This window comes from Malus domestica, chromosome 07 (assembly GCF_042453785.1).
Source record: "Malus domestica chromosome 07, GDT2T_hap1".
NCBI lineage: Eukaryota > Viridiplantae > Streptophyta > Magnoliopsida > Rosales > Rosaceae > Malus > Malus domestica.
Genome location: NC_091667.1, coordinates 3,543,790 through 3,615,245, shown reverse-complemented (window position 1 = coordinate 3,615,245; position 71,456 = coordinate 3,543,790). Strand labels below are relative to the sequence as shown.

Genomic DNA, 71,456 nt, shown 5'->3' with positions numbered 1-71,456 from the left:
GATCTGGTTTGAACACTGAAGATATATTCAAATCGGATCCCAGTACTGAGAAAGCCTTTTAATAGTCATCTTGCTAGAAATAACTTGAATATAACTGGAAGTAAACAACATATTGCTAGGCTAATGAATGAAAAGACAAAAACAAAGAAGGTCGGGCAAGGTTTAACCTTGTCGGACAAGTCTGGTCGTCTTGCAGGTTCCTATCTTTGTGGTTTATCAAGGGTATGAAAGCTTCAGGGAGAGGGAGAGATTTACAAAAGATGAATCGATACTACAGCAAGGTTGAACAAGGTAGCAGAGCTATTACAAGGGTTTGAGTGAAGGTTTATCCCGAGAGGGATGAATGCTTGGGCTGACTACAGCTTCGTTTTGAAGGCAAATCTGGCTTTGAGCAGAGTTTGTGCTTGCATTTGTTTGTTTGATTGAGTGTCCTTATTCCTGGTTTCTCTTTCTTCTTATATAGACAACTCGGCTTGGTCTCCTATAGCAGTAACCTTGCCCGAATGCGGTTTGAATGGTGATGACTCATCAGCTATTTTACATGTACTGCCATCATAAAGTACTTTATGGGCTGTGTAGCTGGTCAGTCTATACCACTTGGCCTTTGGGTAGGTAAGCAAGTGGTCTTTATGAGCTGCACCAAGTCAGAAAAGGCCTTTTCTGCTTTCTGGGCTTTGACTGGGCTTCGGTTGTCTTTCCCTTCGGGCCTCCTTTTGGGCCAGCTCTTTTCTTGAGCCCAAAGTTCAAGTTTTGATCCAAACAGTGCCCCCTTCAATTAATGTTAAGGTTGGAATCCCAGGCGCCATCATTGATTGAATATCCGCATGCGTGTATATCAATCTTTTGGAACTTCGTGTTTTCTAGGCAGGATGAAGGCAACCCTGTGCCCCTTGCTCTCCTCACGACCTTTGAACTATCCTCTGGGGGCTCTATAAATTCTGGTTCGGAATTTCTTCTGTCAAGCCATCAAATCCTCTTCAGTCTTCTCTTCCATCTTCCTCGAGCGTTCAGAAATTGAGAAATGGGTTCCTCCGGCTTTGAGTGGGGTTTCCTAAAACTCCCTTTTCGTGAGAAAAAAAGGGCTTTCATCAAAAGACTGCTATCTCCAACACCCTTAGTCAAACACCCCGCTATCTCCAACACCCCTGGTCAGGCGGTTTCCTCTCGAAGGTTTGTCTTCGTGCTTGTTGCGGTGATAAGTCGGGCTTCACTATCACTTATGGTGATGGTCCTGTCTGAGGATCCTCTACCAGGCTCATGTTGGCCGCACAACCCGATCACCTGATCGGGTTCCATCCATGAGGACATCGGAAAATCAGCTGAAGATACCATTGCATCCAGAAGGAGAATTGATTGTAATACGTCGGCTTTGAATCTTTTGTAAATTTCATCAATTTGTCGAAATGAAATATACATTATCTCAGCAACTCTTGTCTTTCCATCTTCTTGAATGATTGATAAATATACACTGCACGTTGATATCCCGAAGCTTGCTTTACCTTGCATCCTCTTCAATATAACAATCTCTGACATCCCACAACGTAGGACAATATTTCTTTAAGAATTTAACATTAATGGGATGTTTATGCCTGTTTCCCTCAAGGTCCGCCAAGTAGTATCCCCCTCTATCCAAAACGCGACTAATAATGAAAGGACCTTCCCATGTCGGGCTCCATTTTCCAAAGTCCCTGAGCTGAGCTCCTAGAGGGAGGACTGTCTTCCATACTAAATCCCCTACCTTGAAAGACTTCATTTTCACCTTTTTGTTATAAGCTCGGGCAACGGCTCGCTTTCCTTCTTGAATTTGGTTCAAAGCTTCAATTCAGGCTACATCCAAGTCTTCAATTCCTTGACACATGGCTTCGATGTACTCTTCACTATGCAACCCAAATTGATTTTGAATTCTTAAAGAACTTACATTGATTTCCACTGGGAGCACTGCATCTTGCCCGAAAGTTAAAGCATAAGGAGTTGTCCCTGTTCCTGCCCTCTTAGAAGTTCTGTATGCCCACAAAGTGTTCCCCAGATTTTCATGCCACTTTTCTGGACTATCAATCACCATTCTCTTGATAATGTTGACCAGGATCTTGTTGCTGGCTTCTGCCTGGCCATTTGATTGAGGGTAGTACGGACTGGATTGAATCATCTTTATTTTGTACTTACTTGCAAACTCCTCAACTTCTTTTGAAATAAAAGATGGTCCACAATCCGTTACTATAGTTTCGGGCACCCCATATCTGTGCAGAATCTTGGTGTCGATAAAATTCTTGACTGTGGCTGAAGTTATGGATTTTACTGCTGATGTTTCCACCCACTTAGTGAAATAATCCGTTGCTACAATTATGAAGGTATGGCCTTTACTAGAAGCTGGATAGATTTGCCCGATGAAGTCCATCGCCCATCCTCTGAAGGGCCAAGGCTTGACCACTGGATTTAAAGGTACCGAGGGCACATGCCGGAGAGGTCCGTGCCTTTGACATTCTTCACAACCTTGGGCATAAGACTTACAATCTTTTTCCATGTCGGGCCAGAAATAACCATACCTCCTAAGCAACCATTTCATCTTCGTTCCAGCCTGATGTGCTCCACATACTCCTTCATGTACTTAGACCATTACCCTCATGGATTCTTCTTGGCCCAAGCATTTCAACAGTAACCCATCTGGAGTTTTTCTTAGCAAGTTCTTCGCCCATAAGACATACTTAGTTGCTTGCTGTCTATCCTTATTGCTTGTAGGCGAAGAGGGATCCTTCAAATGATGAATGATAGGTGACCTCCAATCTTCTATCTCGGCTTCTAGCCTCATTACATTCAGACTGAATCCCCTTTCTAAGATGGAAGGAAGGTTTCTCATTTGGACCTCGACATCTACCCCATATTTTCTCTCCTGTATTGGCACTCCTGAGGCTAGTTGTGCCATCTCGTTGGCCGCTAAGTTGGATCCCCTGGGAACATGATTGACCGATATCTCAGAATCCTATAAACTCAATAATTGCGTAGCTGCCAAGTAATACCCCGCCATGGTAATATGTCTGCACTTGAACTCCCCATTTAACTGGTTTATTACCAACTCTGAATCTCCAAAGACCTCTACCTCTACTGCCCCCAGATCCATCAAGATTTCCACACCAATTATTAAGGCCTCATACTCTGCCCGATTATTAGTATTTCCCTGGTAGTCTAGGAGAAATGAATAATAATGATAAACTCCCTGAGGGTTTACAATTACAATCCCCGCTCCTGAAGCCTTCTGAGTGTGAGATCCATCGAAATACAATTTCCAAGGAGTAATCCAGAGACCAGCTACTCTTCTTATCTCTTGTTGGACCCAGTCTTCTTTGCCCGAAATATCTTTTCTTGGCGGGATCCAAATGCTAGTAACCTCCAGGCTTCCTGGGATATTGATTACCTCACTTTGAGATTCTTGGTGCTCGGCCAGGAAGTCAGCAATTGCTTGGCCTTTGACTGCCCTTTGGGGTACGTACTGAAAACTGAATTCTGATAATGCTAGAATCCATTTCCCAATCCTTCCTGTGAGCATTGGCTTTGACAACATGTACTTTATCACATCTGTCTTGGCGATGATGTGCACGTGACAAGGTAACATGTAATGCCTTAATTTACTGGCAGTGAAATATAAAGCCAAGCATAATCTCTCTACCGAGGAATATCTTGTCTCTACCTCGGTCAGAATTCTACTGAGGTAGTACACTGCCTGCTCCTTCCCGCCTTCATTATTTTAGGCTAGCAAACTCCCGATTGACTTTTCTGAGGCAGAAATATACAGCTTCAAGGGTTTTCCCCTTTGAGGTGGCACCAACACTGGTGGAGAAGTTAAATAGGCCTTGATGGTGTCAAAGGCCTGTTGGTGCGGTGGTCCCCATTCGAAGTTGTCTTTATCCTTCAATCTTAGTAAAGGAGTCAGCGGCTGGATCTTGCCTGCTAAATTAGCAATGAATCTCCTCAAGAAGTTAATTTTGCCAAGTAGACTCTGGAGTTGCACCTTGTTGGTGGGTGAAGGTGACTCAATTATTGCCCGAGATTTGTTCTTGTCCACTTCTACACCTCTTTGATGCACCAGGAATCCCAAGAAGTTGCCCGCTCTTACTCCAAACGCACACTTCTTTGGATTCATCTTCAATTTGTGGATCCTCATCCTTGCTAATGTTTTTCTAAGATCTTCCAGATGCTGTTCTTCTGTCTTGGACTTCACCACTATGTCATCAATGTATACCTCCATGCTCTGGCCAATCAGATCGTGAAAGATGGCATTCATCGCCCTCTGGTAAGTTGCACCAGTGTTCTTGAGCCCGAATGGCATGACCAGATATTCATATGCCCCCACATGACCGGGACACCTAAAAGTTGTTTTGTGTATATCTTCTGGAGCCATCTTTATTTGATTATACCCGGCATTCCCATCCATAAAAGATAGGACTTTATGTTTTGCTACTGCATCTATGGATAAATCGGCCATGGGAATGGGATATTCATCTTTTGGTGTAGCGCCATTTATATTTCTGTAATCCACACAACATCGTACTGCTTTTGTTACAGCTTTTAAAACGGGTACAATGTTGGCTAACCACTCTACATATTTGGCTGGTCTGATAAAGCCAGCTTTTACTAGCCTTTCAATCTCTTCTTTGACCTTTTCTTCTATCTCCTTTGACATCCTTCGTGGTGCTTGCTTAACAGGTTTGTATCCCTCCTTGATGGGCATTCTATGTTCCACCAAGGCTGAATCTAAACCTGGCATCTCAGTATAATGCCAAGCAAAGCAATCTTTGAACTCTTGCAAAAGGCAGATAATCTTCGCCCGATCATCAACCCCCAATAAACCACTAATTTGTATTGGTCTTGGATCCTCCTCTATTCCTAGATCAATAATTTCCAGAGGATCCTGGACTTCTGGTGGTGGCTTATCAGGTTTTGCACACAAAAATTCGACTAACTCCGGGCTCTCGGGCAAGTCATTTGGCCCATCTAGGTCATAAATGCACTCGGTCATTTGAATGGCCCTTTCCAATTCTTCTTTGCAAGATTCCTCCTTGCTTTCATGCTGGCTGGTTGAAGTTCCCACCTGCCATTCCTGCTCTTCTTTGTCCAATAGCTCCCTTTCTTGGTTTCTTCTCTTCCCATATACCAACAGTCTTTTAATCAGGGATTTGACTACTGTTACCTGATCTTTCTTCTTTTGTTCAGTCATTGATGGTGTAGGGGATTTGGGAGGATACAAGGTATGTCCCACTCCTCTTTAGTAAGGAGCATTCCTTGTTCCAAAAGCTTTTGGGCCGTCACCTTGGTAGGGCGGCCGTTCTCGTCAGCTCCTGAACACTTCAAGATTCCTACGTTGGGGTTGTAAAAACTTGCTTCCGCAACATTGGCTGTGGGGAGAAATGGCCGTGATTCGGCCTCTACCATCTCCCAAAAGCCTGGTCCTTCTGTGCCCGCTTCATGGTAAACAGCCACTTGTTGATGAAGAGTGGAGGGTATGGCCAGGCTTTGGTGGATCCAATCTCTTCCGAGTAAGGCCCCATAAGTGGAAGTGCAGTCCACCACAAAGAATGCCAACATGATCTGTTTAGATCCCAAATCTACTTCTAAAGGCAATATCCCATGAGTTTTGGTGATAGCGCCTGAGAAGTTAGAGACCGTGAGGTTTGTGGGAATAAGATCCTCCGTGCCTCTTCCTATTTTCCTCATTTGCTTGGCTGGTAGCACATTAACAGCTGCTCCCCAATCAATTAGAATTCTTTTGAAGGGCACACATTCCAAATGAGCAGCAACATATATGGGCTTCAGATGATTGGCCAACGAGCTGTTCGGGCGGCTAAACACCATTTCGTCTGTGTAAATCCTGAAAGGACTATCTTTGAACGCTTCAGTGGATTCAGCCTTGCCCGACTCTCCTCCTTCGACTACCTCCACATTGACATGTGCCATCATTGGCTCAGTTGTCAAGTAATCATTCTCCATAGTAGCGGGCTGATCAGGTCTGGCACCAAACATGGCGGATAATACATATGCCATGTTGATATGAAAATTACTAGGCTCGGGCATATCTTCTTTATTGCCCCCAATCTGGTCCATGAATTCGTCCAACCAGGCCATTGCATCAGCTGGAAGTAGTGGTTTTGGTGCCCTCTTCTGTTGATTCATGCCCGCATACAGCGTTTGCTTTGGAACTTCACCAAAAGGATCCACCAAGGGCAGGGAAGGTGGTATCCTTTTAGATGAAACAGCTCCAACGCAAATAGGCTCTGGCTTCCACCCGGGGTTTGGTACCATAACCAGATCTTCTTGAGCTCTCCTCAAGATCCGATACTTCCCAGGGTGCTGGCTCTGCGGCACGTGATTCTCCTCGCCTTCCGTCTTGCTATTGGCCTTTTCCACCTCTCTCTTACTTCTCCAGCAGAGCTGACTATTTCCCCCAGATGATGTTTTCTCCAATTTTTTATTTTTGGAGGCTTCGGATGTTGCGGGGGTCTTCAGGGAATTCATGTAAGCTTTGTGCTGCCTTTAAACCCTTCTGACCATGGAGGCTCCCATTTGTTTGGTAGGCTGTTCGTTCTTTCCGACTACGTACCATTTTCGCCTGAGGTGGGCAGGTTTTTCTTTTCTGACAGGATTTGTTATCCCATCCATCCTCTTGATTTCCCTTCCCATCTGGCCATATTGAGGATGATATGTACCCCTCCGTATTTTGGCCTCCATATCTTCTGCCTCTTCAGAAGCCTCATGGTTTCGAAATACTTCTGACAAAGCTTTGGGTTGGGAATCACCTCCTAATCGTTGAAAAACGCTTCGGGAAGTGTCTTTTTTCGTAGCCTGCTTGATCTTTTCGTGGGCTCTCCTCATTTCACCTTCTTCCTTCCTCCTGATCAGTTCATGATCAATGAGGATTCCAGCTGGGGGAATTTCGAGCTCACACTCGCATTGGCACTTACTACACATAACCATCCCCTTGATTATGGCTGCTTTTGGATATTCGGGCGATTTAATCACCCCTCAAATAGGTTTTTGAGCCAATCTTTCTTCCTCTGGTTCCCTTGTGATTTTTTCTTTTCCCTTCTCAACCCATGCCATATTAATCATATTTACAGGGGCTTCTGAAAATGGAACTACAGGTTTGTTTACCACCAACTCTTCTAGCGGGCTGGTTTTAAGTCTCTTTCCCTCGGGAGGAACCAGGTCTGTTTCTTTTCTGGAGCCTGTGGAAGCTTTCTCCAATCTTTGCAACATTTGTAGTAACATGGTTTGCAAATCTTCTGGCATTTTGACATATATCTTCTGATCAAATGATGGTCCCACTGGGCGTGCCAAAACTATGTTCGCGTCAGGAATTTCCGTCGGGGATGTTTCCTGGCCGACGAGCACACAGCTCCCCGGGAGGTTGGCGCCGGTTGAGGGCTGCTGTCGGGTTTCTGCTTCACTGTAGGGCTTTGTCGGGCAAGTCTTGTCGGGCAAGACTCTTCGGGCAAGGCTCGTCGGGTAAGGCTGAAAGAGAAGGACAAAGTTAACTTTGAGAGGTGCCTTTGTGGGGCCTTAGGTGTAGGCCTTGAGGCTCACAATCAAGGTTAACTTTTAAGTGCTCAGGCGTGCCACTGCCATCTTTAGTATGGCAGATGTGAAATGGATGTCGTGTTTTGGTTGTATATGTATATACCCGAGAAACCGTGTTAGTTATAACAGGTGCCTTTGTGAGGCCTTAGGTGTAGGCCTTGAGGCTTCCTATCAATAACTAAACCTGTGCTCAAACACATCATATTTGTTCTTGTGCATGCATGAGTCTTATAACTATTATACTTCTGATTACCCGAGTTCGAGAGGTAGAATGAACCCAAATAGGTGCCTTTGTAGGGCCTTAGGTGTAGGCCTTGAGGCTTCCTATTAGAGTTCGTTCTTACACTTAAACGTTCTAGACCGCAGAACGGAATGAATCCAAATAGGTGCCTTTGTGGGGCCTTAGGTGTAGGCCTTGAGGCTTCCTATTAGAATCCTTCCCATGCTTAAGCGTTCTATGATAATCATAATGTAATTGAAATAAGACTAAGAGGTAGGTCGATTACTTGCGCCCCAAGTAACTTCGGACTTCTCGTTTATCAAGGATTATCGTGGATGGGTTAAGTCCACATAAGGTTCTTTTTTATGCCTTAAGGCTAAGGACTTTTAACTAATCAGATTTACATGCCCGAGGGCTTAGAACTTGGATCTGGTTTGAACACTGAAGATATATTCAAATCGGATCCCAGTACTGAGAAAGCCTTTTAATAGTCATCTTGCTAGAAATAACTTGAATATAATTGGAAGTATACAACATATTGCTAGGCTAATGAATGAAAAGACAAAAACAAAGAAGGTCGGGCAAGGTTTAACCTTGTCGGACAAGTCTGGTTGTCTTGCAGGTTCCTATCTTTGTGGTTTATCAAGGGTATGAAAGCTTCAGGGAGAGGGAGAGATTTACAAAAGATGAATCGATAATACAGCAAGGTTGAACAAGGTAGCAGAGCTATTACAAGGGTTTGAGCGAAGGTTTATCCCGCGAGGGATGAAGGCTTGTCCCGAGAGGGATGAATGCTTGGGCTGACTACAGCTTCGTTTTGAAGGCAAATCTGGCTTTGAGCAGAGTTTGTGCTTGCATTTGTTTGTTTGATTGAGTGTCCTTATTCCTGGTTTCTCTTTCTTCTTATATAGACAACTCGGCTTGGTCTCCTGTAGCAGCAACCTTGCCCGAATGCGGTTTGAAGGGTGATGACTCATCAGCTATTTTACATGTACTGCCATCATAAAGTACTTTATGGGCTGTGTAGCTGGTCAGTCTATACCACTTGGCCTTTGGGTAGGTAAGCAAGTGGTCTTTATGAGCTGCACCAAGTCAGAAAAGGCCTTTTCTGCTTTCTGGGCTTTGACTGGGCTTCGGTTGTCTTTCCCTTCGGGCCTCCTTTTGGGCCAGCTCTTTTCTTGAGCCCAAAGTTCAAGTTTTGATCCAAACAAGTTGAGCAGAGATTAAAATTGCAAATAAAAGAAACATGGTTCTGGGCAGCGTTTTCATCAAGAAATATCCACCTATTAAGTTGCCAAGGATTCCACCAGTAGCTGCTGCCATGAATGCTTAAGACTAGAAGCCAGTCATATTTTTCTCTTGGCCATACTCTGCAACAAGAGCATCCTGTGCTACTTTTGTAATGGATTCTCCAAGATTACTCAGAAGAACGCATGCCATAAGGTTAGGAAGAGCTTGAATGGAAGAGAAAACAGAAACACAGAAGAGAAAACCCACATCTTCCATAAATAGAAGAATGAAGAAAAGCCTGGAGATCCCAAATCACACACAGCATTCAAACATCAAACATTTACACAATCAACGGAAACGACACAAAATTTCCTAAGCATGACAATAAGAACAATCAATACCCAATTCCAACTCCCTTCACAAACTACTACAAATTTTCAACTTTTTCCTTAAAATTAAAAATTAAAAGGCCTAATTGGATAAATGGTCCCCGTGGTCATAAGGTATTCGGATGATAGTCCCTGTGGTAAAAAAATTCGGATTTAAACCCCTGTGGTCTAAGTCTGTTAGGATTTAAACCCCTGTGGTCTAAGTCTGTTAGGATTAATGCCCATCTGTTAAATAATGCTGACGTGGCTGACACATATATGCCACGTGTTTGCCAAATGTCTGCCACGTGGCAAAAATATTAATTTTTAATTTTTTTTAAAAAACCTGAATTTTTACAAAAAAAAAAAAAAAAAACGCAGATCTGCAAGAAGAAGAAGAAGGAAGAGGGAGAGGGAGGAGGGCGCGGGGAGAGGGCTCCGGCGGGAAGAAGAAGAAGAAGAAGGAAGAGGAAGAGGGAGGAGTCGCGCGGGGAGACCGGCGGGAAGAAGAAGAAGAAGAAGAAGAAGAAGAAGAAGAAGGAAGAGGGAGAGGGAGGAGTCGCGCGGGGAGACCGGCGGGAAGAAGAAGAAGGAAGAAGGAGAAGGACGGCAGGGGGGAATGGGCAGAGGGCGGGGGGGAGGTTCTGGGTTTTTTTTTTTTTTTTTTTTTTTTTGTAAAAATTCAGGTTTTTTTTAAAAAAAAAATAAAAAATTATTATTTTGCCACGTGGCAGACATTTGGCAGCCACGTGGCAGCCACGTGACCATTATTTAACAGATGGGCATAAATCCTAACAGACTTAGACCACAGGGGTTTAAATCCGAATTTTTTTACCACAGGGGCTATCATCCGAATACCTTATGACCACGGGGAGCATTTATCCGATTAGGCCAAATTAAAATGCAAGATTGAAGCTCAGGGTAGAGTGAAACATACAAAAGAGAGGAAGGATCAGGTGTAAGCGAGAACAACATTAGCAGCCCCTTCGCCTTTGTAAGCCCAATCAACATCGTCTTTCTTCTCCAAAACGACCTCCATATCTTGCCGTTGGCCACGTTTCAGCTGCTCTCCGTCACCACACATTCCAAAAATCCCATCTTTCCCATTTCTTCAAATACCCAAAACCAAAATTCTGAAGAAAAAAAAAATTGCATGTACCTGATTGATGAGATAAGATTTGGGTTTTTTCCCTCTTCGTCTTCCAACATTGCTCTGGTTTTTCTCTTATTCGTAAATTAAAAGGAGAAGGGAGAATGCTCAACAAAAAATATAAAAAGAAGAAGGAAATGCGGAGAGGAGAAAAGGGGGAAGGAAGGGGGAAGAGAGAAAGCCAGTGCAAGGAAGAGATGGAGGGGTTTTAATGTGGAAAATTTTCATTACTATCGGTTAAAACCGACATAAACATTTTTTAAAAATAAAAATCGACATAAAAAAAATGGCGGTAAAAATCCCCCCAAATTCCCTCCCAAAATTTTAAATTCCCCCCCCCCCAAATTTTGTTACGATTTAAAAAAATAAAATAATAATTGTTTGGCTTAATAAATAAATAAATACTATGTATTTAAATAGAATACGTTTTTTAAAATTAAATAAATAATTGTTTGGTTTAATAGATAATAACCCATGTAAAATATGCAATAAAGAAACAAAAAGATAACTGTACAATGAAAATGTCATCACACAAACTAATTATGGTCTAATCAATACTTGAAAAACATAAATAAAAAATTAGCACAAATTACATTTTCCACTTCAAAATTTAGGCAAATTTAACGGAGATATGCATTCTACGAAACTAGTTTCAATGATCTAACCGTCAAACGTGTTTGTAGATACTACAAGATTGCATACATAAAAAATCGTAAAAAAAAAACACATTCAGAGATTAGGTAACGGAACAAAAGTTTTCGACGGTTATAAACGAAAAATCACAATTTAACGGTTATTTTAGCTTCGATTTTGATCATTTTTTACAACTACACTCCTCGACCCTATAAGAATACATTGAAAGAATTCGATCTTCAATTTAAAATATTTACACTCGTGGATACCACAAAATCTTATTTTATACTTAATAGAAGTATAATATTAATTATAAGTGTTTGTTTAATCTACCGTTTTGACGCAATATGCATTCTACGAAACTTTTTTCAACGATCAAACCATCAAATTTATTTGTAAACACTCCGAGATTGCATACGTAAAAAATCATAAAAAAAAAACATTCATAGATTATGTAACGGAAACAAAAGTTTTCGACGGTTATAAACAAAAAATCATAATTTAACGGTTATTTTACCTCCGATTTGAATGATTTTTTACAGCTACACTCCTCGACCCTATAAGAATTTAATGAATAAATTTGATCTGCAATTTAAAATATTTACACTGGTGGATACCACAAATTCTTATTTTATACTTGATGGGGAAGTATAACATTAACTCCAAGTGTGTGTTTAATCTACTGTTTTGATGTGATACGCATTCTACGAAACGTTTTTCAATGATCCAACCGTCAGACTTGTTTGTATACACTCTGAGATCGCATACGTAAAAAATCACAAAAAACAAACATTCAGATATTAGGTAACCAAACAAAAAATTTCAATGGTTATAAACAAAAAATCACAATTTAAAGGTTATTTTAGCTCCGATTTTGATGATTTTTATAGCTACACTCCTCGACCCTATAAGAATGCATTGAAATAATTCGATCTTCAATTTAAAATATTTACACTATTGGATACCACAAAATCTATTTTATACTTGATGGGGAAGTATAACATTAACTTTAAGTGTTTGTTTAATCTACCGTTTTGATGCGATACTCATTCTATGAAATGTTTTTCAATGATCCAACCGTCAAACTTGTTTGTATATACTCCGAGATTGCATACGTAAATAATCACAAAAAACAAACATTTAGAGATTAGGTAACAGAACAAAAGTTTTTTATGGTTATATCTGACAGGGTCATGAGTGAAAAAAAAAACATTTAAAACATGTGTTTATTTATTTATTTTTAATCAATACAACATTTTAAAATAATAAAATCATATATGATAGAATACACCAGATCTTCATGTGTGTTTATGTGCCAGACAATGTGTTTTGTGACGCATTGAAAAAAATTGTTTGAATTTCTTTGTATTTTGTTGCTTGCCTGTGCGGGAGCATAATCCTTATTACAAAATTGATAGAGCTTCATATTGTAATATGTTGTTATTATTCCCTCAGAAAATTTATGGCTCGTGGGATATGAGTTCATTAGACTTTGTCATGAGTGATTTTTTTTTTAAAAAAAAAATATGTGTTTATTTATTTATTTTTAATCAATATAACATTTTAAAATAATAAAATTTTCATTTATGTCGGTTATAACCGCCAGAATACAAAATAATAACCACCAGAAAGTAAAATAATAAAATAGTCAATTTTTGTCAGTTATAACCGCCACCATTAACTTAAAAAACTGCCAGAATCTGTCAAAAATATTTAAAAAAAAAGATTCAAAAATACTGTCGGTTATAACCGATAGTATTTTTTTATATCCGTCAGGACTTTATGTCGGATATAACCGACAATATTTTTCTAATATCCGCCACTAATTAAATGATGTGTCAGATATAATTTATCCGACATGATTTTTCTAATATCCGCCACCTAAAGCTAATATTGTAGTAGTGTTGACCTAGGTTCAATGTGTGAACCAAACGATAAAGCACTCAATGAGACGTTGGCTCAATTACGTTCTTCTTATGCCTTGAAGATCGAGGCCTTAAAATTACAGATTGCGTAAAATGTAAATAAAGAATGCAAAAAGAAGTAAAACTGGTTTTGATCATTCCATTGTTGAAACAAAATACAATTCTCGAAATGAAATGTATGAACTACAAGCCAAATTATGTAAAATAGAGCAAGAATATATTTTGCGGATGTGTGTTTTCTTCTATTGATACAAAGAGAAGAATATTTGACTAAGAAGTAAACTACCTTACTTTCTAGGTATACAATAGGAAAATAAACTTATACAAATCAATTACAAAATTGTTTCCTAAACTAAGCCAAGATATCGGGAATGATATCGTTGACTTCTCTACACTCCCCCTCAAGTTGGAGAGTGGATGTCTAGAACTCCCAACTTATGTATAATGGACGAGAAAGATTCCTTCCCCAATGCTTTCGTGAATACATCTGCAAGTTGGTGTGAAGAGGGAACAAATCGTGTGACAACTAAACCATCTTGTATTTTATCTCGAATAAAGTGGCAATCCATCTCTATATGTCTAGTCCGCTCATGGAAAACTGGATTGGCAGCAATATAAAGAGATGCTTTGTTGTCACAATGTAATAAGGCCGGTTTTGGATGCAACAAACCCAAGTCCTTTAGAAGATATCAGAGCCACAATAGTTCACAACAAGTTCCAGTCATGGCTCTATATTCGGCCTCAGCTGATGACAAAGACACGGTTTTTTGTGTCTTGATCTCCAAGAAATCAATGAAGAACCCAAAAAAACACAATACCTTGTGGTTGATCTTCGTGTCGTAGGGCATCCTGCCCAATCTGAATCACAATATGCACTCAAGGTCAAGTTATTTTTAGAAGAGAAAAATAAACCTTGTCCATGAGTACTCTTTATGTATTTCAAAACTCAGAGAGCTACTTCCATGTGTGGACGGCGAGGTTCATGCATAAATCTACTTAACACATGCACTGAATATGTTATGTCCGGCCTAGTAATCGTTAAATAGATCAATCGATCCACCAACCTTCTATACTGTGCCGGATCTTTAAGTAACTCACCATTGTTTGAAAGTTTAAGATTATGCTCCATGGGAAACTCAATTGGACGAGCTCCCAAGATACCACCATCCCTCAGAATCTCTAAAGCATACTTACGTTGAGAAATGAAAATTTCATTCTTTGATCGTGACACTTCGATGCCTAGAAAGTATTTCAAGTCACCAAGGTCCTTGATTTTGAAACGACTATTAAGGAATGTTTTGAGAATGCTAATGGCATTATGATCATTCCCAGTGATCAAAATATCATCAACATAAATTAAGAGTGCTGTAAAATACTTGCCTCGTTGCCTTGTGAACAAAGAATAATTTGCCTTTGATTGGACATAACTAGCACATTGAATAGCTTTGGAAAACTTGGCAAACTATTGATGAGATGTTTCCTTCAGTCCATATAAAGATTTGTTAAGGCGACATACTAAATTCTCCCCCTGTCGCCGGAGACTTAAAGGAGGAAGCATATATATTTCTTCATGAAGGTCACCATGAAGAAATGCGTTGTTGATGTCAAGTTGATGGAGAGACCAGTGACAAGAAGCAGCAAGAGCTAAGAGGCAGCGAACAATAATCATTTTAGCAGTGGGAGAGAAAGTATCATGAAAGTCAATACCTTCAAGCTGTGTGTAACCCTTGGCAACCAAATGAGCTTTATAACGCTTAATGGAGCCATGTGAACGGAGCTTGATTTTGTAGACCCAACGACAACCAATGGGAGATTTGCCAACAGGAAAGGGGGTAAGAATCCACGTATGATTAGCTTCCAAAGCCTGTAATTTATAAGCCATGGCAGCTTACTAATGGGGAGAAGCACCAGCCTCAGTATAAGTCTGGGGTTCAACCTGTTGAGTGATAGTTGTAAGAAAAGATTGTTGTGCAGGTGAGAAGCGATGATAAGTGAGATAATTAGCAAGTGGATAACGTGTACCTATATTAGAACCAAACGACGAAGACAATGGAGGATCTGGTTGGGTAAGCTTAAGAGTAGGGCATTCATAGTCTCGTAACCTTGGAGGCGGTGAGGAGTGATGGCTAGAGCGGCGAAGCATCAGTTTAGAAGGTGCAAGAGGCACAGATGAGGTAGAAAGGGACTCGAAATGAGCTGCATCAGGAGGGAGGTGAAAATTTGCAGAAGACTCGGGTGGTGAAGAAGAAGAGTCCCTAGGGCACGATAAGGTAACATCGGGAGTCTCAGGTAAAAAGGGTGTAGGGGTAAGCAGTGGTGTGGAGGTAGGTGAAGTAGAGGATGTAGGCAGTGGTGTAGTGGTGGGTGAAGTAGAGGATGGAGAAGAATGGTAATGGAAAATATGTTCATGAAAAACATCTCAGTTAGTAAAAAATGTATGAGTGGTAAGGTTGTAAAGTTTGTATGCCTTTTGACCAACGGGATACCCAAGGAAGGCATATTTGTGAGCTCGGGGGGCAAATTTGTGGGAAAGATGGGTGTTGGTTGCATAAGCAAGACAGTCGAATACTCTAAGGTGGGAAAACGAAGGTGGTTTGGATTGGAGTACAAGTGTTCAAAGGGCGTACGATGAGAAATGATTAAGGTAGGAAGACGATTAATGATATGAACAGCCGTAAGTACACATTCACCCCAAAAGGAAAAAGGAAGGTTAGCTTGGAAACATAAAGCATGAGCAATTTCAAGTATGTGACGATGTTTGCGCTCGACTACCCCATTTTGTTGGGGTGTATAGACACAAAAACATTGATAAATGACCCCATGATCTTAGAAGAAACCACGAAGGGAAAAAAAATTCTCCACCATTGTCTGTCTACTCTTGTTTGGCAAATGGATGTATTAAACTGAGTTTGAACAAAAGAGAAAAAATCCTTGAGGACGTGTTGTGTTTCTGATTTGTGTTGCATAAGGAAAATCTTGTGAAATGAAAGTAATCATCTACTATAGTTAAGAAATATTTTGCTACAGAAAATGAGGCAATTTTATAGGGATCCCAAATATCACAATGGATTAAAGCAAAAGGTTTTGTAGTTGTAATGGAATTGATATTAAAAGGTAAATGACCTTGCTTGGCTAAGGGCAAACATCACAATCATTATTGGATTGAAAAGGAAAATGCAATAGGTGTTTCGACATGAAATCTAGCTTAAAAGGTGATAAATGACCCCAAACGTCGATGCCACAACTCTGTAGGTGAGAGAACAAGGTTGCAGACTCGGTGTGAGCTCCCAGAGGCGGTGGAAATCAATGCTGCCAAATAGTAGAGTCTGCCTCATTGCTTACCCAAACCAATCACCTTCTTCGTCGCCAAGTCTTGCATAATACACCACGAAGGGAAAAAGTTATAGAACAATGCAATCCACTTGTAATTCGACTCACAAACATCAAATCTACTTTAAAAGTTGGCACACACAACACATCTCGCAACAAAAAAGTAGAACTCAAAGGAACATTCCCAGTGGAGACTATGCAAGCTTGCTCTCCACTTGGTAATAAAACTGGTGACAAAGTGGTGTTTTTGACACCATCAGTAAGCAAAGATGGTGAGGAGGTTATATGGTCTGTTGCACCACTGTCGATTATCCATCTACGTAAAGGCAAAAGAGATTTCGACAAACTTGTTTTCATGGCAGCGACATTAGCTTTTGGAAGAACAGAGACGTTACCTCCTTTATTATTATTCATGATGTGAAGAATTTGCTGGAATTGGGTGTCAGATAACCCAGACATTACTGACTTCATCTCTTCTAAAGTGGCACCTTCTGAAACTTGATTTGCAGACGAAAAAGAACTGCCTTCCTTTTTAGAAGGCTTGCTCCCTTTTTGAGGCTTGACTTTGTGAAGACGATGCCCTGGTGGATACCCGTGAAGCTGATAACAAGTATCAATGGTGTGATAGTCATGATCACAATGAGTATAGTGCAAGGGCTTGCAACTGGAGGATCCAGATGATCATGAATGGACAACCATAGCTACTGTCTCGGTGACTCCACGTAAGGCAGTAAGAGATCTTTGTTTCTCTTCCTGGGAAATTGAAGCATAGGCCTGACGAACAGTTGGTAAAGGATTCATCAGCAAGATTTTCCCTCGATTGGCACTATAGGACTCGTTGAGGCCCATAAGAAACTGCATTAATTTATTTCTTTCATTCTGCGCTCCATACGTGCAGGAAGTAGAGTTACTGTATGATGCCAGTTCATCCCACAATTTCTTTAGCTTTGTGTAGTACGCAACAATTGAGAGTTGGTCTTGAGTAAGAGAAGCAATGTCCCGTTGTAACTCGAAAATCCGAGGAGCATTTCTTTGTGAATAATGCTCTCACAATTCCTCCCAAATTGCATGAGCATCAGTCATGTAAAGAATACTATCAGAAATCTCTAAATCAATGGAGTTGATGATCCACGCAACGATCATATCATTGCATCTCTACCATGTAGTATGGTTGGCAGGTTTGGTTTTCTCGAAAGGCTGTGTGACAGTACCATCAACAAAGGGTTTGAAACATCAGTCTTGACATCAGCCGCTTCACTTTTGGAAAGTTTGTCAGTGGCCATGATGGTTGACGGAAAAAAAGCTATTGAAAAATAGCAAAAAAAGGGCAGCGGCAAGAACTAGGGTTTCGACCTAGCTCTTGATACCATGTAAAATAGAGCAAGAATATATTTTGCGGAAGTGTGTTATCTTCTATTGATACAAAGAGATTTATACAAAGAACAATACTTGACTAAGAAGTAAACTACCCTACTTTCTAGGTATACAATAGGAAAATAAACTTATACAAATCAATTACAAAATTGTTTCCTAAACTAAGCCAAGATATTGGGAATGATATCGTTGACTTCTCTACAAATTACACCACTAATTGAACTATAAGAAAATTACACTTCCAAAATATTTTCGGAAAACTAGTAAAATACAATCTATGCGAGACGAGAAATGAAATGTATGATCCTTTTCATATGGATTTTAGGAATTCCATGATCGTGATTGTTCATCGCACATCGTGCGGTAAAAAATCATTTTAAAATTAGGAAAATTGATGAAAAGAGCTTGAAAACTTTGAGTTTTAATGATAATGACAAAATAAAGGGTAAAGTAAATAGTACCAAGATTGACTTTTTAGTGTAAAAATGTGATTTTTTGTTAAAGTGAACACTACGGGATCCCAAAGATCTTCAAAAAAAGGATCCAGCAAGGATCTTTTTCCTCGGAGAGACGTCCTAACTCCTAACCTCAGGGGAAGTGTCTTGAGCTCGATCCTCCCACTCACCTGACAAGCCTAATTATTGAGTACTGTTAAGCCCACCCCTTTGTCTTATTTCCCTACTCACCTTGAACTCATAATTTTATTGCCAAATTTACCCTTGTGTAAAATGACCTTCAAAGGTCTAAAGACCAACCAATCATGTCTTGGCACCTAATTATTAGTTATATACTTGAAAGTTTAAAACCTAAATAAAAAAAAATGAGAAAAAAAAGAAGGAAAAACACTAAAAAGCCCTCCCCAATTATGACCCCTATAATCCCCTTAGCCTTATTCCCTCACGGCGGTGTTGCCGGGCTCTCTCAGTAATCTCCACTGCCTCTACAACAATCAACCCAATAAAAAATCCAATCGGATTCAAGGTCCCATTTCCCTGGATAATCCTTTATTAGGGTTTACAGATTTAATCATTTTCGTCCAAGTTATTCGAAATCTTGTCGAATAGAGGTATTCACATACATCTCATATGGATGTTACTTGCTCTAGCTGGCAAACACCAATCAAGAATGGAGAGGCTCGAGAATAGACTGGTTCAGGGTTTAAGGGACTCATGGTGCTGCTGACTACCAGAGCGGTTTGGGGACGTGGTGCTGCTGCGATGGTTGGTGACTGAGGCGGGGCGTTGGTTATTGGTGCGGTGTAGTTTTGACGGTGCTGGTACATTTAGGATAGGGTTTTCAAGGGTGGTGGTGGCGGCATGGCTAGGGTTTAGAGGGTTAGTGCGACTATTATGGGGATTTTTGTAGTTGCAGAATTTTGTTTAATGATAATTGTACTTTTTTAAAGCAAGAAAAATTTGAAGAATAAAGATGTAGGGTTATTTTAGGAATAATGGTGGGTGAGGAAAGAGTTTATGTGTTTTTACGTTTTTTAAAGAGGGTGTGAATATAATGTGGGTGATGAGATAAGATAATGGGATGGTCATAACACCACTCATTTTTATTTGTAGCACAACCGCATGAGAAAATAATGTTTAATTTCTCAATGTAAATACAAGATTACTTTTCGAGAATTGGAATTCTAATTTTAACAGTCACTAATACGGTAATACAGTGATGCACATTAACAAGACATAAACTACATACAAAAAAGTCGTCTTCAAAACTTATAGATTAAGCCTTTCTCGTAACAAAAAAACAATAAACTAACAAAAAGAAAACAAAACCTTACAGAGGAAGAAACGGATAACAAAAAGATTCGCCACGTGTCACGATACCAGAGGATCGACAGGGCGAATTTTCCTTGTCAAGCGCGTCGGCGGAGTCTTCGTCCTTGAGAGGGTGTGTATTAATAGCCACAAAACTCTTCTTCTTCTGCATACAAAAATCAAATCCAATTCCGAAGTACATACAGAGCTCGCCGCAGAATCAAACATGGCCGCCGTTGGTACAATCCGCGATAACCAAGGTTCCGCCAACAGCGTCGAGACCGAAAGCCTTGCTCGCTACGCCGTCGATGAACACAACAAGAAGGAGGTACCTTCCATTTCCGTACCCTTTTTGTTTCTGATTTAAATTGTGGATGGTTTTTGATTGATCGGTCCTGTTTGCGATGTCGTAGAAGCACTTTCTAGAGAAGCACTTGCCGGATGCTTCTTTATGAAGTGCTTCCAAGTGCTTTTTCAGGAAGGGGGAGTCGTTTGGATTTTGGGTAGTGCTACCGCACCCCTTTTTTACTTCACAGACACCCCCTCTTAATTTTTTTCTGTTGGATAGAATGAATTGAAGAAGATTAATGCTCGAAAATTAATAAGGGGACGTGGGAGGCAAACATGGGTGTGGCACTATCCTGGATTTTTTTATGAAAATTTCAATGGTTTTGTAATGAAAGAACTTTTGACATAAGTGCTTATGAGCAAAAGTGATTCCTAGAAAAGATCCATAACTAAGAAATTGATTGATTAATTGGATAACTACCGAGTCATAGAAGCAGTTTCTTCATGAAGTGCTTGGATTTTTAAAGAAGTTTATGACTTTCTAATGAAAGAACTTTTTATACAAGTGCTTATGAGCAGAAGTGCTTCCTAGAAAAGAGTCCTAATTTATAAATTGATTGATCAATTGAATATTGTGCAGAATACTCTGCTTGAGTTTGTAAGGGTATTGGATGATAAGGTACAAGTGGTTTCGGGCACTATGCATTATCTGAAAATCGAGGTCACAGATGGCGGAAAGAAGAAGGTTTATGAAGCCAAGGTGTGGGTAAAGCCATGGGAGCACTTCAAGCAAGTGCAGGAGTTCAAGCTTGTTTCTGACTCCTAGTTTGTTCGTCTCCAAGGTTTCTGCCCTTCCATTATTTTAAGCTAAATAATTACAAGTGTACTGTTTACTTAGTTTTGGAGAATTGTGTATTTGATTTGGGGTAGGTTTTGGTTGTTTTGATCTGTCTTTTACTTTTTGGGGTCGATATGGATAGAAGCATATAAGGTATTAGATTTGGATTTATGCTGATAATGTCAGGTTCTTTATTCAACTTTATTATGAGTGATATTTTGGAACATTACTGGAATGATAACTCTATTTGAGAGATTTAACGGGGTGTTCACGGAAAGACCTAAGTGTCTGTGGAAGCAATTAACATGAACAAAGCTTAATTTCGTTTGCTTACGCATGTAAATTTGACTGTTTAAGAAAGAGTTTAACATTTCTATGACTCAATTATAAGCAATGTAGGCCAAAAAATCCAATTCGAATCCCACAATTTGAAGACTCGGACCTTGCTTTCTTATCTTAACCGTGTATATCCACTGAAAGGGAATCCAGACATTAAAAGTATGCATCTTAGGCCATGAATTTTGTTTGGTTGTTTTATTAGCCTTACCGTCATTTTCTCTTCATCTTTGCAAATGATATTTGTCTAAAAAACTGTCAAGTCCAAGCTTTCTAAGAATATCATTCAGTCTGGTTGATGCAGTCACATCATCTCATCTTGTTTAGTGCTCTCAACCAGGTGACGTTTGTGAACTCATATTGTAAGTGTCTAGGAGGAGCTTTTAGTTCCTTGGGATCCTTTTCTTCTTTGGGTGCAACCTCGAATATACTCCTTTTTCTTGACTCTTGAGTAGTTCCTAGCTATTACATTTCCAAATTAATTTTAGTTTCCTCATGGTAGTGGGCATTTCATGTATTCTTCTTATTTCATAGTTGGGAAGGTCAAGAAGGAGACTGTTTATCTTCTTGTTGAAAAGAAAGGTCAGTAAAGTAACGAAACTGTTAAAAACTTAGGGGTTGAGATGCCATATTTGTAGCCTTATAGACGATCGAAGTCTCATTTCAAAACGTTACAACCAAATGGAACCCTAGTGTTTGAATGGTTCAGATGATTAAAATTTGTATTTTTGTTCCCAAATTTGCATTTAAATCTTTGTCATGCTCACGAGCTTCCTGGTAATTCAATGAAGTTTGTTTTGTTTATTACAGCTTCTTTTTTTCTTTCAGATAATTGAGTTTTGTACATTCAACATGTTAGATTCGCTCAAATGCTGTGATATATATGGTTAAACATTTGCAAGATCGGTTGATTCGAACTTTTGCTTATTTTAACGTGTTCACATTGTGAAAGCAGGGGACAGACGAGAAAGCAAAGTTCAACATGCTTCTAAAGGTGCAACAAGGGAGGCAAGGAAGAGAAGTTTAAAGTCGAAGTACGTAAGAATTAAGAATAATGAAGTTACCTTGAATTTGTGTCATGGCAAATTGTGGTGTATATACATGGTTTGGTTGCTGTTCAGTGTTTCTTTTGTGTCGTAATCAATAACAAAACCTGGTCACTAGTGATGTACTCGGTTTTCCAATTTGTATCTATATTATAAGGTATTATAAGTCTATTGCCCATCCCTATTTTCTTCTTCTTTCTTTTCCATCCTTTTTCTGTTCATTAATTTCAATTGGCGGTGCTAGTATTACGGTCCAGCGGTATTTTACTTCACTTGTAAGTGAAAAGTCTTAGGATTTTTTTATTTTTTTTATTTTTATTATTAGAAATTGTGAGAGGTTTTAGATTTAATTCTCGTCAAAGACGAAGTTGAACCATATTACTACGAGTAACCCAATGTAAGACTTAATCTACTCCTTCATCCGCTTAATGTAGATACTATTGCTTGTTAAAATAAAAATTCGAATAGGTGGTATGCTATCTTCATTAAGCACTTGGCTCAACACCTACCGTCAGTATCATGCACAATCTTCCTCATATATACAGGATCAAGTGATCAAGTGACTTTCTGAATTGGTTAAAAAACCTCTCGTATAGGCATGCATCATTTAGTTCTAACCTCTCAATCGATCGAGAGGTTCTCGTCATTTCACTCACACAAACCCTACCCATTAACCTTTGGCGGGTGCAGGTACGCGTAGCGTCTCCTAAATGTTTTCAACTTCGACTCCAAGCAAGAAATTTCAATACCAGTTTCGAATGCAGCACAAATATATCTAATATTTGTATGGCTAGCTTTCAAAATCCAAACTCCATACTTCCAAACCATTCCATCCAGAAACCTTTCAGGAAACATTTAGATTTGCAAATAATATATACAAATAATATTTGAGGCACCAGGGTTTCCTTAGGATGAACCATGGAAGAAACAGACACGTTATGTTATCGGCACGGCAGAAACACATCGCTGCCGAATCTTCACCACCATTGAAATTATGCAAACTATTAGCAACGCGTATGCATCTCGTTGCGGAACTTCTTAAAAGAGCAAGAGAAGGAAAGGAAAAGAAAATCCAATTCACTGGTCAGAAGATTAATTGAAAGGGCTAACAGAACTATTACCTTCCACGCGATAACGACGAGCAAGCTACTACTTGTACTGAAAATCTATAACAAACACAGTAAATTAAAAAGGCAAACCACTCATAGGGCAATCCACCGCTATTCAAGGGTGCCATATTCTTCATACACTGCTAAGAGTCAATTTGCAGAGGCTATCCTCTCTGCCATCGTCACGGAAATGCTACCTCTGGAAATGGATGTTAGGAAATGCTACGATGCTAACATTGGACAGGAAGAGAAATTCGGACTCTTCGTTGGGACAAAGTGCACGGGCCATTTCATCTCCATTTAGGTCGCTATTCCAGCTTTTGTATACTTTTATTTAGTTTTCCTTCAAGAGCTTTCCACTGATCTTGATCCCGCTACCCTTCTTTGGGACAATAAGCCATCGAGTGGAATTTAGCCCTCTTCGTCATAATCTTCCTCATCCTCGTCTAGCCTTCTGCTGAGATTTGCAAGTTGAACAGGATCAATGGCCATTCCATCCACATCAGAGAGAGACCACCCAGGATATTCTTCATGTTTAGGCTCGGAGATAGGTCCAGCTGATGAGGCTTGAGCTGCCGTTGGGGCAGCTTGGGATGCCGTTGGGGCAGCTTGGGATGCTGTTGGGGCAGCTTGGGATGCAGTTGCCGCAGCTTGGGCTACTGTTGCGGAAGCTTGGGCTGCTGTTGCGGCGGCTTGGGCTGCTGTTGCGGCAGCTTTTATGTCCTCAGCATCATTAACTTCGGCATTCAGATCAAAGTTTCTAACTGCTGGATCGGATTCATCAGGTGCAATGGCATTTTCTTTCAATATATCCTTTGACTCGGAAACATCATCCACCACCATTCCAGGGTTTGGATTAGGTTCAGTGATCTGCCGAAGAGATGTGCACGGATCAGATTCAGTCTCATGGTGCGAAGTGTCTCTTTCAGTGGTCCGACCACGTCCACGGCCTCGACCCCGTCCTCGGCCTCTTCCTCTGCCGCTGCTGCTGCTATTTTTTATCTCAAGCTGCAGAGAAAAAGTAAAATAAAGTTTTTGACAACAGTGAAACTCTGCATATTGCATTTAGTTAACAGCTAATTCAGCCCAAGCACAAACAAAACCAACTCGGATCCTCTATTCAAACTTGTATATATAAATTCACAAAATATTTATGTCTTCAACCTGGACATCCTAAAGAAACCAAAAGAGACATCACTTAGATTAAAGAGTTCAACAACAACAACAACAACAACAAAGCCTTTTCCCACTAAGTGGGGTCGGCTATATGAATCCTAGAACGCCATTGCGCTCGGTTTTGTGTCATGTCCTCCGTTAGATCCAAGTACTCTAAGTCTTTTCTTAGAGTCTCTTCCAAAGTTTTCCTAGGTCTTCCTCTACCCCTTCGGCCCTGAACCTCTGTCCCGTAGTCACATCTTCGAACCGGAGCGTCAGTCGGCCTTCTTTGCACATGTCCAAATCACCGGAGCCGATTTTCTCTCATCTTACCTACAATTTCGGCTACTCCTACTTTACCTCGGATATCCTCATTCCCAATCTTATCCTTTCTCGTGTGCCCACACATCCCACGAAGCATCCTCATCTCCGCTACACCCATTTTGTGTACGTGTTGATGCTTCACCACCCAACATTTTATGCCATACAACATCGCTGGCCTTATTGCCGTCCTATAAAATTTTCCCTTGAGCTTCAGTGGCCTACGACGGTCACACAACACGCCGGATGCACTCTTTCCATCCAGCTCGTATTCTATGGTTGAAATCTCCATCTAATTCTCCGTTCTCTTGCAAGATAGATCCTAGGTAGCGAAAACGGTCGTTTTTTTGTGATCTTCGCTAGATGTCTCCGGTCATTAGTGTGGATAAGTATATAAATGGATAGAAATAGGAAAGCAAACACAAGATGTACGTGGTTCACCCAGATTGGCTACGTCCACGGAATAGAAGAGTTCTCATTAATTGTGAAGGGTTTACAGAAGTACATAGGTTCAAGCTCTCCTTTAGTGAGTACAAGTGAATGATTTAGTACAAATGACATTAGGAAATATTGTGGGAGAATGATCTCGTAATCACGAAACTTCTAAGTATCGAAGTGTGGTGTCGTCTTAACTTGCCTTATCTGTCTCATAGGTAGATATGGCATCTTCTCTGGAAGTACTCTTCCTCCATCCAGGGGTGGTATCTTTAACTGGTGGAGATGCACAAGGTAATGTATCAATTTCACTTGAACCTTACTTGTAGTTTCAGGCTTGGTCAAGCGCGATACAAACCATGTAGTAGGAGTCCCCCAAGTCGCCGAGCTAGGGGGTCTGCTGAAAGAGGTGACAGACAAGGTAAGCAATCAGAGCTCCGACTGATTGTTCACCTTCTCCCCATCTTGCAGCAGCATGAAGGATAAAGAGAAGAAAAATGAGAAGAGATGATATGAGATACTTTTGCTTTTGAAGAAGTAACTTTCAACAGGCTTATTCTTGAACTGAGCTGGAGGGTTTTCTGGTTTCCTCCAGAGTATAAGGCCGACTGAAGAATTTGAGGGTCAAAACAAGTCCATCAAATCTAGAGTACGTTCCACCCTGCTGATATGGGATACTTTTGCTTTTGACAGAGTAATGGATGTATCGGCACGTGTGCTGTTACGCTTGTCTCCACATGCTTCCTTGTATCCTTCGCACTTGCCCTATCTGTTCCTCAAGCAGATGCGGAATCTTCCCTAGAAACATAAGATGTTGAGGATGAGTACTCGAGAGCAATGCCAGGTAAGTAATCAGGTAAGGGGTTCCAGGCAGTCAGTTCCTGGCTGGAAGCTTGATTCCAAGTGCTGACTGATTGCTCTCTTTCTCCTTGTCTTGCAGGTAAAAACAAGGCCAAAAGAAAAGACAGAGAAAAAGCATGATATGGGATACTCTTGCTTTTAACCCTGATGATATGAGATATTCTTGCTCTAGTATAGCTTGTTTGCAGAGGTATTATCGGGGGGAAAGAAAGCTGAATATTTCGAAAGACTTCGTTGGGAGTGCCCTCTCAGATATGATGAAGGGTTGAGCATTTTTGCAGGTCTGCCTGTCCGTTGGGGATGGAGGTCGACATATATAGGAGTCTCCCTAACAACAAGTAGTAATGCTATTCCTTTACCCTGCTTGGTCATAGCACGGTAGTGGGAGCTGCCAGTTTCACCTGTTTTAACTCTGTCAGAGCACTTTGAAAAAGTGGTCTGTCGTATCTGGCTCTCGAGATTCGGAGAACGATGCCTCTTCGATTTTTGAGAAAGCAATCATGATGGGGGTCTGACTCTCGAGATTCGGAGAGCAGTGTCTCTTCGATTTTTGAGGAAGTAATCATGTTGGGAGTCTGGCTCTCGAGATTCGGAGGGTGGTGCCTCTTCGATTTTGGAGCAAGCAATCTTGTTGGGAGTGTTGTCTCGAATGTGAGTAAAGGTTGGGCATGTTTACTAGTCTACCTTGCCACGAAGCACAAAGGTTGACACACAGGGACTTTCCAATTATCCAGCAATGGTACTGTTCCTTTACCCTCTCTTCGATTTTGAGAAAGTAGTCATGTTGGGAGTCTGGCTCTCGAGATTCGGAGGACGGTGCCTCTTCGATTTTGGAGCAAGCAATCTTGTTGGGAGTGTTTTCTCGAATGTGAGTAAAGGTTGGGCATGTTTGCTAGTCTACCTTGCCACGAAGCACAGAGGTTGACACACAGGGACTTTCCAATTATCCAGCAGTGGTACTGTTCCTTTACCCTTGTGGGTAATAATATGGTAGCTAGACCTTCAAAATTTATATGTCTAAACTTTGTTAGTGCTGTTTCTTTGCTATTCTTTTACCTTTCTTGGTCAGAGCGATGTAGTGGAAGCTGCAAGCTTCACGTGCTCAACTTTGGCAGAGAACTTTGGCAAAGTTATCTGTGGTACCCATGAGCTATTGTTGCGTGTGGGAAGTGGGTGATTGAACAGTAAGATTCATGTGCTTTCTACTTCACCAGAAGTCTTCGACAGAATGCCCATAATTTCTGCAAAGCTGAGTGTGCGTGTGATAGGTGCTGACAAGGCTGGAAAAGTAGGTACCTCTTTGGTTTCTGAGATCGGCCCTCGTGGTCTCTGAGCAGCCCAGCTTTTGAGAAAGCGAGCGCCTCTTCGATTGATTCGGAGAACGATGCCTCATCGATTTTTTAGAAAGCAATCATGCTGGGGGTCTGGCTCTCGAGATTCGGGGAGCAGTGTCTCTTCGATTTTTGAGAAAGTAATCATGTTGGGAGTCTAGCTCTCGAGATTCGGAGGGCGATGCCTCTTCGATTTTGGAGCAAGCAATCTTGTTGGGAGTGTTTTCTCGAATGTGAGTAAAGGTTGGGCATGTTTGCTAGTCTACCTTGCCACGAAGCACAGAGGTTGACACACAGGGACTTTCCAATTATCCAGCAATGGTACTGTTCCTTTACCCTCTCTTCGATTTTTAAGAAAGTAGTCATGTTGGGAGTCTGGCTCTCGAGATTCGAAGGACGGTGCCTCTTCGATTTTGGAGCAAGCAATCTTATTGGGAGTGTTTTCTCGAATGTGAGTAAAGGTTGGGCATGTTTGCTAGTCTACCTTGCCACGAAGCACAGAGGTTGACACACAGGGACTTTCCAATTATCCAGCAGTGGTACTGTTCCTTTACCCTTGTGGGTAATAATATGGTAGCTAGACCTTCAAAATTTATGGGTCTAAACTTTGTTAGTGCTGTTTCTTTGCTATTCTTTTACCCTTCTTGGTCAGAGCGATGTAGTGGGAGCTGCAAGCTTCACGTGCTCAACTTTGGCAGAGAACTTTGGCAAAGTTATCTATGGTACCCATGAGCTATTGTTGCGTGTGGGAAGTGGGTGATTGAACAGTAAGATTCATGTGTTTTCTACCTCCCCAGAAGTCTTTGACAGAATGCCCATAATTTCCACAAAGCTGAGTGTGCGTGTGACAGGTGCTGACAAGGCTGGAAAAGTAGGTGCCTCTTCGATTTCTGAGATCGGCCCTCGTGGTCTCTGGGGAGCCTAGCTTTTGAGAAAGCGAGCGCCTCTTCGATTTCTGAGATCGACCTTCGTGGTCTTTGAGCAGCCCAACTTTTGAGAAAGCAAACGCCTTTTCGATTTCTGAGATCAACCCTCGTTATCTCTAAGCAGCCCAGCTTTTGAGAAAGCAAACGCCTCTTCGATTTCTGAGCAGGCGCCTCTTCGATTTCTGAAGCTCCGTCGAGTGCAGATTTTTATAGGGGCTGGCATTAAGTTCCAAAGCACACTTGAATCTCCACCAGTAGAAGCTTCATTCTTGCACTTCTAGGATCTTGATTTGTCCGACCTCTTCTCTCTTCAACACCTTTGAAAATGTCTGGCCCCTCCGACCGTCGTTTTGACTTGAACCTTGTTGAAGAGGCAGCCCCGCCTTCTCCAGACAACATATGGCGCCCATCCTTCGTCTCCCCTACTGGTCCTCTTACCGTTGGGGATTCCGTGATGAAGAATGATATGACCGCTGCGGTGGTGGCCAGGAACCTTCTCACTCCCAAAGATAACAGACTACTTTCCAAACGGTCTGATGAGTTAGCTGTTAAGGATTCGCTGGCTCTCAGTGTTCAGTGTGCAGGTTCTGTATCTAATATGGCCCAACGCCTATTTGCTCGAACCCGCCAAGTTGAATCATTGGCGGCTGAAGTGATGAGTCTCAAACAGGAGATTAGAGGGCTCAAGCATGAGAATAAACAGTTGCACCGGCTCGCACATGACTATGCTACAAACATGAAGAGGAAGCTTGACCAGATGAAGGAAACTGATGGTCAGGTTTTACTTGATCATCAGAGATTTGTGGGTTTGTTCCAAAGGCATTTATTGCCTTCGTCTTCTGGGACTGTACCGCGTAATGAAGCTCCAAATGATCAACCTCTGATGCCTCCTCCTTCTAGGGTTCTGTCCAGTACTGAGGCTCCAAATGATCCCCCTCCGGTGCCTTCTCTTTCTGGGGCTCTACCGACTGCTGAGACTTCTCCTAAGCAACCTTTGTGAAGGCTCCCTCTTGTGTGTTTATTTTGACTCATGTATATGTACATATTTGTAGCTTATCGGGGATATCAATAAATAAGCTTTCCTTCATTTCAACGTATTGTGTTAAATACACCAAAGCCTTCTTCGCTAAGTTCTTTGAATTTTCTTTTGTTGAAGCTTGTATGTTGAAACTTTCTGAGTGGAGCATGTAGGTTGGGGTAGTGTTCCCTTAATTTCCCGAGTGAGGAAAACTTCTCGGTTGGAGACTTGGAAAATCCAAGTCACTGAGTGGGATCGGCTACATGAATCTTAGAACGCCATTGTGCTCGATCCTGTGTCATGTCCTTCGTTAGATCCAAGTACTCTAAGTCTTTTCTTAGAGTCTCTTCCAAAGTTTTCCTAGGTCTTCCTCTACCCCTTCGGCCCTGAACCTCTGTCCCATAGTCGCATCTTCTAATCGGAGCGTCAGTAGGCCTTCTTTGCACATGTCCAAACCACCGTAACCGATTTTCTCTCATCTTTCCTTCAATTTCGGCTACTCCTACTTTACCCCGGATATCCTCATTCCTAATCTTATCCTTTCTCGTGTGCCCACACATCCAACGAAGCATCCTCATCTCCGCTACACCCATTTTGTGTACGTGTTGATGTTTCACCGCCCAACATTCTGTGCCATACAGCATCGCCGGCCTTATTGCCGTCCTATAAAATTTTCCCTTGAGCTTCAGTGGCATACGACGGTCACACAACACGCCGGATGCACTCTTCCACTTCATCTATCCAGCTTGTATTCTATGGTTGAGATCTCCATCTAATTCTCCGTTCTTTTGCAAGATAGATCCTAGGTAACGAAAACGGTCGCTCTTTGGTATTTCTTGATCTCCGATCCTCACCCCTAACTCGTTTTGGCCTCCATTTGCACTGAACTTGCACTCCATATATTCTGTCTTTGATCGGCTTAGGCGAAGACCTTTAAATTCCAACACTTCTCTCCAAAGATTAAGCTTTGCATTTACCCCTTCCTGAGTTTCATCTATCAACACTATATCGTCTGCGAAAAGCATACACCAAGGAACTCTTTAATCTAACTCCGCCTATGTCTTACATGGCCGGTCCCAAGCCCGGATAAAGGAGGAGGGGGAGGGCGTCAGGTAGTCGACAGCCGGCACTCCATGATCACGTCGAATCCTTATGAAAATGAATCCAGAACAAAATCGCGCTAAAGCTAGGGCGTCACCCGTAAGTGGCGCGCTGTGTGGCCCGAGCACAGTGATAAGTGAGCAAGGGTCGCTGTATCTCCATCGGCACCCGGATGCAGTGTTAAATGAGCAAGGGGGCCATAGAAACTTCTTTTCGAACGACTCCACTCAAAGTTGTTTGGGAGCATATGCTCCTATCAACTTTACCCGGGACACACAAAAGAAGTACTTTGATCCTATTAGACGGGGGAGGGTGAATAAGCTAGGACAGAAGGGTAGAGTTCAAGAGAGCAAAATGCGTTTAGGAACGTGGAATATAGGAACCTTAACGGGAAAATCTATGGAAGTAGTGGAAGTTATGGTGAGGAGAAGGATAAATATTATGTGCCTACAAGAAACTAAGTGGGTTGGTAGTAAGGCAAAGGATCTAGAAAACTCAGGGTTTAAACTTTGGTATTCGGGCACAAATAGAACGAGAAACGGTGTTGGCATCATCGTGGATAAGACCTTGGTACAAGATGTTGTAGATGTCAAGAGGGTAGGAGATAGAATCATGGCAATCAAGATTGTAATAGGACAAGAACTTATCAATGTGATTAGTGCGTACGCACCTCAAGTAGGGTTGGATACGAGTTCGAAGGAGAAATTTTGGGAAGATCTTGGAGACTTGGTGCAAGGAATTGCTCAGATGGAGAAGTTATTTATAGGAGGAGATTTAAATGGACACGTGGGCAGGGAGACAGGCAACTATGGAGGTTTTCATGGTGGCCATGGTTTTGGGGAGAGAAACGAGGATGGGGAAGCTATCTTGGATTTTGCAATGGCATATGATCTCTTCTTAGCCAACACCTTTTTTAAGAAGAGAGAAGAACATGTGATCACCTACAAGAGTGGGTTGTCAAAAACACAAATAGATTTTCTTCTAATGAGGAAAGGGGATCGTATAACTTGTAAGGATTGCAAAGTTATACCAGGAGAGAGCGTGGCTAATCAACATCGCTTGTTGGTGATGGATGTACATATCAAAAGAGTAAGACAAAAGAACAAGACTTGGAAGTGCCCAAGGACTAGATGGTGGAATCTAAAAGAAGAAAAACAAGCCATTTTCAAAGAGAAGGTAATCACCCAATGTGTGTGGAAGTTGGTTTTATGTTTTTTCTTTTTGCAAAAGGAAATTGGTTTTATGTTAAGAACAAAAGATAATGATTAATTGTAGGGTTCCATTAAAGTTACCATCTTGCTCCTCTTCAATTCTTCATCACTGTCAATGCCTTCATCACCTGGTGGTTTTCTGCAGAAAAATATATCAGTAAGTAGATTCAAATGACAATCTCATGGATTAAGGATATTGCGAAATAACAAGAATAGATCATCTAATATACCTTCTTTTTGAAAGGGCTCGGTCATCGGCAGCAGCATCAGAATGACCATGAGTATAGTCAGGAACTCTGCTGACGATGTCCCTCAGAAAATCAAACACATTATAGCTCTGTACACAGTGCTTTCTGCAAACAGGATAGAGAAATAAGATTTGGCTCATGTAACTGGGAGACACAGGGCACTTTATATTCAACTCTGGTGCAAAATTTTCTTTAAAAGATAATGCAGTAAAAACAAATTTGAGTGAATATTACAACTAGATAATCTTAATTTAGTTTCAGAAAGATTCTTCAACAACAACAACAACAACAACAACAAAGCCTTTTCCCACTAAGTGGGGTCGGCTATAAGAAAGAAAGAATCTTTCTTTCTTCAGAAAGATTCTTCAAGTGCCAGAAAATTTGAACGGCATAAGCTTAAACATATTTAATCAGGTACTAGAAAATATAACCATATCTCTCCTTAGGCAATTAGATCATTCTTCGGCATGAGCTCTGCAATAAAGTTCAGTATACCAACTCCATGTTACTGTTGATGTGGATTTCTCTAATAATGTTGTACTTATCCTGAAAAAATAAAAAATTGTATCTAGGAACTACGGCTTACTTGATCATCGTAGAATTATAGCATGTTACTATCCAACGTACTGTGTCGATGCTAATGGGTAGGAGAATTCTAATTTAAAGGTTCGATGCTAAAGGAATCCAATTCATTCTCTCATAATTTCATTTATATCCATGTCTTCTGAGGTTGTCATCCGTCCAAAATATACAATTGCTAATTATTTGGCTGGATCTGAAGAAATTTAAGTGATGTTGAGATTGATGAGCTCTCTTCTTTTCTATATTTCATTGAAAATACCATAAAAGATGGGTAAATTGACTCTTCTAGAATTACAGAATATTCCCATGTAAACTCTGTTCTAATGGGTTGACTGATGACCATCCAAAATGATTTGGAAAGATAGACTACCTTGCAAAGTACACATTATTACTTTGATATGTCTAAAAATTAATACTTGTTCTGATATTCAAAGCAGGAAACCTAAATTTTGCACATAACCTTGTTCTAATATTCCTCTATCATTCTGCTGCACTGCAAAAGGTTAAATTGGGTGATTCTCGCTCTTTCGTTTTTGTCTGCTCATTGAGAATTTTTTTAACCTATCTTTAGGATTTTTGAAGCTGAGAAGGAGGTTGTTAATTGTGGAATAGAGAGTGCACTTCTAAAATTCATTGTGGGAATAAGGTTCTAAAGACTTTAAAAATAGAGCATTTCTCTCTAATTGTGCAAATTGAAACTGCAGTTTCTGGTTCAGGTTTTTACTGTACAATTGGAGTAATCATTTCACTACTGTTGTAGTACTTTACTATAAATTTATTTTGTATTAGTCCCTTAAAACTAAATAAGTAAACGGATAAACATCGTTCAATCTTTGACTTACAGATGCACTGCATTCATGGTTTTGGCTCCTCTTTGGAGGGTTATCTCATAGGTACGGTCACAAAGGTCTTGCAAGAATAGCTCCAACGCTTTAGCTGCATAATATGCAAGATGAGTAGCATAAGCAACCCAAAAAGCAAAACAAATAACCTGGTGGGATGCTATTTTACTATTCCAGAAGTTAGAAGTACTCACACACTAAAACAGGCACTGCTAATGCTATCTTCCCAACATCTTCATCAGCTTGCATAATCTTTTTAATCCGGGCCTGCCAGATTAAAATTGTGTTTCAGAATGGGGGTCAGATAGATGTATAACTTCAGAGCTAAACTAGTGTTAATAAACTAAACATCATTCATCATTCTTCAAATAGGAAGCACAAGGCAAATAACTTAATTACTACTTCTTATAAGGATTCGACGTAACTGTGGAGTGCCGGCTGTCGACTACCTGACGCCCTCCCCCTCCTCCTTTACCCGGGCTTGGGACCGGCCATGTAAGATAAACTTACATAGGCGGAGTTACTTAATTACTACTTCTAAAGAAAAAAAAAAGGTTCATCAACATACTTCACTCAAAGATATGGGGTTCTCCAAAATTTATTGCATCCCCTACGTGGACACTCTAAGGGTAAATGGCAAGTGCTATCAAAGAAATCCTATATAACATAATCCCACACTTGGCACACGAAACATCAAAGAAACTCGGGGTAATTTAAATGATATTTGCTACATGAAGGACTAATAACCAACAAAATGTTAATCTCTCTCTCTCTCTCTCTCTCTCTCTCTTCCCCCCTTTTGCCGGTATTAAGCTAAAGAAAAGTCACGGAAAGGTAAACAACGATGGCAAACAACAGCATAAACCATGATTCTTGACACAATCTCTTTCTCTGAAGTGTAAACAAAGGTGCTATACAAAAAGTATAAAAGAGGAATCTGTTCTTTCATATTTCAGTCTTCACACACAATTTACACATGCAGATACACGATTAATATTATATGGAGAGGTTAATCCCATCTTGGTCTCCACATAAGAGAACAATTAAATACTGAAACGACATGCAGCAGCACTTCATAAAGTACCAAACTGTATGTCACTCATTCAAATTTTCAATCATGAAGTTACCAATGCATAGCTAAATCTGCATAAGAAAAAAAATGTTTCTTCCATTCCTTCCTTTTTTTTTCTTTAAGAAAGTTTCAAACATAAGATTCACAACTCTTGATCGCCTTGGCCAGCGCCTTACAGTTACAGAGCTACTCTTGAACCATGTGTAGTATATGGATAACAAAGTAGTTGAGGAAGTGTAAGCTTCGGTTTTATAACACCCCACGAAATAAAATCCTCTAGTTGTTTTACAATCTTGAAAAATAATCCAAACCCAAATCCAACTTCTCATTTGAAAGGAATATTTAATAAAACAAGACCAGATTTAGCCCTCAGGGGCCTCACAAGTCATCAACTAATCTTGACCTATTTGCAAAACCACATCACCACAAGAGCAACTAAGCAAGTTTATCTCCACAAACAAAACCCCAATGATTCAAGTACCAATTTACAAACCCTAGGCGAAATCATCGATATGAACCAAATCCCAAGACCAAATCAGATAACCCCAAAACAACAAACCCATCACCCAATTCTCCCTAAAACCATAGTCCCATCAAAGAAAAGAACAATACGGCCTAGAAAAACCCGACCCAGATCAAATATCTCAAAAATCCCCCAAAAAATTGAAACTTTAACCAAACAATTCAAAGCACCGAAACATAATTCATTAATCCCCCTAATTAAACCCACGATTAGCACAGCAAACCTACAACAATCCAAAATTTCTCTTCCTTTCCCTAATTTCCTAGCAACCAAACAAATTAAAACTCGATCTGAGAAAAAAAACATAAACCCTAGACAAAGGAACGGAACGAGCGAGAGTAAGAGGGTACTTACAGCAGGAAAACGGGTATCGAGCTTCTTCCTCATGGCGTCAGATTTGAAGCATTAATTAAATCGAAAAGGCAAAACTACAGGGAAACCGAAAGAGAATCGAATTTTCAGAGCCGCAGAAGAATGATTGCTGCTTTCATCATTGTCGTGTAAAATCCATCGCACCCCCCCTCAGATCCGAAACGTTTTTTTATTTCTTCTGAAATAAAATTAAAAATATATATAATAATAAGAAAAATACAAACAGATTAAACTGGTTTTTTTGGTTCCAACGGAATATCCGACCGTACGAGTTGGAGGAAATAGAAACATAAGCAGAGAGAGATGATAATATTAAGGATCGGATAGACTCACGGTGTTGGACCTAGGACATTGAAGCACCGCTCCACATGTCACTTTCTGATGATAGGTATTATTCAAAGTACACGCATGATTGTACTTGGCTATACAATCTTGACCGTTTGATCTTCAATGCTGGGATTGTGCCACGTATGATTTTAGTTTAATTCAAAGGAAAAGATTTGAAAACTTTGAGTTTTAACAATAAAGATAAAATAAAGGATCAAATGAATAGTATATGTTTTACTTTTAAGTGTAAAAATATGATTTTTCGTTAAAGTGAATAGTATCGCGGGTTTTTCGTTAAATCTCCCATTATTCTATTGTATAGGACATTTTAGTTTCGATGTAATTGCTGATGATTAGATTATGAGAAATTGTAAGAATACTCTCTCGAAATATGACTCTCCATCGACGCTCTACCACTTCATAATTTAACTTTAAGGCTTGCTCCAACATTATCAAATATTGTCTAAAAAACATAATTGGAAAAGAGTCTATAAAAAATCTCACTTTCGAAAGTATATTTTTTTTTAGATTATTACGAAGTGTTGATTATCTAAAACATTGTTTTTCTTTTTGTCAAACCGATAGATTTATTAAATCAAATGTTAAATTAGAGAATTAAAGAAGTTCGAACTTACATTGTGATGCAAAAGTAACATTCATTTTTATTACTGTGATAAATAACCACTTGCCACTCTAAAACATTGTTCATTCAACAAGAAAATGATTTTCACTGGATCATTTTCTTAAGGATCCCGTGCTCTAATCCGTTCATCATATATCGTGCGGTCAGTTTTTGTTAGATACTATTTATATTTAATTTTAAATTTTAAAATAATTTTTGACCGCACGATGTATAATGAACGGATGAGATCACGGTAGGGATCCGGATTCAACACTCCTTCACACAACTGATTACTAAAATCCACACCGTACGTCCCAACCGTACCTGATGCTTATTCGATTTTGTCACGTGGCGGGAAGGCAGTGGCTGATTTTTTTATTTTTATGTTTTTTTGGAAAATGACAGTGGCTGTTTGGCAGGAAAAAACAACAGTCCTTCACACACCTGATTACTATCTCCGCGCCGCACGTCCTAACCCTTCCTCCTGTATCGTTCTCTCTCTGTCTCTCGCTCCGCCTTCCTCCACCGCCCTCCTCACCGAGTCCTCAGTCACCCGCGCCCTCATATCCCCGTCGCCTTCGTAAAACTCCGTCACTGAGCTCTCAGCCACCTCCGAATCCTCTCTCATCCTTCGATGGAGATATAATTCATAGATATAAGAGATGTATGCTAAAGGCAGGAACAAGGCGCTGTTTCGTGCGAAATTGAATGCCCAGAAGAACGACAAGCGCATCTCTTCTCGTACGGTCAGTACCCACGCCTTCTCTCTTCAATTTTTTTTTTTCCTCAGTGTGTATATATGTATATGTATATATTGTCATTGGGGTATAGATTTTTCCTGAAGAATTTAAAACTAGAGGTTATGGAGTTTCAGTGTAATGTAGTTATCATTATTAAAGAACGCTTTTCGTAAATTTTGTGTTTCAATTGCAGTCTGTAGAAAGTAGGAATTTGATCGCCATATTCTTGAATGCTCAATTGATGTGTGTGGTTAAAAATTGTGTTCTCGGAATTTGATCGTGTCAAAAGCTTTTAGTTTATGAAGTACAAAGTACGAATTTGGTTTGGCAGTCCGTTTCTTCTTTGTACGAAACTTATGATTTGAAAGGAAACTCATGGGAACTGGTTTAGTTAGGAATAGAATTTAGCTGAGAAAATACTGTCTAACTTATATTTTCTCAGAATGCATCTTGAACCAAAGAGATTTATGTTGACATTGTTTATTTCCACCATTTTGTTATGTATGTCATCGTTGCTGTACCTTTTATTTGAACCTTTTGCTTATTACTGGTTCCGTTCTCGTGTTGGCATATATAACTTGCTAAGCCAGAGTTTCTGACTGCTTCTTTCTGTCCTTTTTTGTGATACATGCAGGTACAATGAATCTGACTAGCCTGAGTGCAGGGTTTGTGACATTACTCTGAAATCTGAATACCAATGGGATGCGCATCAAGCATCTCGTAAACATCGTGAGGTGATAATTGTTCATATAGTACTTCCCTATTTATAAAATTAAGAAACTAAGAGACCTTAACAAACATCTTGTATCGTAGAAAATTTGAAGTTGATACGAAGGATGCAATTTTTTGAAATAACATGAAAGGGTTACTGCAGCATTTTACCGGCTTCTTGAAATATAACTAATTAACTCATTTGATCTCAATCAAATCATGTATTGTGATCTTGAAACATTAAAATACTGCTGAATTCAACCTGACTATTTTAGCTTCTCAAATGTGGTTTTGTTATTTATTTTAATTATTTTGTCTAACTTTTCCATCAGAAGCTTAGGGCCTATCCCATTTACTAATTGCAGGCAATAACTGATGTTGTTTGGTTCCTACATCGCATACTAATATGGATTGGATGTCCCATTCGTCAACTTGCATTTAATCCATATTTGGCCGAAAGATAAAGCATTTCCTTCTTTACACTTTCTAGGCTTGAAACTGTGATGGGCCTGGGAAGTAGGTGACATTACCGTTCAACTTACATTTAATCTTAGATTGGTTCCTTATTCTTTTTCTTTAATATATGTATCTGAATGAGTATTACTAACAGAATGGTTATATTGCAATAGGCACTAAGTAATTTCAAAGCTACATCTGCTGGACTAAACCAAGTCAACAATACAAAAGCTGAAGCCGGTCCGGAATTGCCAAAATCTAAGCCTGAACATTCTGTGGAGTTGCATATACCAGGACCTGAACGCTCTACAGAATTGCCTAGAAAGCAGTCGTCATCTGAGCTGCCTCCTGATTTTTTTGATAACCATGATGCAAAAAAGCAAAATACAGGTGAGAATACGAAACCTATATGTTTTTCTATATGACTGTTAGCACCTTCTCATTGCTTTGTGTGATTGCCAAAGCAGTAAGGACAATATCAGTTTGAACAGAGATTTATTTATTTTTATTATTTTTACGATAATATAGTGTATGTCAAAACGATAGTTAACTGAAGCCTAAAATGTAATTTGGGTCATAAGCACAATACCAGAACAGAAAATCTTTGAGGATTCATATTTGCATTATTTTGGGATTAGTTTTGAACTGTCGATCGTTTTCTTTTAATGATATCTATTATTCTTTCTTTCTGACTTAACAATATCATCTTAGGAAGGGAAACAGTGCAGACAAGAAATATTGAGCCTGCCAGGGACCTTACACAGACATCATCACAGATTGCCAGTTCAGAGGCCAAGCAAATAAAGGGAGCTCTTCCTGAAGGCTTCTTTGACAACAAGGAAGCTGATTTATCTGCACGAGGAATAAAGCCTGGTAAGCAAGATGTTAAGTAAGTGAACATTTTTCATTAAGTCCTATATTTTAAAGGTGCTATTTCTTGAAAGTTCTCTTCCTTGTTTTCATTTTCTTTAGTCTAGTATGAAGTCCTTGCAACTGTTCAAATGCCATTCTAGATAGACTTGGAAGTTCACAAATTCTGGTAATATATTGTTCATGATAAAATGACCTCTGGAAGGGTTTAATGTTTCATAATTTGGATGTGTGTTCTTGATGTATAATATGGAGAGAGAGAGAGAGAGAGAGAGAGAGAGAGGAGGGCGTTGGGGGGGGGGGGGGGAGGAATGTTCTGTATTCATATCTTGGGAATCTTGTATGGCTCCCTTCATTGGTGATATCATAATTTGATGTCTGTTCTTGATGCATAACATGCTTTTTTATAACAAGTTTCAACCATTTACTATGATAATTTCCCAAAACTAAATTTAAGAGTTGTGTGGGAAGTTTGTTATTTGAGATTTATAGTTTTGGCATTTTGTACATAATATATCGAGTCTCTTAGGTTTATGAAAACATTGTGACCTTGAGTTTGTATTTACTGTATTGCAGAGATGAGTACAGAGAATTTGAGTAGTTGATACAAGAGGACTTGAAGGAGGTCGATAATCGTCTGGAAGAAGAGGAGGTGAGGGTTTTCATGTCCTTGCATTGTTCACTTAGTTTTTTTTTACTACATTACGTGGATGTCGACTTGTGCATACTCATAATTCTTTGGTTGTTTTAATTGTGCTGCAGATTGATGCTGGTGAGACGATAGAAGAGGCTGAATCAGTGGAGCAAAGGTGAATGCAGCAATAAAGTGCTGTCGTTCTAAACATTCATTTGTTTTTTGCAACTCAATTTTCTTTGCTGTTAGTTTTTACCTTCGTTCTCCTTTTGTTTTTCAGGGCATATAGGGAAAAAGTGGAATTGTTGAAGAAGAAAAAAATGGCACTGAAGGCTGCCATTGCTGCGAAGCGTAGGAGACTTTCAGAGGTTGTAAAAAAGGAGTCTAGCCACGGTGAGTCATCGAGTGATATTGATACGGATGAGAATTTTGCAGTGGATTGGAGAGCTCAACATTTGTGAATGCTCTTGGGGGTCTCCCCTACGATCTGTTCTTGACGTTTTGGAAACGTGACAATATAATATGCCAAGTAATTGGTTTGGTAATCCTTGTGCTCTCTCTAATTGCAATATGGTATGTATATGTACGATGGGGAGTAAGCGATGGTGATAAGCATTTTGCAAATATATTTTGGGTAGTGCTAAACACACACCCATTTTGACTTCTTACACATCTCGCAATTTTCGGCCGCAGGATACGATGGATTGAGTATCAATCACGTAAAATTAACAAGAGTGTGTGGGAGGTAAAAATGGATGTAAGAATGAGACTATCTTATATTTTCCAATCGACGACTCAATGTACTTATATGTAGCTTAAATCTTCTTACAAGTAGAGGTGTACTTGAAATGTGGTATCACTAAACTACGTATGGGCTAACAAGTTCAAACATTTCAATTCATATAGATTTTTTTTCAGAAACTGAGAATAACACTTCACGGCAAAGATGCCAAAACAGTACAAGGAAGCCCACACCGAGACAAGCAACATTAGACCAAACAAAAATACTTTATCACAAAGGGTGAAATTGACGTGTATCATTCTTTTGGTTTTAAAGTTGAAGATTGATACATTTTACTGTCGGACATTAATGTCGTTCAAGCTGTCCATTTCCGTTAATTTTATTGTTTTTTTTTCTTTTCTCAAAATCGTTAATTTTATTGTTCGGGCTACTTTGATATTACCGTGCTTGAAAAAATGCTTATGTTGTGTTGTGAGAATAATTAACTGTGAAATAAAGAAGTAAAATATTTAGTAAACTATAATTATGAAAGTGCTTTTAGCAAAAAGAAGCTGTGTTATAGTGTTTGGTAAATTAAGGGTCAAATTTGACTCCGTATACATTGGAGATGAAATAACTTGCATCACCACATTTGACGTCAAATATGACTTCATAACATTTAACTTTTGATATTATGAGTGGAGTGCGATTTACACGCTCAAAATGACTTGAAGAGGAATGTACATAACATTCTTGGTTTCCATGCACGCAGTAATTACTTATTACCAAGTTCAGTTTCCAGGTTCAAATCCAGTACAAGCTACTTAAAAATTCGATGCACTGATTGCCACCCATATAACACTCAGAATAGAAGGTTGGCAAACATGGCATCCATTTGATTGGACAGTCTTGATTAATTACTTGTTCTAACGAAAATGGTCTAAATTAAACCCAACTTTTTGAATCCATGGTTGTATGGAACACCTCTTATGGCACACAGATCACAAAAGTTAAATTCTATTTCATATTCTTCCATTTTCTTAGCAGCCTAATATTTATTACAATTTAAACCCTTTCTTAAAGAAAATATAGAATTTATAAAACAAACATTCGAACAGTCGTGATATTTCAAAATTTCATAAACCAATAAAGGACACAGTTTATCCTTCGGAATTGGAAGGCAAATAAGTTGATGTACATAGATCTTAATTCCATGTTTACAATGAATACTATTGATACGTTTTAGGAAATATACATACTATCTTTTTGGGATACGAACGTTAGTGACAACTAGTTTTCACTGTGCATGCATTAACCTATGGATATGGAAATTACCTGCAAGTGTTTGGTTAAATTCTTGAACTTATCTTCATACAACTCACAACCTTCAAAATTAATACCTTGTCATATCTAATGTAATCAAAGCTGGATTTTCTGTTTAATTTTTTTTCCCAGTAATAAGTTGCATGATTTGTGCTAAAGCCAAACTAGGTAGAAGGAAAAACAACCTTCAAAGTTTGAACTCTTGATTGGAAATGTAACATGGTAATTATAATGAAGGGGTAAATTAATAGTTCAATGCAATATATTTTTTACTGCTGCTGTTGAACAATTTTTTAACTTGTCTCTGTTATTTATTTATTTAATTTTTTTTATCCTTGTTTAATAAATTATTTATCTTTTAATATTTTTTAACTAAGAGATTTTAAATGTTTCATTGTAATCGATCAAGTTTATTTCTTTCAAGCCCAAAACTAGAGGAAGAGGGATTTATTTGTGACCATTTGATGATATAATACATTTGTTATGATCAAACTACTAAATACTTTTATTATTGTTTTTTTTATGAACGGTATAATATTGATTCAAGAAAAATTACAATGCTTAACTAATACAACATGAAAAAAAAAAACTGTATATCATAATCGTACATTAAAGAGGAGGTTAATTTTTTTTTCGACACCATTAGTTGTGTGCCACGTGAGCAATTTTCAACTGAGCCCGTTTATTGATTAATGTAGTATACGTGGAGAACCGATGCTAGCATTTTTTCACTTAAAATTTTACACTTAACTAGATGGATGTACATGCAATTATGTTAAACAGGAACGTTTACCAATTTTCTATATAATATTATTAATTAATTATTATTTTGCAATGCATGGTCGTAACTTATTACCAAGTAGGGTTTTGGTTGTTCAAATCCAGTATAAAGCTACTTAAAAAGTCGATATTGCCACCCGTATGAAAACTTATCAGTATAGAAGGTTGACATGTATATCTACATAAATAGCCGGAATTACATTGTACTTGCAATTTTTGTTTGAATGATATAATTATTGTGAGGGCAAAAGTCTTGGCTATGAAGCCAAATCTCAGCAAAAGCCAAATCTCAGCGAAAGCTTAGTCACCACTTTAATCCTATGCTATTATAATGCATATTACAATTACGATATGGGATTTCTTTCCAAACAAGAGCGATAAGCATTAACTCAAACCCTTAATAAAAAGGAGTTGATGTCTTCAAATCTTTTCATCAAACCCAAAGTTTCTTTTCTAATTAGTTCAGGAGATGGCTGAAGAACATCAAAGCCCTTCCGAAGCCTCTAACATCTCAGGGGCCTCAGATGGCACTCCACCACCAAAAAAAGATAGCCCTCCTCCTCCCCCTCCTCCTGACCTTCCTGACCAAAAAATGAAGATGAAAATGAAAGAAAAAATCATCATCGATGATTCTGATGATGAACAACCCCAACCCAAACTCAAAAAGCCACCCCCGGCAGCCGGATCATCCTCATCACTAACACCAAGTTCACGTGCCTTGCTTGATCTGAAGCTTTCCAACAACGACCCTGGTCATGCGTCAGGGTCTTCGAACGAACTCGTTCTGTTCAACCCTCTGAATCAGGGTTCATCATTGAACCCAGGGGGATTAGGGTTATTGTCTCAACACAATGAGCCAAGGAGCGAGAGCCCGCGTGGTAGTGATGGGAGAAAACCCCGAACTAGGGTTTTCACATGCAACTTTTGCAAGAGAGATTTCTCTACTTCCCAAGCATTGGGAGGTCATCAAAACGCTCACAAACAAGAGCGTGCCTTGGCCAAAAGGCGCCAAGGAGGAATAGGAATGGACAATCTATTCGGACATTCCTATCGTTATTATAGTCCATATTTAAGTATCACTCAACACCCTCTCTATGGATCTTATGGTAGATCTCTTGGGGTTAGGATGGACTCCATGATTCACAAGCCTTCTTATCCATGGTCTGCCTCGACGTCCGGGTTCGGGCGCTTTGGCCATGGTATTGGTGCTGGGGGTTGGTCATCATCAAGGCCAGGAGGCCTCATTAATAACTTTCAATCCTCCATTGATAGGCTCAACCTTCATGGCGTTCATGCTAATACTACTCCCAGTGGAACGTTAGGGATTCCAGGAACCAGCAGTGCTTCAAGGTTTGATCAGGAAATTGGTTCTTCTCGCAACTTTGGTGGTTCAAACTTCGGAATCAACAGGCCAATCATTGCTGATGATGTTCTCCGCCATGAGCCTCTGGAACCCGTTACAGATGCTTCTGGACTCGATTTATCTCTTAAGCTTTAAATTTGTTGTTGTTTGTTTGTCGTTGTTGTTAAATTTTATTTGTGTAGAACATAGACACAGTGTTTGGTTTAAGTTCGATTAGTTGCTAGTTTGTTTGAGTGCTTTTATTTGTATTTCCATCCACAGATCATTTGTAGTTAGAATATCGTTATGAAAGGTTATGTTTATTTCTTGTATTTTGATTGTATTCAGTGTTCTGTGGGTTTTATTTTGTTTCCAAATGATCACATAACAGTGATGATTTGAATAGAACATGAGTCTGTGTATGCGTTTCGATTGCACTCAAATTAGCACACGTTTTATTGCAAAATTATTATGTTAGTATAAACCTCCCATAAACTTACTGATCTTTTAAATGTAATGTCCTGGAAATTTATATTCATTTGATGTGGAAACGTTATGGCCTTCAAAACTTCGATCTTGTGATTAAAGCTGATCGACTATTAATCAAAATTTCGATTACAAAAGATCATTCACTCTTTGTTTGAGGGGATTGATTGTTTTTAGAACATTTTTTTAAAGAGATTTTTATATAAATCTAGTCCTCATCAGGACGCTACATATAATGAAAAGTTTTATGAACTAAAGCGGACTGGCTAGTTCTTGTTTCTTTGACAAAATAATTAAGTGGCTTAATTATTTCCTTTTCCTACGAAGGTTAATGAACCCTAACCCCTAATATATATGAGAAATTTGTGAAGGTATATATGCGGCGCATTGAAAAGATGGTAAAATTAACAAACATGTGGAGTTTGGAGCGAAGTCAATCAAACCTAAGATTTACATGTTTGTTTGTGAGCCTTTGATTCATTGTATCTTGTATATGGAATCATAAGTTCTTAGGTGCATATAGCTAGCACTTAGTTGTCATTCCTTTATCATTGTTTTTCCATGAAACATTATAACAATATGGTAACAATTATGTTGTTGGGATCAAGGAAGAAAATATCGGTGATATCGGAAATATCGGTAGTCCGAAAACACGGAAATATCGATGGAAATATCGGTAAAATATCGATATCGATAAAAATTACATGGAAACCATGGAAATTGTAAAAAAAACTTGGAAATTTTTATTGAAACTTTGTAGGATGTTTATTTAGTCAATTATCTATTAGTTTATCACAAAAAATTGGAAGGAAATGCATTGCATGATGGATTTAACATTATCAAGTTGATTATATAGCGATCTGACAAACATTATGAGTGTAGAAAATATGTAGTAATTAATGAAAGAAGTCTAAACACACCATAATCATTTATATATAATGAATTAGTACAATATTTTACACTTTAGTACCACATAGAGTTCCTATGAGGTTCTAATTTGTCACTATCGTCATCATCTCTATGTGTAGAATGAGTGTATTGTGAAGAGTAGTTATCAAATGATAAATCCCCAAAATAGTTTTGCATGTAATTGTTAATATGCCACCCATATGGATCCGAGATTGGTTGAGGTTGTCCATAAGAAAAATCATTTGAAGATTGAGGCTGGGATTGATTCCATGAGTCGCTCGATTCCATCCCAACTTGTCAGGGATTATTGAGTGAGTTGTATCCTCCTGACAGGAGGAACCCACACACTCAAAAGACACATCGCACGCACACACAACGCACGCACGCAGACAACCTCAGTCTCTCTCTCTCTCGATCCTTCTCGTTCTCTCTTCTCCCTTCTCTTCTTCCACACACACACTCACACAGAGAGCTCCTCAGTCTCTCTCTCTCTCGATCATCCTTCTCGATCTCTCTTCTCCCTTCTCTTCTCCCACACACACACTCACACAGAGAGCTCCACAGGTTGACATCGGATCCAAGTCCAACACACGCACACACAGAGATCGGACTCACAGAGATCTCCGATCTCTCTTCTGCCAAACACACACACGCACACAGAGATCTCTCGATCTCTCTTCTCCATTCTCCGATCTCTCTTCTCCCTTCTCCGATCTCTCTTCTCCCAAACACCCACATACAAAGAGAGATCTCCGATCTCTCTTCTCCCAAACACACACACACACACACACACACACACAGATCTCTCGATCTCTCTTCTCCCTTCGCCGTTGATCGTGGCTCAGGCGAAGTCAGAGGTGCGCCGCTGAGCAAGGATCGTTCGTCTTCGTCTTCGTCAGGTGAGATTCCATGAAACCCTAAACCCTAAACCGACTTCACCCTGCCTTGAATCGTTTATGCATGCGTGAAATCTGATGTATATATGTGAAATTGATGTTAAGATTCGTGTTTTTGCAAGGTTTTTGGGACGAAACCGGCCCGGGAATCGCCCCACCGTCTCCGGCGTTCTTCTCCGACGTCGCCTCGGATTCCGATTCCACCGTCCATGGATATTTCGCCGATATTTCCAAAATATCGCGATATTATCGATATTATCGATAATATCGCGATATTTGGCCGAAAAGCATTCGGATACCACTTTTAATATCGCCATCCCGAAAAACCGATAATATCGGCGATATTTCGCCGATATTATCGGCATTTTCTTCCATGGTTGGGATTATCCTTAATTAGAGCAAACAAAGTAAGTATTCATCGTCATGTGTCCAACCTAGAGGTCAATCAAGTCCAAACTGATAATGAAGAGGCTTTAAAAATATATGACCAAAAAAAAAAAAAAAAAAGGAGGTTTTGAAAATAATTAGAATTATGCTTCAAGTCAACCATTACTTTGCAAGTCTAAACTGAAATTCAGAATAGAAATGTGGGAAAGCCAGTATAGGATTGTGTTTATTAAACAATCCCTGAGTTCACAAACTTATTTCGCCATCTTGCATTGGTTTCTTCAGTTTTATTAGGATTGCCTTTCATCGTTACAACATTTTTTTTTTCTTTTCATTCCTTTATTTTTTTCAATGAAAAATTATACAACATTTTTAGGCTTATTATATTAACACCTCACAAATTGTTGAATAAACCTCACATACTTAATACACCCCACATTTGCTTTTTCACTTAAAAATTATCTTAATACACCCCACATATTTTCTCATAATACCCCCACACGCCATATTCTCAATATACACCTTATATTTTATACATACACCCCACATTTCTCAAATCTTAAAACACTCATTTTTAATTTTCTATACACCCCACTTCCTCCAAGCTTTTAGGTTTCTTTTCACTTCCATATCACCTAACAATTACGCTTTGAACTCCTTATTTGAGGCTGAGCGGGTTACCTACTTTGTAATAGTATATGAGTCTAGCACTAATATGATTCATGTTACTGGTTACGCAAGATTAATATGAACCCTAAAAGATGAATATGAATATAGAAGTTTAAATAATGCAGCAAACACAAGATTAAATAATTATCGATGTCATCGAAATCACTAAAACAATGAAAAATATGAAGTCTTACCTCATATGAAGCTTTTGAAACATCGATTTCGTGTTCTATTCGTCAAAAACAATTTTTCTCAATCAACATGTTTGTAGTTTCATTGGTTAGGGTTTTGTTCAACAATGGAGAATAAGAGGGTTTTGATAGTTGAGAAGATAAATAATACGCTAAAAGTGATTTGGGGTGTATTTAGAATATTTTTTTTAAAAAACTTAATAAGGTCAAAATTGTCATTGCATAGTGAGGTAAATAAGTCATTTAATATTAAATTTTAATGTGGAGTGCATTCAATATTTTGTAGGGTGCTAATATAAAAAGCTCATTTTTAAAAGTAATTTTATAACGAAATAACGCACTTAGACCATCTCCAACCCTTGGGCTAAAAGCCAAATTTTTTAGCCTGGAAAATTTGGCTTTTAGCCCAGAAACATCTTTTCTGCTCCAACCCTTCTGGCCTAAAATTTTAGCCCGGAATTATTAAAGAATGAACTTAGGCTAATTTTTTTCTTAAATCAATTTAAAAAAAATAAATATGTAGATTATTGTAAATTAATTTTATGAACATTTTAATTTAAAAAAATTTAAATTCCGATAAATATTGAAAAATCATTAAATTTTTCACAAAGCAAGCTCCTTTCACCAACCTTTAAACTTTCACCAACCGTTCATCTTTCACCAACCGTTCAACTCCAAACTTTCAACTTTTACCAACAGTTCAACACCAAACTTTCAACTTTCACCAACCGTTCAACACAAATTTTTCAACTTTCACCAACCGTTCATCAATCATCCTTTATATAAACACAGGTCCAATATTAGTTGATCACACAATCTTTCAACCTTCAATCATCTTCTATATTCACCAATCTTTCAACTTTCAAAGAGTTTTTGTTTCCTAAAAATTCTCAATATCTCATCAATGGGTGATAGAAGCAGGCGTAGCAGGGCAATGGAGATGGCACAATACCAAGCAAGGCTTGACATTGAGGATTTAGAACTGATCAACGCCGAAGCTGAACTTGTAAACTCGTTTATGCAATATGAGCACCATGGCGAATCTAGCCATCGTGGTTCTGTCACGGGACGTTCATTCGTGCAGCGTGATAGAGAATAGTGTCATGACCAAATGATGAAAGATTATTTCATTGAGCGGCCGAGATTTCCTGCTCATGATTTTCGGAGGCGGTTTCGGATGAGGAGAGAGCTTTTTAAAGGCATCTTGAACGTAGTTGTCAATCATGACCACTACTTTACAAGGAAGATAGATGCCGTAGGCCGACAAAGTCTATCACCTCATCAAAAGCTCACATCTGCATTTCGAATGCTAGCTAATGGGTGCCCTGCTGACTCAACTGACGAATATTGCCGACTTGCGGAGAGTACTGCTATTGAGAACCTGAAGCGCTTCTGTCAAGCAATTCAAGCCATCTATGGAGCCACATACCTCCGCAAGCCAACTCGTGAAGACTTGAAAAGGCTTCTACGCAAGGCAGACAAAAGAGGCTTCCCGGGCATGATAGGAGGTCTCGATTGTATGCATTGGGAGTGGAATAATTGTCCTCCTGGTTGGGCTGGCCAATTCAAGGGCCGTCATAACAAGCCAACCATCGTGCTGGAGGCTGTGGCATCTTACGACACATGGATTTGGCATGCATTCTTCGGCTCTCCTGGATCAGACAACGATATCAACATTCTTTGGTCTTCTCCTCTGTTCGATGAGGTTGTGAATGGATGGGCACCAGAATTTCGATACAAGGTAAATGGTAATATGTATGAGCTAGGTTACTACCTAACTGATGGTATTTATCCTAGTTGGTCTACCTTTGTCAAAAGTTTTTCTCATCCCGATAGTGCAAAGAAGAAATTATTTTCGCAGAGGCAAAAGTCTTATAGGAAGGATGTGGAGAGAGCATTCGGGATCTTACAAGCTCGATGGGCCATTGTTAGAGGGCCTACACTATTTTGGCAACCCGAAGACCTCCATTCAATCATGATGACGTGCATAATTTTGCACAATATGATTGTGGAAGATGAGTACATCGAATTTGAAGAAGATTCAGACGAAGATGTGGATGATAACCAACCAACACATGCGAGAGCTATTGCAAGAGATGTTGAATATCTCGCTCCAACCACATATGAGACCCGACATGATAGGGTCACCTTGGGTGAGTATATGAGACGTTTAAATAGAATTCAAGCTCCTCAAAATCATGACACACTCCGCAAGGATTTGGTTGAGCATGTGTGGCGCCGAGAAGGTGAACGTTGATGATGTTGGTTGAGCATTTATGTAATAATTTTAAGTGTACTATGTTGTTATTTGTCTACTACGTTGGATAATTTATTGAATGGAGGTTGAAATAATAAGTACAATAATAAGTACAATAATTATTGAAGACATCTAGATTAAATAGAAACAATAATAATAAGACATAAATTTAATAAAGTACATAAACCACATAATAAACAACATAATAAACAACATAAACTTAATACAAACGACAACATAATAAACAACATAAACTTAATAAAAACGACAATTAATAAACTTAATTAATAAAGCACATAATTCATACACTACATAAACTTAACAATCATATCCACCATCTTCACTTGGTGATGGACTTCGTTGAAATGTTGGGATATAGGGTTCAGAGGATTCATCATCTTGAAACATACTCCTTGAGGCAGACTTTCGCATAATTTCCTTTTGCTTATTACGTAAGAACTTCTTCCTCTCTGGAGTGTATTTGCTGAGGTCCTTCATCATGAATTCAATTTCAAACCTATTTTCCTCCCTATCCAATATTTCCTTCATTTACAAACGCAATCGGGCCGCTTCTTCTTGGCGAGCACTATGAGTTTCGTGCAATTTTGCAATTTCGGTAGCAAAGTCTCCACTCGTCAAATCTTGGGACTTCCCTTTTCTCTTTGCTTCATTTTGCTTATGTCTTCCCGGGGGCCTTGCTAAAGAAGGAGATGGGGTCATTTCATCGACACCTTCATTTCTCGGTGCGGCTTCACGTTGAAATAATCTTCCCCATTGTTGGTCTGCATCGGTTGCCCACCTTGGACAATCCTTGAGGACGTCCCAAGCATGTTGCAACTTAAAAACTTGATTTTTTGGTGTTACTCTTGTCTTGTAAATTTTCATTGCTTTGTCACCCTATGCAAAAAATACATAAAAATAATTAGTTGCAAAATAATATTATGTACATGACAAATAAAATATCAAGAAAAAAACTCACAATTTCTATGTCGCTCCTTCCACTAGGCATGCCAACCATGGCTCTCTCTAAGCTTCCCTTCCATAAAGTGCATGCTTTGTTGATAGTCTTCCACCGATCATAAACACCACCACAGTCTCGCCCGCTGCCGTTGCAGTTTTCTTGAAACTTTGCAATGATTTTATCCCACAAAACCTTTTTATTTTGATTTGTGCCAACTGCACCATCTTCACTAACAGAAACTCATGCCAAGCATAAAGAAACATCTTCCTCAAAGGTCCAATTACGACCTCTAACATGCTCTCTTGCCATGTTGAACAATTTGGAAATGGAAAGAAATGATAGAAAGATAAATTGGAAGAATTGTAGGAGAAAATTGAATTTTGAGTGGATGTTTTAACAAATACATAGGTATTTATAGAGTTTTTGGGTAAATTTTGTGTTAAATAAATTTATTTAATTATTTTAGCCGTTGGTTTTTAATTTGGGCCGTTAGATTTTTTTTTTACCGTTAGATTTGAGTATATTCAATCTCAACCGTTGGATTCAATGTATTTTAAAATAACATATTTTTTAAAAATAAAGTTTGAATCTGGACCGTTGGATCAACCAACGGTCCTTAAATGCTGCCCGTCTGATTTTGAAAAGAGCCGTTGGGCTCGGATGAGTGTCCGACAAGGCCTAAAGCTGGGCCCCCTTCCTGTCGGGCTCCGGTTTGGGGGCGTGGGGCGCGTGCGCGAGTCCACGGGCCGAGAGTGGCCCAAAACTGGGCGAGTCCACGCGGCTGGGGGGGGGGGAATTTGGCCCAACTTTAGCATTCCCCTTTTAGCCCAATATTTTAGCTTGGGTTGGGGGGTGTTTGGGGGAAATTTTGGCTTTTAGCCCAGGGTTGGAGTTAGTCTTATAAGCGGAAGAGGCAACCCATACAGATACGTGGGCTTGCCATAATAAATTGTTAACTCAGTACAAATATATATTATTCTCGTATTTGTGTGAGCATCTATCTCAAAATGTTTCGAGCTCTCAGTATGTATGTACATCTCTCATTCCCTTATTTAATTCCACATCGTTGATAGAATGGTAAACTTGTTTGTTTTGTTATTTGTGGGTTGATTTTCATTATTAATTCTGTTATTTTAGAGAACTTATATATATAGCGCGAAATTCAAATGGTTTTTTGTGTGGAGTAAATTGTAGCAATGGTTCCTCAACTTTAACTCAATTGGAACAATGGTCCATTAACTAAAAATCCATTACCATTGGTCCCTCAACTCATCAAAATGTGCAACTGTAATCCCTCAACTAAAAATCCATTACCAATGGTCCCTCAACTTTAATCCAACTGGAGAAATTGTCTCTCAATTTTAACTCAATTAGAGATATGGTTCCTCAACTTTAACCTAATTGTAGCAATAGTCCTTCCAACATAACTCATTTTGACAAAATTCTGACGAAGTTGACGAAAAGGACCATAGCTACACGTTTTGATGAGTTGAGGGACCAATGGTAATGGATTTTAGTTAAGAGACCATTGCTCCAATTTGATTAAAGTTAAGAGATCATTGCTTCAATTTACTCTTCTTGTGTGCGTCGGATATCTTTGAATCAAGCGCTATATACGTGTAAGCTGTAAATCAGTAAAATTATCTCATTGTATAACATTCTTATAAGCACAAAACTTTGTTCATCTTCCTGTTTACTAATTAGCATGGTTCAGTAACTTTGTTCAAACCCCCAATTACTGTGCGACTAACGTCATAAGCAGAATCCTATGAAAATTCTTGACTATGTACAGAATGCTTTACCTATTCTATAGTGAAAGCCGAAAGATGATCGTTTAACCGAAAATTTTATTAAACTTACGAGTATTTATTCAAGTTAAATTATCAAACTGAGATTTGCTATAATTAATGCGCGGGGGGGGGGGGGGGGGGGGGAAGGGAAAGAAAGCTATTTACACTCCGTTAACTCCATACATATATCCTGGTGGTTTCTCCTCAGGCTCTTTACATGCGAAATATCTATTCATACGAAAGATCTCCTCAGGCTCTTACTTTCGTGTCTGCAAACACACACAAATCTTGTAAGATCCCTCCTAGTTTTAGATGTACTCTCAGCTCCTCACCATGGTAGTGTCCCTTAAAATAAATTTATGTACTTCTGCTCTCTTCCTTTACTTTGGCCACTCACTCTATGGTCTAAGCACATAAGTTTATGATGATTCATAATAGTTTTCACAGAAAGCTTGGCCTCAAAGTTAGGGCAGCAAGCAGATATGCTAGGAACGAGCATCTTGGCCTTGGCTCAAGAAAACGCGCGGTGGCTTATGTGTTTTCTTGTTAACACATCTTGAATGTACTTCTTTATTCATAATCACGTTTCTAGCATATTCCCTGTATTGTCCTTTTTCAGTGATCCCAAATTCAAGCTGTTGGAACTTTTAGCTTGAGTTCTATGTTTAGGAGTTGAGAAGTAATATATTGACTTGCTCCTCGCTGATGATTTGTGCGCGTTTGTTCTTATATGGAATGTATCACAGATAAGGTTAAAGATTGTAACAGGCCGAGTCTGCTGCATTTATGGAAAGTAGCACTCTATTAAACATTACTTAGTAATGCAAACAACAATATGCTTGCAAAAAAGCTGTTAGTAATTTAGTATTGATAATCTGTTGAAACAGATTTGTACTTACTTTCTTATGTTTTAGGAACCAAGGGGTACTTTCGTACATTGAAATTTCCTGATCTTCTGGATATGGATTGTAGTATGAGTTGATCTATGAGTAGAGTTAGATTTATTGTATAATATTTGGTCAATGTAATTTATGAACTTTCACGATGCAGATGGTATTTTCAAAATTTTATACTCTTTCAAAAGTGGGTTGATATTGATATTTAGCCAGAAACAGTGGTTGAAAATGACCACAATTGTCCCTTGGCCGACCTTGCTGTTACATAATTCCGTTCCAGTGCTGCACTCTCTCCCAAACACCAACCTTTGAACACTAAATCTTACCTACATGATTTTCCTGCTCAAAAGACATTCAAACCTTTCAAAGGTACAGAAGTAGTAGTCTAGTCGCATGTTTGAAGACTTGATGAGCAGTACTAATTAAGTAAAAAATTAACGTGTAGATTATAGACGAACTGCAACAGTTAGATACAACTTTCTTGTGGAATCCAGTTCCCTATTGCATAACAAATGCTAAAATTAAAGAATTGAGAACAATAATTTCTCTGCTTCCTATCCTAATTTCAGCAATGACCCTCACCTTGTTTACGAGGGTAAATCCTAATATGATACAAGCATTTTATTTTTATTTTTCCTTAACATATTATGCTTCATACTTGTTTCGATTTTTCTATAATTAGGAGGAACTCTGTAATATGCTGGCATTGTTGCAGGAAAGAACATCTGCCTAACTCCTTCATCTTTAATAATTTGGAATTTGATTCCTGATGCACTGTGAAAATTGAAAACGAATAGATTAGTTAGCAATTCATGTTTGTATGACTTATGTAACGAGCTTGCTGATGACAAAGTACTGGCAGAATGAGTAAACATACCAAGATCAATCTAGCCCCCAACCACAAGCTTTTTGGTGTAGGGAATGGAATCATTAAGCGGCCGACTCCATAGACAGCCACAACAAAGAATTAGAGAAACAGGCATGATTGGACGAGGGTTAAGACGAGAGAGTAGAGATATTGGTCCATTTGAACAGACGCCTCCAAGGCTCAAATAATCAAAACATGCTTCACGCATTTCTTGTCTTGCAAGGTCAGGTGATGCCAAAACACCTTGTAAAGGGCACCAGCTAATGTGTTTATGGTAGATTACACTGGCTGCAATGAAAATTAACCAATTCCATCAGACACATTTTCATATGCATGATATTTTTATATATTTGATGTGTTATGTTGTCAGATTGTAAATCTGAACCATACGTATGTCGGACAGTCTAATAAGATGAAATTTTCTTTTACATATTGGAAATGTGCTTATATACCTTTTAGAGTGTGTAGAATGATTCGAGATACTCACACAACAAAGGTGCATCGTTGAAATCAGTCAGGGGTCTCAGAAGATCCATTAGAAGAACAATGTCAGAAAGAGCGACTGTCATTCCTCCTCCGGTTAAAGGATGTCTCATGTTGAATGCGTCCCCCAATAAAATTGCACCAGGAGTGGGTCGGGGAGCAGCCAGCATGCTTTTGTTTTGCATTGTTCTGATGATTCCTTTATCAACCGTTGCTAGAAAAGCCTTTAAAAGTTGACGGGGAACCTAAAATAACGAATTCCACAGATTAGCTCCTTTGGATCGGTGGATATCTGTCAGATAAGATCAAAATGATTGGAAATTGAAACTTAACAAAGTCGAACAAAATAATGGATACTTGGGGAGCCACGATAGTTTTCAAATACTGAGCCATTTCGCCGTTAGCTACTGAAGGTACTTTTGTGCCAGGAACATCTACCAAACAACGAACCTCAGTACTACTGATAGGATAAAAGAGGATGGGTGAAGGATCTCCCAAAATCACATGTCCATGGTTTGCATGAGGAAGCTCACAGTTCTCCAAGATCAAACCGACGAAGCATGATAGATTTTCAATCTGCAGTATTAATACAAAGTTAGTCCTCCTGTTGTTCTCCTGGAAGGGCAAACATTTTCCATGCTTATATATATAGGAAATGCTCAAGATTCCAATGTCAAAGAGGAATAAAGTACATTTGGAGTAGAGATAGAGCAGCGAAGATTTGAAAAGCAGCCGTCGCCTACTATTGTAAGAGGAGCATATGTTCTCATCTCCTCCCCAGTCTTGTTCTTGTACATCACTCCTTTGATGGTGCTCTTTTCTTCAAGTAGAGTTGTCACAGTTCCTTGTTCCAATTTCACACTGTAGAGAAAACATTATGATACATGAGTAAGAGGTGGAAAATAAATTACATCAAAACAATAAAAAAAATTGGAAAATGATGTTCGCATCATAATCGTATTACAAAGGAAAACGGTAATTTACTTTGGCAGAGTTGCTGCCCTTTCACGCATTCTTTGGATGAAACGCCTGTTGTTGAAGCTTCTTCCGACGATATTTGAAATTATATGTTTCCTAGGGATAAGACAGTTTCATGTCATTGTCATTTTTGTAAATAGCATAACCAAACACTTTCTGAGCATCAATGGACTCATTAGCACAATCTTCAAGACCTAATTCAATCAAACTTGAGATAGCCTCCAGCAGGTTGCAATAGTTCAAAAATTCTGTCCGGCTCGCTCAGGTTCCTTTCGATCACATGTACACGCCGTCCTTCCTATATTTATTTAACACGAAGTAAAACTCATGGTTAATTACTCAGCCTTGTAAAAACTAATGATATTTACAACTGGCCGCTCGGGAAGCCAATGTTCTTCAGTGTGAACAAGATTAATATTGTTTGGACTGCACTATTGGAATTAGCTCCCAACATAGGCAAATCAAATAGAAGAGAATAAAGGATATTTAAAATTTTATTTAGTTTATTACTCTCTTAGACAAATGTTAGTGAGAAAGATTTAAAAGCACGTTAGAGGGCAGTACTAATACTATAGTAAGGTCCATAAATATTGCTTTTCCCCTTAAAAACGATTCTTAAGTATTTTCAACTATGATAGTGAATTTTGAAGGACTCGTTCATATGCATGTCTTACCAAGAAAATAAATCAATCAATAATGAATAAAAATGTCAGAAAAACACAGCTTCAAGTTTTGCTATAGTTAATTAGCTTAATGGTCTGGGTTGAGGAGGAAAATAAAGTTGAAGAATAAAAAAAAAATAACTAGAAACCTTGACCATAAACTGATCAATAGAGAATATCAAGATAAAGAGAGGGATATAATGATCACCTTGCCAAGAGTGTAAGCAAGAGCAGCACCAGCAACTTCGGCACCGACAATGACAACGTCCGTACTTTCCTCAATCTCGGGCGTAAGAAAAACACCGGTTGCCGACACATTTGCGACATCGACCTTCTTCTTTTCGCCGAAAGTGGTGTTTATGATGACGAAGAAAATAGAACTCAACAGAGAAACCAAGACACCAGCAAGAACACACTCGTACGCAGGGGCAGATCCATTAAGGGACCAGGGTGGTCCCGGGACCATCGGAAGCTCGGAAAAATGACTGTGAGGATCTTCAAGGACCACCCATGTTAGTGATGCTGCACAATGACGTTGTTTTGAGCCAGGTCATTAAAAAAATTTAAAACCTCACTCACGTGAGAACCTTCACACGATAGAGCACTCAACTCTTTCACATGATAGAGCAATCAAAACCTTCACTTTACCAATAATACCTAATCGTTTGCTGCTCGGCCCGCTCCTGTTCCTTACGGTATCGATCAACTCTCTGTTGCACTCTAGTTTCTATTCACCGTTGCACCGACGGGTGGGGCGATGACATCTTTGGTGAAAATCTGTAACCCTTCTGCATTTTTTCTCCGTGTAAAGCTCTGGTCTGGAGGCTAGCCGCTGGTCCTCTTCTTCTTGGTCGAAGAGGTTTGTACTCTCTTTGACTCTGTCCATTAAATAATTTTGCCATCCCTTATCTGTTATTAAATTATTTGTGGTGTTCGATATTTAAATAATTTTACCATCCAATATTTGATTTTTTTTTGTGGTGTTAGATATTTTGTTTAAGAAGCATTTTTATTTTTAATGTTTGGTGGTGAATCTGGTGATGAATTAAACTTTTAATGTTTCTTTGAAGTGATGGCAGTCTATTTGTGGCATGCATCTCTTTGTCTTTGTCATTCATAATATTAGAATCCCATGGGCATGGACCTAATTATAAATTTATAAATGAATCTGATTTCTCGTTTTTCATATAATTTTTTTTTTGTTTCATCAATTGATATAGATTTTTTTATTAATTGATATGTGTAGAAATTAGAAGTATGGAACGATATTACAAGCGAAAATCATCATTGATTAGTTCGGACAATCATATTCCAAATAGTTCATCTCCAAACTTAGATGGTTCCAATCCTAGTCCGAACAGTTCCCCTCCAATTCCAAGTAGTTCTAATCCAGTTGGGGGTAATTCCACTCCACAACAAAATGAGTTAAAAGTTGATTTGGATAATCTTGAGACCTCGGAAAGATAATTCCAATGAAGGATTATCCTCTAGATAATCGAGATGAGGTCCGAAGAGCATATATATTGATAGAGCCTTTTAGAGCTAAAGATTATGATTTTCCATTCACTTTGCATTCGAATGAAAAGCGACGGTTCGTTGATAATTGGTTGAAGGAATTTCATTGGTTGGAATATAGTATATCTAAAGATGCTGCATTTTGCTTTTATTGCTATATATTCAAAGTCAACTTTGAACAATCAGGCAGTCACGTCTTTACTGAGGTAGGCTTTCAAAATTGGAAGCACGCAAGAGCCTGTTTTGAAAAACATGTGGGAATGGTTGGTAGCTTTCACAATAAAACTGTTGAAGCTGCTGGTAATCTAATGAATCAAAAGACACATATTGAAACATTTATGGTCAAACAGTGAGAAGAAGCTCGTATGGCTTATCGCACTTGCTTGAATGTGTCAATTGATTGCACTAAGTTTTTGTTGCGACAAAGTCTTTCATTTCGTGGTCATGATGAAAGTGACACTTCAAACAATAGAGGTAACTATTTAGAGCTCTTGCAATTCCTTGCGGATCAGGATGAGAAAATAAAGGCTGTTGTGTTAGATTAAGCTCGGAGAAATCTCACCTTTAATTCAAAAAGATCTTGTTCATTCATGTTCTATTGAAACCATTAAAACTATCATAAGTGATATGAAGAATGCTTGGTTATTTTCTCTATTGGTTGATGAGGCACGTGATGTTTCTATAAAGGAGCAAATGACAGTGGTTTTGCGTTATATGGACAAAAATGGGAAAGTCATTGAAAGGTTTGTAAGAGTTCAACATGTTCCCGACACCACTTCAAACACATTAAAGAAGAAGTCTATTGATGCCTTCATTCATTTCAATGAGTTGAGCTTCTCCAATTAACGAGGGCAAGGTTACGATGGTGCTAGTAATATGAAAGGTGAGTTCAATGGACTCAAGACAAAGATTTTGAATGATCAACCTTGTGCATTCTATGTTCATTGCTTTGCTCATCAACTCCAATTAGCTCTTGTTGCCGTAGCAAAGGATAATGTTGATGTTAACACATTCTTCCTATTGGCTAATAATGTGGTAAATAATATTGAAGCTTCATGTAAGCGTCATGATGCACTTAGAGAGATGCAACAAAAAGAACTTATGAAAGCTCTTGAAAATGATTCTCTTATGACGGGACGAGGCTTAAATCAAGAAACTAGTCTCAAACGTGCTGGTACTACAAGATGGAATTCAGATTATGGTACTTTGATTAGTTTGATTACTATGTTCTCATCCGTGGTCAATGTGCTTGAAATGATTGTTGATGATAATACCAATGATAGTGTGACTGAAGCAAATAAGTTATTGAAAGACATACAATCTTTTGAGTTTGTGTTTCTCCTATTTTTGATGAAATCTATATTGGGAATCACGAATGATTTATCACAAGCATTACAAAAGGATGATCAAGAGATTGTGAATGCAATGACTTTAGTCAACACATGTAAAGAACAACTACTCTACATGAGGAATGATGAGGGGTTTGACCTTTTGGTTGACAAAGTATTGTCATTTTTTGTCCAACATCGTATTGAGGTTATTAACATGGATGAGACATATGTAGCTCATGGGAGGTTGAGCCGTAATACCCACAAAAAGACCAACCGTCATCGTTACAAAGTGGAGCTCTTTTTTGTTGTCATTGATTCCTAGCTTACAGAGTTAAATGATCGCTTCAATGAAACACGTATCGAATTGCTCATTTGTTTGGCTATTTTGAGTCCAAATGATTCTTTTGCAGCTTTTGACAAAGAAAAGCTACTTCACCTTACTCAATTGTACCCTCAAGTTTTTACGAAGCAAGACCTATTGGCACTTGAAGATCAACTCGATATTTATATTCATTCTATGTGTTCGAGAAGTGACTTTTCTTAGTTGCAAAGCATTAGTGATCTTGCTAAGAAAATGGTGGAAAAAAGGTTGCATCGAGTATTTCAATATGTGTATTTACTTATTGAATTGACTTTGGTTTTACCTGTTGCAACTGCTTTAGTGGAGAGAGCATTTTCCGCCATGAATATCATAAAGAGTCCACTCCGCAACAGAATGGGGGATCAATGGTTAAATGATAGCTTAGTTGTTTACATTGAGAAATATGTTTTTTCTTGTATTGACAATGAAACTATCATAACACGTTTTCAAAGTATGAGATCCCGTCGTGGACAAATTAGTATTTCTAGCTTGTTTAGCACAAAGATTATGAATGAAAATTGTAGTTTGCCATTTATTTGTTCAATGATATTTTCGTCTTATTTTTATTTTTGGAGTTTTTATATTGGGACCACTCTAAGTTAAAATCCTGGATCTGCCACTGCTTGTAAGCCATATTTAATTAATATTTTTCTTTGATTTCTTTTCGCTGTGATTTGTAATCTGATTTCGCTGTGATTTGTAATCTGTGAAAGTGCTCAATGCTGATGATTGTTATGAAACAACAGCGAAGACTGAATGCGCTTATATAGAGTTAAGTATTGTTGTTGGGCAAATTAAGGATGAAGCTTCTGTGTTGGCGCCTACCATGGCTACTTTGCTGATAGGTATGTGGGAATAAGAACTCATTTGGATGCGCTTTTAAAATAATTGAAACCGCTTTTAAAGAAAATATTTTTGAGTTCTAAATTCTACAAGACACACCAGTTATATGCTTCTTCTAAGAAGCATTTTAAGTGATTTTCTAAAATTTACTAGAATTTTTATTAAGGATTGTTTCTAAAAATATTTTCACGAAATAATCAAATGTACAGAATAAAACAGACTTTTTATTTTATTTTTTATAAGCATATATAAAAGAGGTTCACGCATGATTAAATAAGCAGTCATACGTTTGTTTTTTTTTTTATATTTGCAAGTATAATATTCAATTAAATATGGAGAGTGGAGGCATCAGACATGAGAGCAACGGGGAAGTTGGGTCAAGTGGACCGCGGACTAATACTTTGTCAAAGTACTGGCTAATAAAATATTTATCATGACTTTTTGTTTATCTTTTATTTGGGGGAATTAATTGGAATCCATTTCTTACCATCTCAATGGAAAGACTTTTTTTCTTTATCATTAAAGAGGGAGCTAGTTAGTGGTTTCGTCATAGCAACCCATCTTTTTGAGGGTCGTGAAGATTCACAGAAGCATTTCAACTTTTAATTAAAAGACCTAAGTAACCTGCCACTAAAGAACGATTTCATTCGGATAAACTTCGAAGTTTATGGCAATTTACTTATCAGTAAAGCAGAATTAAGGAATCGGATAATCTAGTAAAAATTTGGACGAACATAAAACTAATTAGAACGAGAGTCGTCGAAACCATTAACAAAATGTATTAACACCTACTGACCTAGTGGAATTTAAACACTTTCTCAATCCTATGTCACACCAACAGTTTAGTAAATTAAATAAAGAGACGAGTACACAAACTTTTGAGCTAATTACATTTTACATCCTTTAATTTAGAAGTGATTTCAAATTGGGCTATAAGGTTTTAACTTTTTCATATTACACCCTAAAGTTTTAAAATTGTATCAATTTATGTCTTTTGTCTGACAAATTATTTGAATCCTCCTAAATTGAGGACATGGTGAGCGTGGAACTTATAATTGGATAGACCTGTAAGCCACATTTGTACCAAATTCACTAAAAACTCTCAATTTAATGGAGAATTAGACGTCAAGTAGACAAAAGGTGTAAATTGATACAATTACAAAAACTTAAGATGCATCGTGAGAAAATTGAAACCTCATGGCCAATTTGAAAAATTACTTCAAACCTTAAGAGTGTAAATATAGTTCGCCCAAAATTTATTTATCGAGGTAAAACTCCTACATGTGAGCATAATTCTCTGCATACAGCCAGGATAAAAATCTACTAAGGAAAATGTTTCATCATTCTCATTCTACAAGCTATACTCCATCTCGTTACCAAACCCTAAACCAAAATCCCTAGCCGGCAGCCCTTTGCTTCGGTTTAGGGTCGGTGGCAGCCTCCCTCCTCCTTTTTTTCTAGCCTTCCTCATTCCTTTTCTCATGGATTGCATCATATCTAATTTTCATTTTAGTATTCGTCAACAAGTGCATCTTTAGTGAGGTTATTTGTGAGTTTCTCCTATAAAGTATTTTAATTTTGTTTTGGTGTGTTATTGACTTATTTTGGGTTTACTTTATTGTAATCGACATCTTCCTTGATGGTGGTGAGCACAAAATTCATGCTGGTATGGACACTTGTTGGTTCCTTGTTAAAGTACAAAATGTAAGACTCATGTTGAGTTGTCAATTATTAAGAATCGAATTACTTGAAAGACAAATAACTTGATCTTTAAGATATTTGGCTTTTAATGTGATTCAATATTGGTTGGCAAGAATCATGGAACCATGATATATTTAGTTGACTAATTGAAACCCTAATTAAGTAAGACATATTGTACATGCCTTGGTGGGACAACATTAAGAATAAATGGTGATTTGGTGTATTCCTCTAATTACTATAATAGGCGGAATTAGGGGAACCCTAATCACTATATTAAGGGTGTCCATGCTTTCACAAAACATAGGTTCCATTCCGAGCAAACCCTATTATTGCTGGAACACTTCCGCTTGTTGAAAGTAGAAGACTCCTTTGTCATCCGCAAGAGCCATATCTTCCGTATTCCAAAGATAAGTAAATTGTAATTGATTTATTGTAATTTTGGTTTATCAAATCTGTGATCCTAATCTCTTGTTGTTGTTCTTATGATTTCAGAAATATCTTACATGTGGTATCAGAGCCGCACAACAAGCTTAGGGTCCGATATAAAGGTATAAGCAAATTTGTTTATTGAAGATGATTCACATACTAAAGAAAATTTGCTTATCATTTTGGTTGGATGCCTTCTACTGTTCCATCTCATGAAAATTGGTTTTGATGCTTCCACAATTTTGTGTTGGTGTGCAATGATTTTTCATGGTTAATAATATATATATAATTGGTGTTAATTATATGAGATAAATTATTTTTTACTTATATTTTGGTAAAAATAATTTTTTAATTTGGGTTTTTGGTTATATAATTTTCGACTACTTTACAACCTAATATTTGAAGCTCGAAATTTTCCTTATGGTTTTGGCTCTCTCGGCACTTTCCAACGAGAATAACTTCTTGTTAGGAGACAACTTGGGTAAGATTTAATTTGAATTACAATTTGTATCAATTTTTCTTTTGTATAAATTACATGAATTATAATTGTTTTCGAATACAAATTTTCCTACGAATTAATATGGATTTTGGTATTAGTTTATGGGATTTCATGCTTCTGCTTACGTACTCTTATTCTTAATTAATATCAGTAATCCTAATGATATTCTATTGAAGGGAAGAATTGCATTAAACATGTTGCAATTTTCTAATTATGTTAGCAATCTCCTAATCAATTTAATTTAATGTTGACTAATTTATTTTGGTGTTGTATGTAGATTTCCTTATGGAATTGATTTTAAGAACAATTGGTAATTATCATCTAAATTGGAGGAGATTCTAAATTTAAAATATATTCCATTAATTGTTTTATTGTGAGATTAAAAGTATTTTCATAATTATTGATATTGCCCATATAAAGAGAAATTATTTTAATACGTTTTCTTATAAGGGAAATTAGTAGTCTCCTTGAATTTGGGTTGTGCATCACAATACAACTATTATGGGAATTTAAGCTGGATTAATATTGCAATTAATTTACCCGTTTTGTATTTGATTTGAATTAACTCATTTCATTTACTAATAAAATCTATTATAAAGAATCTTTTAGAATTAAGGAGTTACGTATTTTGGATTTCATGTTTCCATATTTTAAATTTGGATATGTATCATGCACTCACAAGGCTTGTGATTTCTTTTGGATTTTATGACTAATGGTTGAGATCGATTAATAATGTTGAGATATTGTTCCTTATATAAGCCTAATTTTGATACATATAGATTGGTTTATTTTGTCCAAACCAACTATTTTGTGAGTCAACAAATTTGTTTGAGAAATTTTAATGTTTTGGGCATATTAAAGGTTATTTATCTAATGAAATGAACCTTTAATTTATTTAAGAAATTTTAGTGTTTTGAGCATATTAAAGATTGTAAATTGGTTTTATTTAAATTATGAATGAATCTGAAATTTTGGTAGAGCTTGGGAAATATTGATGGAGTTTTGCATACCTTGCAACGTGTCCTATTTGATTACGATTTTGATAGATTTTCCTAACTCCAAACTTTGTGAAAATTTGTCATGTTATATTATATAATGGATTGTATATACAGAAAAATTTTCATTATTTTTTGTACAAGAAATGCATTTATGGTAAATTGTTTTTAAGTGTGATACTATGTTACTGGAATTTTGCAGCATAATATGTTTGTGATATTATTTTGATATACCTACGCAACTCCTAAATTCATGGAATTTTAGTATGATATGCATTGAGATGTCTTTTTTAAATATAAAAATTTTCACGAGCATTTGTTTGAAAATGAATTATTGGTGAATTTTTAATCTCGAGGCTGTACTGCAGAATTTATGGGGTTTCTTCAGCACATTCCATTCGATTTTTTTATTTTTTTTATTTTTTTAGCCCACTTGTAAAATCGAACAAATTATGGAATTTTAGGGGACAGTAAATTTATATGTCTACTTCATTTCTGAAAATTTTCATGCACATTGGAGGAAGTTTGAAGTTTTGGTGAATTATTTAGTCTCGGGTATGTTTTGCAGAATTTCTGTTGTTTCAGCAGCACAACTTATTTCGAATTTGTTTTTAGTACACTTGTAAAATCTCAAAAATGATGAAATTTTGGGAAATAACATATTTTTATGTTTACTTTATGTCTGAAAATTTTGATGCATATCGGATGAACAATGAATATTTGGTGAATTTGTAATATCAGGTATGTACTGAACATTATTTTCTGCTGTTTCTGCAGCACCTCTCTTTTCGAATTCATTTTTGGCTCGCTTATAAGATTTTAAAAATCATAAAACTTTGCAAAATAGTAGTCATATATGTCTAGTTCATACTTGAAAATTTTCAAGACAATCTAAAGAGAATTGAGGTTTTAGTGAATTTGCAAACTAAAGTAGTATTGTTGAATTTTGGTACTTCAAAACTAGTTTTGTTATGTGATATTGTTTCATTGATTTGTGCATATCTATTGGTTATTTTATGCAAATTCTTAATACTAATGACTTTTATAGACAACACTGATTAAATTTTTATTTAAAGATGTATTGGTTTATTTTACTTAAACCAATGTTTTGTTTGGTCATCAATTCTGATTATGATGATAATTGTCTTTTGAGAGAAAATTGGAAAGTGGCATCAGTTTACTAATTGATCATTTTGGTCCATATCGAATAACTGAGTAACCATGTTTCCTCTTTCGAGAACTTTATTGTTCAATGTCAACAACGACATATTTTTGTGTTTGATTGAATCTTTTGAGAATCATTGAATATCCAAATACGATTCTAAATGATTATTTTGAAAATTCAGAATTCTAATTTATATGGTGAATACTTTTGTCCCAATGGGAATTTCAGAAAATCACTCACCAATTATAAATTAGTATTATAGCAAATCATAAAGTACTTCTAACATATTTTCATCTGGCCAAAGCTGTTGAAGCTATATGTATTTTGTGTATTTTATGTTTTGGCTAGCTATGCAGGTACTTTCTTTGCATGATTAGTTTCTGCCCAAAGGTGTAACAATCATGCAATTGGCAATTCGTTTGATCCTCCACAACTCGACTACTTCCATGATGAATCTTGCAGAATCGAGAATGAGTATAGGTAAATTTGCCAAATCTTTTGCCTTAATTTTCTTTGAGTTCTAAATTGGATTAAAATTATTGTTGAAAAATTGATGTTATTGAGATATCTAAGTGTTTATTTTAATCGACTTTGTTTTAGAATTAAAACATAAATTTTGAATTTGGATTCTCTTATTAGGTTTCATTTTAATGTATGACCTAATCTTTAACGCATATGTGAGTCTTCTCTCATACACTAAAATAAAATTTGTAGTCAATGCATAAGTTTTTTTTTATTTATGGAACTTTTTAATTCTAACCTTGCAGGAAATTTTACTTTGAATCACTATCGTTATTTATCATGAAGACCACTTTCTCTAGTGTTTAATCTTGCAATTTTGAGTGTTTGCCCAAGTGGGAGAAATAATGTATTATGGGCTTCACACTCATCTTTTTTTTTTAATGGTCATAGTTTTGGTAGATAAAACGTACATTATCATACTTGTTTATATTTTATTTGTTAAATGTAACTAACCTTGCAGGAAATTTTACTTTGAATCACTATCGTTATTTATCAATATTGAACTGATGATAAATACAATACGACCAGATTCATATTCATGAAGGATTAATGGGTACATTCTGCTCAAAAGTGTTTTACTTATTAATTCTTGTTTGTTGTTCAAGAAATTGAGCTTGTGATTTATATGTTATTGATGAATAATTAATCTGCTCAAAAGTGTTTTCTTATTCAGTACGACTATAAATCAATGTATAGTGAAACATGAAATTGACAAGATTGCATATACTTCATCTGCTCAAAAGTGTTGAAGCTATATACGTTTGCCCTTGTATTTTATGTTTTAGCTATGCAAACCTAATATAATTGGTTTCTGTCCAAAGATGATTCTGAAATTATATGCTTTTGATGCAATAAGAAAACATTCAGTTAAAGTTTTCTATTTCTGTCAATTGTTAGATGAACAAAACTGACCAAATAATTTTGTATAGTTTTTCAGTCACAAGAATCACTTCCCTACATATATCTAAAATAAAGATGTTGAGCTCACAAATTCTATGTTTTATATTCCATGACTAATGTTTTGCTAGTGGGAGTATTTGAAAGGTATCTATTTCATTTTATAGGCATTTATAAAGTTTTACTCTCTTAATCAATGGGAGTAATAATTTGTTTATCTCTGCTAATCAGTGGGAGTAGGAGATTACCTTTTATGTTAAAAAATTTGAAGTGTTAGTGCCTGATACTTTAAGAGTAAATTCTGTTTAAATTTTGTTCATAAATTTTAATGAGAAATCCTAATCTCGTTATTATATCAGATTGTTTAAATTGACAGAAATTCGTGCAAAGAACTCAATCTAGAGTTCATTTTGTTTAGTGAAATTGATATTTGGTTCATCAGTTTCAGACACCATGGTATAGTCTGCAGCTGTATGCTTTGATTGAATGTGCATAATGCAAAAAGATATGCATTTGGATTTCTATAGTTCTACATTCAGTTTAAGTAATAGTTGTCTTTTGAGGGATAACTATTGTATCTTTGGTTCAGTGATCACTGTGATTCTTGTTGCAATCAAACTGTTGGTATTGACACTCAAAGTGGGAGAATGTAAGACTCATGTTGAGTTGTCAATTATTAAGAATCGAATTACTTGAAAGACAAATAACTTGATCTTTAAGATATTTGGCTTTTAATGTGATTCAATATTGGTTGGCAAGAATCATGGAACCATGATATATTTAGTTGACTAATTGAAACCCTAATTAAGTAAGACATATTGTACATGCCTTGGTGGGACAACATTAAGAATAAATGGTGATTTGGTGTATTCCTCTAATTACTATAATAGGCGGAATTAGGGGAACCCTAATCACTATATTAAGGGTGTCCCTGCTTTCACAAAACATAGGTTCCATTCCGAGCAAACCCTATTATTGCTGGAACACTTCCGCTTGTTGAAAGTAGAAGACTCCTTTGTCATCCGCAAGAGCCATATCTTCCGTATTCCAAAGATAAGTAAATTGTAATTGATTTATTGTAATTTTGGTTTATCAAATCTGTGATCCTAATCTCTTGTTGTTGTTCTTATGATTTCAGAAATATCTTACACAAAATTCATGTTTGCAACGAGCACCTTGGCCTCAGCTCAAGAAAAGGAGAAAGGGGTTGCTTATGTGTTTTCATGGTAACATAAGTGAAGATCATGTCCCTTTGACATTTGATAGATGAAAAATTGGAAGCCAAGCCGAAAATTGAGCTGTTGATATTCCTATCTCACACCTCCTACCTGATTTGGATGCTATAGTGTTTTACTCGTGATTGTGTTTATCGAATTTAAAGTTAGTAACTGGCTATTCAAATTTGGAATTGTTAGTTTGAGTTTCTATGTTTAGCAGTTGAGAATTCATTGACTTGTGGTTCCTCGCTAATGATTTGTGCAGCGCTTGTTCGTATCGACTATATCAAAGATAAGGCTAAGGATTTGTCACAGGCCGAGTCTGCTACATTCATGGAAAGTTGCACTGTATTAGACCATAACCACGGTGATGTTATTAGTCTCGAAGATATAACGACTTGTATTCGTACCGATTCAAGAAAGGGACCAATGAAAAGTTTAGATCTGGCAACAAGTTCTCAGTATTGTTTGGTAATGCAAACAACAATGCCCCAGTTTCCGTGCACTGTCTAGTAATTAATGCAAATAACAATACGCTTCTAAGAACAACAAACGAGTCCTTTTATGCCGTTAGTAACTAAGTATTAATAATGTGTTGATAGCCATTTGTATTTCTTAAGTTTTAGAAACCAAAAGGGGTACTTCCGGTGGTGTTTCCAGAATTTTAAACTATTTCTAAAACGTATTGATATAGTTTCATAGCTGGCAAACAATGACACCAATTTTCCCTTTGGCCAACCGCACTGTCACATAATTACCTTCAAATGCTGCACTCTCTCCCAAACCCAGTAACCTTGGAACGTTCACGCTAATTCTCACCCTAGTTGGAATAAGCATGATGTTTGTATCGTTTACCAGAAGTATTTTCCCAGCCTACAAATCATGCTAAGATTTCAAAGGTCAATCTTGTGTGGGAAAATGCACCATGTTTTATTTTTAGTTCCTGGCAATTAGTTGATGAACTTTGGTCACGTTCTTTCCGTACTAGAAGACGACACAAATAAACTACGGTATATCAGAAGAAACAAAAAGTTATACCAGCAAATTGCGGAAGCAGGCACTGTAAGGGTAGAGAAGGAGTTGTCAGATGTTTGAAGACTTGATGAGTACTAGTACTAATTAAATAAAAAATTTAAAAAGTGTAGGTTATATACGAACTACAACAGTTAGATACAAGTTTCTCATGGAATTCTGTTCCCTATTGCAGAACAACCAACGCTACAAACAATTGAGAACAATAATTTCTCTACTTTTCTTCTAATTTCAGCAATACCCTCACCTTTGTGGTGGTAAAACCTAATATGATACAAGTATTTTGCTTTGCTTTTTTTCTTAACATACATGCTTCCCGCTTGTTTTGATTCGTCTGTGAACTGGAGGAACTCTGTAATATGCTGGGATTGTTGCAGAAAAGAACATCTGTCTAACTCCTTCGGCTTTAATAATCGGGAATATGATTCCTGATGCACTCTGGAAATTGAAAACCAAAAGATTAGTTAGCAATTCATGTTTGTATTGTTCGTAATATGACTAATGTAACAAACTTGCAGATGAGACAGTACTGGGAAAATAAGTAACATACCAAGACCAATCTAGCCCCCAACCACATCCGTTTTGGTGTCGGGAATGGAATCATTAAGCGGCCGACTCCATAGACAGCCACAGCAAAGAAATGGAGAAACAGGTTGATCGGACGAGGGTTAAGACCAGAGAGTAGAGATATTGGTCCATTTGAACAGATGCCTCCAAGGCTCAAATAGTCAAAACATGCTTCACGCATTTCTTGTCTTGCGGGGTCGGGCGATGCACAAAACACCTTGTAAAGGGCACCGGCTAATGTGTTTATGGTAGATGACACAGGCTGCAATGAAAATTAACCAATGCCATCAAACACATTTTCACAGGCGTGATATATGACGTGTTATAGTGTCAGATCGAATAACATAATATGTCAGACTGTCTTATAAGTGAAAATTTTCTTTTACATATCGAGAATATTGATACATACCTTGCGGAGTGTGTAGAATGATTCGAGATAAGCACACACGGCAGGTGCGTCGTTCAAATCACTTAGTGGTCTCAGAAGATCCCTGAGAAGAACAATGTCAGAAAGAGCCACAGTCATTCCTCCTCCGGTTAAAGGATGTCTCATGTTGAAAGCATCCCCCAGTAAAATTGCACCAGGAGTGGGCTGTGGAGCAGCCGGCATGCTTTTGTTTTGCATTGTTCTGATGATTCCTTTATCAACCGCTGCTAGAAAAGCCTTTAAGAGCTGATGGGGAACCTGAAACAGCACATTCCTCATATTAGTCCCTTTCCATCTAAATGACATGAAATTGAAACTTACTAAAGTCAAGCAAAGTAATAGATACCTGAGGAGCCACGACAGTTTTCAAATACCAAGCCATTTTGCCGTTAGCTACTGAAGGTACTTTTGTGCCAGGAACATCTACCAAACAACGAACCTCGGTACTACTGATAGGATAAAACAGGATGGGTGAAGGGTCTCCCAGAATCACATGTCCATGATTTGCATGAGGAAGCTCACAGTTCTCCAAGATCAATCCGACGAAGCAGGAAGGATTTTCAATCTACAGTATATAGACAAGTTAGTTTTGTTGGTCTCATGAAAGTGCAAACACTTCCATGCTAAAATATAAACGAAATGCTCGAGTTTCTAAAGATGCAATAAATTACATTTGGAGTAGAAATAGAGCGACGCAGATTTGAAAAGCATCCATCGCACACTATTGTTAGCGGAGCATATGTTCTCATCTCCTCTCCGGCCTTGTTCTTGTACATCACTCCTTTGACGGTGCCCTTTTCTTCAAGTAGTGTTGTCACTGTTCCTTGTTCCAATTTCACACTGGAGAAAAAAAAAATAGGGGAGACATGAGTACCGGTACAAATGAAATTACATCGAACAAGATTATCTTCTTATCATATGCCAAAGGAGAATTGAATTTACGTACTTTGGAAGAGTTGCAGCCCTTTCGCGCATCCTTTGGATGAAACGCCCGTTGTGGAAACTTCTCCCAGCGATATCTGAACTGTATGTTTCCAAGGGATAAGACAGTTTCGTGTCATTGCCATTTTTGTAAAGAGCATAACCAAACACTTTCTGAGCATCAATGGACTCATTAGCACTATCTTCAAGACCTAATTCAATCAACTTGAGATAGCCTCCAGGCTGCAATAGTTCACCAACAATTCTGTCTGGCTCGTTGAGGTCCCTTTCGATCACATGTACACGACGTCCTTCCTATATTTATTTAACAAGAAGCAAAACTCATGGTTATTTACTCAGTCTAGTCATAACTAACGATATTTATAACCGTCCGCACCGGAAACAGCCAAAGTTTTTCAGTGTGGACAAGATTAATATTGTTTGGACTGCACTATTGGAATTAGCTCCCAACATAGGCAAATCAAATAGAAGAGAACAAAGAAATTAGCTATATTAAAATTATGATTAGTTTATTATTCTCTTAAGCTAATTTTAGTGAGAAACATTTAAAAGCACGTATTGAAAACATGGAGAACAAGTATGTAATAAGTGTTAATTCAAGTATTCAACAAGTCTCTTATAGTTTATTGGAAAAATAAAATGTAAAATGAAAGTTATTTATTTTCTGTCTGAGTGAGAGTCGCGACCCAAATGGGTTCCTAGACAAGTCTAGACACTCTTTTTTAATTTTCAAACGCCCAGGAATTAATCTGGTGTTGAGCCCTACCTAGGCGGTGTTGGGCAGAAATTTTTGGAACAATGTTTCTATTGAACATTCATTAATTCATTCATTCATCTTGTTTTTTGTGAAAAATAAAAATAATTAACTAGAATACTTTGG

General features: G+C 38.0%; 6 protein-coding genes, 1 long non-coding RNA gene and 2 pseudogenes across 7 annotated transcripts in view; 4 read left to right on the top strand and 5 right to left on the bottom strand.

Annotated features, from left to right (window-relative positions):
- Positions 1–2,605: 2,605 nt before the first annotated feature.
- Positions 2,606–3,556, bottom strand: LOC139197508 (uncharacterized). The gene is made up of 2 exons (XM_070825083.1): positions 3,068–3,556; positions 2,606–2,977 (listed from the first exon to the last, which is right to left on the bottom strand). Exons 1-2 carry the CDS (start codon positions 3,554–3,556, stop codon positions 2,606–2,608), a joined length of 861 nt encoding a protein of 286 aa, XP_070681184.1.
- A 5,712-nt stretch (positions 3,557–9,268) lies between these two features.
- LOC139197530 (uncharacterized) lies at positions 9,269–10,720 on the bottom strand. The gene is made up of 3 exons (XR_011582983.1): positions 10,544–10,720; positions 10,290–10,447; positions 9,269–9,487 (listed from the first exon to the last, which is right to left on the bottom strand). It is a non-coding gene; the product is annotated as an uncharacterized lncRNA (long non-coding RNA).
- Positions 10,721–19,518: 8,798 nt separating this feature from the next.
- LOC103438577 (cysteine proteinase inhibitor A-like) lies at positions 19,519–22,248 on the top strand. The gene is made up of 3 exons (XM_008377108.4): positions 19,519–19,890; positions 20,491–20,692; positions 21,980–22,248. The coding sequence occupies exons 1-2, from the start codon at positions 19,789–19,791 to the stop codon at positions 20,674–20,676; spliced, it is 288 nt and encodes a 95-aa protein (XP_008375330.1). The 5' UTR covers positions 19,519–19,788; the 3' UTR covers positions 20,677–20,692; positions 21,980–22,248.
- An 878-nt stretch (positions 22,249–23,126) lies between these two features.
- Positions 23,127–35,543, bottom strand: LOC103428414 (uncharacterized). Its single transcript, XM_029105162.2, has 6 exons — positions 35,160–35,543; positions 33,405–33,477; positions 33,211–33,304; positions 31,769–31,891; positions 31,620–31,677; positions 23,127–24,187 (listed from the first exon to the last, which is right to left on the bottom strand). The coding sequence occupies exons 1-6, from the start codon at positions 35,190–35,192 to the stop codon at positions 23,591–23,593; spliced, it is 978 nt and encodes a 325-aa protein (XP_028960995.1). The 5' UTR covers positions 35,193–35,543; the 3' UTR covers positions 23,127–23,590.
- Positions 35,544–36,524: 981 nt separating this feature from the next.
- On the top strand, positions 36,525–40,196 carry LOC103410015 (protein ABA AND ROS SENSITIVE 1-like; annotated as a pseudogene).
- A 2,634-nt stretch (positions 40,197–42,830) lies between these two features.
- Positions 42,831–43,859, top strand: LOC103410014 (uncharacterized). Its single transcript, XM_008348787.2, has one exon. It carries the CDS (start codon positions 42,831–42,833, stop codon positions 43,857–43,859), a length of 1,029 nt encoding a protein of 342 aa, XP_008347009.2.
- Positions 43,860–48,352: 4,493 nt separating this feature from the next.
- On the top strand, positions 48,353–49,498 carry LOC103446164 (protein ALP1-like). Its single transcript, XM_070825082.1, has one exon. The coding sequence runs from the start codon at positions 48,353–48,355 to the stop codon at positions 49,496–49,498; it is 1,146 nt and encodes a 381-aa protein (XP_070681183.1).
- A 4,113-nt stretch (positions 49,499–53,611) lies between these two features.
- Positions 53,612–56,602, bottom strand: LOC103438711 (squalene monooxygenase SE1-like; annotated as a pseudogene).
- A 12,125-nt stretch (positions 56,603–68,727) lies between these two features.
- LOC103438709 (squalene monooxygenase SE1-like) overlaps positions 68,728–71,456 on the bottom strand; it is a 3,076-nt gene continuing 347 nt past the window's right edge. The window contains exons 2-7 of the mRNA XM_029105160.2: positions 70,581–70,870; positions 70,306–70,474; positions 69,981–70,199; positions 69,617–69,892; positions 69,191–69,469; positions 68,728–69,078 (exon numbers count right to left, since the gene is read on the bottom strand). Of these exons, the coding sequence (XP_028960993.1) occupies positions 68,941–69,078; positions 69,191–69,469; positions 69,617–69,892; positions 69,981–70,199; positions 70,306–70,474; positions 70,581–70,870 (1,371 nt within the window). The 3' untranslated portion in view covers positions 68,728–68,940. The remainder of the gene's footprint in view (positions 69,079–69,190; positions 69,470–69,616; positions 69,893–69,980; positions 70,200–70,305; positions 70,475–70,580; positions 70,871–71,456) is intronic.

What these genes read in the sequence shown, in the direction of transcription:
- LOC139197508 (XM_070825083.1), bottom strand. Translation starts at nt 3,556, where the DNA reads ATGTTGTCAAAGCCAATGCTCACAGGAAGGATTGGGAAATGGATTCTA. An exon ending in TCTTTGGAGATTCAGAGTTG is followed by an intron (nt 2,978 to 3,067) that starts GTAATAAACCAG and finishes TTGAGTTTATAG; the next exon opens with GATTCTGAGATATCGGTCAA.
- LOC103438577 (XM_008377108.4), top strand. Translation starts at nt 19,789, where the DNA reads ATGGCCGCCGTTGGTACAATCCGCGATAACCAAGGTTCCGCCAACAGC. An exon ending in ATGAACACAACAAGAAGGAG is followed by an intron (nt 19,891 to 20,490) that starts GTACCTTCCATT and finishes AATATTGTGCAG; the next exon opens with AATACTCTGCTTGAGTTTGT.
- LOC103428414 (XM_029105162.2), bottom strand. Translation starts at nt 35,192, where the DNA reads ATGAGGAAGAAGCTCGATACCCGTTTTCCTGCT. An exon ending in TCGATACCCGTTTTCCTGCT is followed by an intron (nt 33,478 to 35,159) that starts GTAAGTACCCTC and finishes TTAATCTGGCAG; the next exon opens with GCCCGGATTAAAAAGATTAT. An exon ending in AGCAGTGCCTGTTTTAGTGT is followed by an intron (nt 33,305 to 33,404) that starts GTGAGTACTTCT and finishes CATATTATGCAG; the next exon opens with CTAAAGCGTTGGAGCTATTC.
- LOC103410014 (XM_008348787.2), top strand. Translation starts at nt 42,831, where the DNA reads ATGGCTGAAGAACATCAAAGCCCTTCCGAAGCCTCTAACATCTCAGGG.
- LOC103446164 (XM_070825082.1), top strand. Translation starts at nt 48,353, where the DNA reads ATGATGAAAGATTATTTCATTGAGCGGCCGAGATTTCCTGCTCATGAT.